Source organism: Phoenix dactylifera, chromosome 1 (assembly GCF_051530095.1).
Source record: "Phoenix dactylifera cultivar Ajwa chromosome 1, Ajwa_hap1_PhDact_Kaust_v1.1, whole genome shotgun sequence".
NCBI classification, from domain to species: Eukaryota; Viridiplantae; Streptophyta; class Magnoliopsida; order Arecales; family Arecaceae; genus Phoenix; species Phoenix dactylifera.
Genome location: NC_143190.1, coordinates 35,302,199 through 35,372,613, shown reverse-complemented (window position 1 = coordinate 35,372,613; position 70,415 = coordinate 35,302,199). Strand labels below are relative to the sequence as shown.

General features: G+C 43.2%; 5 protein-coding genes across 12 annotated transcripts in view; 2 read left to right on the top strand and 3 right to left on the bottom strand.

Annotated features, from left to right (window-relative positions):
- Nucleotides 1–5,349, bottom strand: part of LOC103707199 (uncharacterized) — an 18,667-nt gene extending 13,318 nt beyond the window's left edge. Inside the window, exons 1-2 of one of the 2 annotated variants that reach the window (XM_039126021.3) lie at nt 5,057–5,349; nt 4,873–4,961 (exon numbers count right to left, since the gene is read on the bottom strand). In XM_039126021.3, coding sequence (XP_038981949.3) covers nt 4,873–4,961; nt 5,057–5,186 — 219 coding nt within the window. In that variant the 5' untranslated portion in view covers nt 5,187–5,349. The remainder of the gene's footprint in view (nt 1–4,872; nt 4,962–5,056) is intronic. The other variant, XM_039126020.3, reaches the window with a different exon arrangement.
- Nucleotides 5,350–7,406: 2,057 nt separating this feature from the next.
- Nucleotides 7,407–13,906, bottom strand: LOC103707198 (protein SKU5 SIMILAR 14-like). The gene is made up of 9 exons (XM_088722852.2): nt 13,588–13,906; nt 13,245–13,416; nt 13,029–13,138; nt 10,634–10,904; nt 10,257–10,359; nt 9,789–10,134; nt 8,781–9,146; nt 8,609–8,687; nt 7,407–7,970 (listed from the first exon to the last, which is right to left on the bottom strand). The coding sequence occupies exons 1-9, from the start codon at nt 13,725–13,727 to the stop codon at nt 7,758–7,760; spliced, it is 1,800 nt and encodes a 599-aa protein (XP_088578978.1). The 5' UTR covers nt 13,728–13,906; the 3' UTR covers nt 7,407–7,757.
- A 20,781-nt stretch (nt 13,907–34,687) lies between these two features.
- On the top strand, nt 34,688–38,845 carry LOC103707197 (uncharacterized). Its single transcript, XM_008791600.6, has 4 exons — nt 34,688–35,272; nt 36,666–36,811; nt 36,898–37,008; nt 38,010–38,845. The coding sequence occupies exons 1-4, from the start codon at nt 34,744–34,746 to the stop codon at nt 38,592–38,594; spliced, it is 1,371 nt and encodes a 456-aa protein (XP_008789822.4). The 5' UTR covers nt 34,688–34,743; the 3' UTR covers nt 38,595–38,845.
- Nucleotides 38,846–43,232: 4,387 nt separating this feature from the next.
- Nucleotides 43,233–50,933, top strand: LOC103707196 (uncharacterized). Its single transcript, XM_089930579.1, has 5 exons — nt 43,233–43,733; nt 43,815–43,960; nt 44,039–44,055; nt 48,788–48,878; nt 50,131–50,933. Exons 1-5 carry the CDS (start codon nt 43,391–43,393, stop codon nt 50,674–50,676), a joined length of 1,143 nt encoding a protein of 380 aa, XP_089786705.1. The 5' UTR covers nt 43,233–43,390; the 3' UTR covers nt 50,677–50,933.
- Nucleotides 50,934–54,775: 3,842 nt separating this feature from the next.
- On the bottom strand, nt 54,776–60,425 carry LOC103707195 (glucan endo-1,3-beta-glucosidase 1-like). 7 transcript variants are annotated; one of them, XR_604111.6, is made up of 5 exons: nt 59,849–60,424; nt 58,485–59,771; nt 58,071–58,337; nt 55,710–55,737; nt 54,776–55,253 (listed from the first exon to the last, which is right to left on the bottom strand). XR_604111.6 is itself a non-coding variant. In XM_088722814.1 (4 exons), the coding sequence occupies exons 1-4, from the start codon at nt 59,919–59,921 to the stop codon at nt 55,103–55,105; spliced, it is 1,536 nt and encodes a 511-aa protein (XP_088578940.1). In that variant the 5' UTR covers nt 59,922–60,424; the 3' UTR covers nt 54,776–55,102. The 7 variants fall into 7 exon arrangements, 5 of the variants coding, with proteins under 5 accessions (XP_088578940.1, XP_038981985.1, XP_088578965.1 ...); XM_088722814.1 differs by lacking the exon at nt 58,071–58,337 and having other exon boundaries at nt 58,485–59,768; XM_039126057.2 differs by lacking the exon at nt 58,071–58,337 and having other exon boundaries at nt 59,849–60,423.
- Between the last annotated feature and the right edge of the window lie 9,990 nt (nt 60,426–70,415).

The following is a 70,415-nucleotide window of genomic DNA, read 5'->3' as shown; positions in this document are numbered from 1 at the left end:
ACAGTTCACTGCTCTAGAGATACAATGATAGAGATCAACATGGTTAGTTCATCTATAAGACACCAAAATGAAACAGCAATGGCAGAAGCACCACATAATCAGTTGAGATGCTAACCTGTCAATAATCAAGTTCCCAGATCCATCAGCCTTGCATATAATGTCAAGACTCCAAAGGTTTATAATTATCTATAGGATTAAAGCCAATCTGGCACCTAAGGAATATTTCCTCAGACAGGTGGCAAAATTTTTCCTGTCCCTTTCATTTGTCAAAATGACATGCATGTCCCCACATGTCCCGATATCTCTAAACATCAACCCACTTCCACACACCTGTATCCCCATCTTTCTCTCTCTCTCCCTCGCTCACTCACTCACTCACCATGGTTGAAACTCACTGCAATCTCCATCCTGAAAATCCATTAGAATGTTTAAGAAATGTTTTTGTGGATCATATCTATAATTTGGGAGTTTTTATTTTGGCAGCTTTTAGACACTTGGTTCATTGCTTGAGGCTCTGAAGGCAATTGATGGAATGTCTCAGAGAGACTTTGTTTTGTAGAATAGTTTGATTTTTGGGCATGGTTTGAATGGGAAGTGAGAGAAAGTTATTAAGAAATATGGGGAACTATTATGGGGAATTAAAAATAAAATAATGCAATGCTCAATTCTTTCATTGTGGAGAAAATTTTACCTCCATATCATGTGTTTCATTTATATTTTTTGAGGGATTGGCTGTGTTTGATATACTCAGCTTGAGTGATTAGTTGGTTATTGGCATCCACATTCTGGTTGAGTGGATTCTTTCTTGCTCCTAATACTGTATTTTGTTTGGTGATAATGAGGCCTGTGATGTTTAGTTTAGAGTTGGTTTGATAGGATTGGGGCATGTGATGTTTGTTCTATAGCAAGTAGGGGTAAAAGTGGATCGGATGATATCCGTTCGATCTATTTTCATATCCGAAACTATCTAAATAAGGATAAAAATTTGAGCATCCGACTAATATCCATATCTGTATCCATATCCATTTCTGTCCAAGAAAAATGGATATAGATATGGATAGACAACTATCCAATCTGTAACCAAATATCTAATTCCATTTGTAACCCTATTTAATTATATATAGTACTCGTGAACTTTTAAGAAAAATAAATGACCACATTAACATGCAATTAACTTGATTTATCATCTACTTAGTAATATCTTTATTTTTGAAGCCATAAATTCTAATTATCCGATTTATATCCGCACTTATATCCATACTTTTGGTATCTAATTTGCATCCGTATCTGTGTAAAGTAAATATGGATAAAAATTTTTGCACCCGACTAACATCCGTATCTATATCTATATTCGTCAAACAAAAGAAATATGGATATGGATATACTAGTATCCGATCCATATCTGATCCGATTTTAGCCCTAATAACAGGTGTAGAATGTGGGTGACACCTATTCAATGAATTGTTTCTTAAGAGTTGAGCAATCTTTGTTGTACCAAGGTTAAACGGCTCTTGAGCGGCCCCACTGGTTCTCACAATTGTTCAAATAAGGCCAATGTTGTCAGAAGTATTTGCGCATCCTGTGATGAGTTTTCTAAGGATGTATTCATTTTTTCTCTTTTCCTCCTATTCTTTGAGGGTGCTGAAATTTTAATGGTTGAGTAGTTTTTTAATTTGTTCCGATTGAGTGTGCTTTCTAATTCTGTTATTCAACAGTGTGATGTGAAGATGGTGCTATTCAACAGTTTTGAGGGTGCTTTCTGCTGTCCAAAATCCAACTGTGGAAGATTAGATTATGTAGGTAGTATACATATAAGCATCAATATGTTTGTCCGATCCTTTTATTTTCTCCCCTCCCTTTACCCTTTTCTAAAGTTGTTGATAGCCAGTGTGGAATATCAGCGCGGGACGTTTAAAACCTTCTACTATTTATTTTTCTGTATTGCATTTAAGAATGCCTGGAAGCCAATTTATGAAGCCCTCAAAGCATGTCCTAATTAGTGATAAAATAGTAGTTCCATCTGCTCCTTGAGCTTGAAGTGCTATCTTCTTTTCTTCTTGCTGATGTCATGATGGTGAAAAAAGGTTGTGCTATGTCGAATTGTTTTATTCTTGGGTTCCATATATTGGTAATTTTTAACCATTCTCTATTGAACTTATGAATAACTAAGATATTATATTTGCAAGGGCATGTATGTTTCTATTCTATTCTAAGAAGTTTCTATGTTGAAGGACATTCATGTAATGTTTAATTTTAAAAAAATAACATTTATATTTTATTATCAATTCTGCATATATATTTCCACATTTAACTTTTAATTCCCTTTATATTTATCCTTTCTATGGATGGTTTTTCCCCTATTGCAATGCTTATTGTAGAAATTGTTGAATCAGTTAAATTAACTCAAAGGGAAAGAATTATTGCAAATGAAATTTGGAGAAAGTCACTTAGTATTTAAAGATTTTGACAATTTCTCTGTGGGTATCATTATCATATGCCCATGCCACAAATTGGCATTAGACGTAAACAGACATACCTCTTGAGGATGCTTTTAAGGATGATTTATGCTTTCTTTTGTTTTCCCTCCTATCTTCTTTACTGTAGATGTTCTCTTAATTATATTTATAGCTGTTTTCTTGTACGATAAGGCATAAGCTTCCTTTTTTCTGGTATCCAATTAAATAGTCGTTGCATAAATTTTCTTACTTCTTAGTTTTATATTTGGTATACAAATTAATTTATTGTCCCTTTTTCATAATTCCCTCACATAGCACAGAGCATATGCTAGTTCTTTTGGATAATTAGGACTTTAGCCCTGGTAAAAGTTACCTATGACTTTTGCAGAAAATATACTTAATTGTTTATAGTGATATAAGCAGACACAATATGATGCCAGAAGTCACTTTGACAATATTTTGTGGTTCCCAAAGTTTTATAACCTATCACTAGTAAAAATCCAATAAAGTAGTACAAGTTACCTATGACTTTTGCAAAAAAAATACAGTTAATTACTTATAGTGATATAAAAAGTCGCAACATGATGTCAGAAGTCACTTTTACAATAAAATTATAGAACCTGTCACTAGTAAAAGTCCAATAAAGTAGATTCTAGATAAACAATGGAAGGCAGCGAATTTTAATGACCCTCTTTTGGATGGTTGGTTTGAATAGCTTATGCTCCAACAATTCTTATATACAAAACCATGCCTCTCTCCCAATTAGTAAGACAAATGCTCTAGCTCTTGAATGCTTACAGCTTTTGCGTTAGTTTAATATAAATCTTTTTTTCATGATATCCAAATTCCTTATTCATCTGCTTTTGCATTTTCCATACTAGTTCAACTCTATCAAAGTATTCAGCAGGCCTGTCTGCTATTGCTCACCTCAAAGGAAAGTAAAACTCTCTTGTATCGTCGCTAACAGCTATGGTGTATACTTCTTTCCTCCAAAGAGGTGTTCCATCATTTTTTTCAGCTTCTAACTCACAGCAACAAATTTCTTCATGGAATTGTTGGTAGTAGCATTTTCGGTCTCTAAACTTCCTTATCTTTCCTAATATTCTTTTTTAAGAATACAGTGGCTATTCACCACCACTCAGGTTTGAACCTGAGACATCTCACTTAGAAAGGAAGGTGCCAACCAGCTGAGCTAACAGCTTTAGGTTCCTAAAATAATCTTCTTTTCAAATGAAAAGGTCACTGGACTCCTACACAATATCTTCTTATTCTTAAACACTCACTCAAACTTCAAAATTTGTTGACCTTTAAAGACCAGTCTTCAAGTTAAGGTCTTGTTAACTTGCAGAGTGGCTACAACCTTTCTTTCAAATGGGAGTTACAATTCACGTTACCTCCACTTTCATGAAAATTCCAAATGGAGGCTTAAGAAGTTGAGATAAATCAGAAAAGTAAAGTAGCTGTTTAAGATAACTATCGCCAGCCCATTTACACCCATGCCCAACATTCAAACACAGCATGCACGAATCCAGACATTCACCTACAAAGTTAGACATATATTCAATTGTACCCATAATCCTTTTTACAAAAGATCCCAAAAATCTAAATATGCCAAACATGAGGGTGGCATTCATTGAACAGCATGGCAGTGTCCAACTTCAGTTAACTCTATGTCACAGTAACCAAACCCTTATCGTAATCATAGTTTGAAATATTGAGGCAAAGAAATCAAATGGCCTTTTTGATGAAGTTTAATAGCACTCTTTTCATAAAGTATCTTGCTTGAATAACTATCACACAACTTCCAAGCAGGGCAATGCCACCTATAACAAGCATCCAATTCTGAATCTTAAAGACATGAAGAATACCATCACAGGCAGAATTGATGGAAAGAACTGACGCTCCCCGGTATCACCCAAACCACCATTCAAAAGCAGGGTCAAGAAATGAAAAGAGATCGAGAAATTCATAATGAAAAGAGCGACAAGAGAAAGCTGCGATACACAAGAAAAAAGTGGCAAGAATGATTGTCAGGAAGTTGGTTCCGCCACTACTTCATTTGCCAACCCCGAATAGTTAGGAGACTTGGGATAAGGATAGATGGTTATGGTTGTGGTATGTTGATTCCATAATTGGCTAATTTCTCCGAGACCAAGTGCAGAGGAACCCACGACCAAATAATAGCAAAATTTCAAAGATTGTTCGGTCACACGATAGTATTAATCTATTAAAAGAACACACAACTGAGGAATATAGGTATTATTGAGACACACAACTAGTTCATTATCAAATGTGACAATATAAGCAAAGAAAAAAAGAATCATAATTTAGTTCTAGCAACGGCATATGAGAACTCTTGTAAAAGAAAAAAAAATAACGAAATACTTTTTTCGATCGAAAAAAGATTTAAACAGACCTCTTGTTGGGGTTTATCAGAAGCATCAGATGCAACCGTTTCTTGGTCCGTGGATCTCCTCGGACCCTTCTGGGACTGCCCATTGCTTTCTGCACCAAATTAAACCAAAAAAAACAAGAATTTGTACAAGAAAGCCGATCAAGATTGCCAACAATCAGGTATGGAAGAAAGAGATCAGTCTCACCTCGATCGCTCTTCAAATCGGCTTTGATGTCGGTGAGAACCTTCTCGGCTTTAGCCGCGGCGGAGTGGAAGGCCGTCTTGGCCCTGGAGACGAGGGAGAGATGGGAAAGAGAGGCGGAAGAGGAGTCCATCCGATCCGGAACGAGGATTTTGCGATCGGATCAGATGGACTCATGAGACCAAGAAAGGAAGAAGACGATCGCCATTGGGAAGGAAAATTTAAGAGCGAGAGGGAGGGTCGGAGAAGGCATTTGGAAAATATATTTATTTCTTTGACTTAATATAAACAAATAGTTACAGGGATTGGAAGCATCGATGCGAAAGCATACATGCCGTTATGGACGGATTGATGGAACATCCTAAATAAATTATTCTATTTTATAAGGGTTCGAGGGCTATAAGTAAGCATGCAAATTTGAAGTCTGAACCAGTCCCGTCATGAGGTGTGCCGAGGCTAGTTCAAATATGGTGTTACGAAAATTTTGTACGCGTTACGTTAGGGTGCTATATGTAAGAATGCAAATGTAAAGTTTGAACTAGTCCCGTCAAGAGGTATGCCGAAACTAGTGCAAATGCAGACGTCGGGTTGCATCTTTAGCGCCAAAGTAGGATTAACCTATGCCAATGTTAAGTCTGAACCAATCCCGTCACGAGACTAGTTCAAATATGGTGGAACGAAAATTTTGTACACGCTTTTTATGTTAGGGTGCTAGATGTAAGAATGCAAATATAAAGTTTGAACTAGTCCCGCCAAGAGGTACACTGAAACTAGTGCAAATGTAGAGGTCGGGTTGCATCTTAGCCCTAAAGTAGGATTAATCTTCCTTCACATGAATCTACCATCGGATCATCCACCGCACAAATTTCGAAGTGTTTCTTTTTCCACGCAAAAGATACAACCCAAGTCCGGCCTGGCACTCAAAGTGCTGGAACTGGAACTGGACCGGGCGGCTCGGCAATTGCATATAACCCCTAAGACAATGTTTAGCATTAGATCTATATTTTTCTGCTAGGGTCTTGTATGTAAGAATACCGAATAAGGTTTGAGCTGGTCCTGCCATTTGGGGTGCTGGGACTCCATCAAACATGATACCCTTAACGAACGCCAATAATAAGTACATGTTCTTTATGTCAGGGTCTTGCGTGTAAAAATTCCAAAATAAAGTTTGAACTGCTCCTGGCAATTTGAATGCCAGGACTAGAAGCAATCTTACATATTAACCCCTAATGAATGTTAGCATCAGAGATAAGATCTTTATGTTAAGATGCATTATTTCTGAAAATGCAAAGCTAAACTTCAAGTATCTCTAGCAATTGGAATGCGAGAAACAAAAGTTTGATAGAGGCTAATTAACAACCTTATGTCCAAGTATGTCTGCACTGGAATCTTTGCTGATCGAAGAGCATCCCATGCATAGCATCTTTCTTTAATAAGGACTTGCATTACTTCAAATTTTGCATTATTCAAGAGAGAGAAGCAAGAGAAATGGATCTTTCGATATGGACGAGTGAATTTTATTAACCAGATTATTATCCCAGTCATGTATACTTTTCTTTCACAAGCATCACTCATGGTGTGAATGAGGCAACGCCCTTGTATTCCTTTCTATAATACAAAAGAAATACATACAAAAGTAAACATTTGTCGAAATGAAATGAAAAATGCTTATTTTGTAACAATAAGACAAGCATTGCAGATGTTTGTATTTAGATAATATTGGACAAACATAACCACAAGGGCAATTTATCTCCTGGATGTCGACGTATAAATGTTTATGAAGCCAAAATGTTGTCTCATACTCCTGTCTATATATGTTTGGCATCAAGCCATCTATACTTCTGAGAACAGTTCCACATCAAGCATTGAATCTTTCATAAAATATAGTTATCCACTCTGTGCATAACTATATTTACACGCCCACTTTGTGCGGTAAAAAATTCAGCACTGCAACTAAACCAACCGTTCAGCCAGTAAGCAAACTACGTTTCCAATTGGATAGCAGATGTAACATACCACCTATGAGGAGATATTATACAAACCTTGCTGTAAAAGCAAATCAACCAAATTATCATATCTAGGACCCATGATGATATTGGAAAAATAGCAGTCAAATAATTGCCAGTTCTTATAAGATTTTTCCCCATTGGCTGATAAGTAAAAATCTTTGAATTGGAAAAAAAGCTGAATGACATATAACTTTCTATAGTCCCTGGAAATGAAAAGCCTGCAGTCTCTATGCAATGACTTGTTTTTCCATATAAATGAGTTGATCAAATTTAACAAAAAGTGCAGCTTGCCCCCCCTTTTTTTCTTCAAAATTGAACTGTGATAACTCTGCAAATTATGCTGCTGATTATAAAATATGCATGCTACTTTCTATTTTCTGGAATGATTATGAAATCATGTACTAGCAGTAAACTCAGATGAAGCTAGCTGAGCCTAGGAGATCTTGCTAAAAATACACTGCAAGGAAACAACATATGGAGTAATACACATACAGAACCTGATTTTACCGCAAACAATGGTTACCATTGCAGCAGCTAAGGAAACAGCAAATAGATATAAGAATTGCTTTGAATAAAAATAGCTGGCTCAAGCGGAGTTCCAAGCTGAGTTCCTAGCAATATCGCCCAAACTAGCCATCTGATCTCAAGTGAACAATCTGTCACCCCCTCGTGACAATATCTTGACATGCACTTGATCAGAGCGGTCTTGTTCGACGACCTGCAGCCCGGCCACAAAGAAGTGCATTCCTAGGAATTGGGTATTCGTCCCTCCACGAATTTGCTGGAGAGTACACGCGGAGATAGAATTGCTGCCCCAAGTATTGTCGAGCCCAGTTTTCAGACCTTACATTCCACATACCTACATTATCCAAAGGCATATAGACCGCAGTCCATCCTTTGGGGTAAACCTGAAATGAGTTTAATATCGCCAATGTATCAGATAATCCAAAGGTAAAAGATGGAACAAACTCATTGTGCTTATACTTCCCAAGCTAAATAAGTCAGCTGAATCTACATATTTCCAGTTATTGTTGGTTTAGAGGAGCTGCACCATGGTTTTGGACAATCCAAAAGTCCAAGAGATCATCATGCAATTTCCACATTAAATACAGAAAATTCAGTGGGGCACAGAATTTTGACAGCTTGCCTAGACATTACGGCAGAATCTACTAAACAGGGTTATCATAGGATACTCTCAAATCATTTTCTTTTATTTAGAGTTTTCCAGTCATAGACATATCGTACTAGCAGGCTCATAGAAAAGATGCATTGCTCAGAGGCTGAAATAGTTGACAATGAGTTTGTTTCCTCAAAGTGATGTGATGTAATGTGGTAGTTGTGCTTGAAGTAGAGCCCGCTGGCTAAAAGAATTTTTGAAAAGAAAAATTATGAAAGGTAACTGGCAATAAAATAACTCACAAGCAGCTATGTCAGAAAATGAGAAGTTATATTTTTGCCATTACTAAACCTTAAAGCTCTGAGATCATGATTCACCAATCTGTCAAAGAGCGAGGAAAAAATGAATGTTTGAATTCTCAATAATTACCTGAAGCGTGCAACGATTAACAGTGTCTCTCAAATTATAAGACTTCCTGCTAGCTGCTGTCCATTGCCCTCCATCCATTCTGCAGATTTCCAAATAATTCTCGATTACGATAGGTAATTAAGAATGAAAATATAAATTCTTGGCGAAAATGCTTTAGGTTCTTCATTACTACCCGACAACCCAGAAGGAATATCCATCGATATGCCATGATTGAACGGTGTCTTCGTAGTTTTCAAAGATAATCTCAACATATTCTCGAAAATTAGCTGCCATGACAGAGGTCTGGAGATAACCACCTCCAAATGTTGGGTTATAAGGAATGCTTCCAAGTGAAAATACACCAGAAATCTTGTAGAAGTCTGCAAGTTTCAGGGGAGTATCAGCTGGAATAAAGGAGACACTGTTGACAGCATATCTCTGCTTGCCATTGATGATAGGTGCAGAGTTTGCAAGCCTAATGGTTCGGGTAGTGTTGACAAGCCCATAGTGATAGGAACCTTGCGGGTTAGGCCTTGGCCCACTAGCTGTGAGATTCCATCTGGTTTTTAGATAAGAAAAGATCAGCGATCCACGTTAATTTGAAAATCTACAGAGTGGAATAAGAAATTTAGTAAATCAATAAAATTAGAGCAAACCACATCAAAAGATCTATCCATATTGTCAAACATATTAGCTTTAGCTCCCATCTATACGTGCTAAATATAACGTTGATAGTCTAGAAAAGATTTTGCATGGTTACGATCGTGCAAATTCAACAGTCTATGTAAAGTAAATTTAAGGTGGGATATGGAAAACCAAATTGCATGTATTCTAAAGTGAAGTAGGAGCAAAGCTCCAAATCAGATTATACCTAATTATATTAAGAAAAAGCTTAATGATAGAGATTAGTGACCATAAGATGGGGATAAATTGTATAACCAAGGATTAGGATCACATTTAGATACAAACCACTACACTGATACAGCACAAGAAGCAACTTTTTATTTACAAAAAGGACATTGGCATAATTAAAGAGCTTATTTGAATTGCTTGAGACTATATTCATGAACTATCTTCAGAGAAGCTTAAATGGCTCAAGTGCACAAGGATAAACAGATGCACATTAAGGGGCGAACAAGATGACAGAAAAATGAGGAGATAAATACATGATCATTAAATATTTTGAAGTGAAATATAATACCGAATAGATCTGGCCTGGTTGAGGGACCAATTAATCTGGGTGGTAGGCCCTCCAGGAAGTGGACCCACAGGTTTTCCGAAAGAATTACTGTAATGGAGGATGGCAGTGGTGGTGAGCACAGTGCGGGTAAATCGGGTGGAAACCACAATGTAGTAGTCCCGTGGTGGCTGATCAGCTGTGACGAGGACCGAGTAAGACTGGCCCAGATGGACATCCAATGAAGAATAGGTATTTTGGAGGGTGTGAGACCCTTCAACCTCAACCAGCTTCATTGTGTGCCCTTGAAATCTTATGTTTAGAGATGTTGCCAACCCCACATTGGATATCCGAAACCGGTACGTTTTACCTGTAAGAATCAAAATATAACTCGTATAATGTATATCATAGTGTAGTGAGATAAAAACACAGAAAATGGAAGAACAGAGAGACAGTATCCGCTGTCTATAGATAAAAGAAGATGAGGAATACCTCGTTCAACTGTAAAATAGTTCCCATTCCATCCACGGCCGTTGATTAGAACACCGTCAGGGAAAAGAAGATTCCTGCCACTGTCTAATACGTACTTCAGGACCTACAAATGGAAAAAAAAATAAAAACTTATGATATCAAATAATGATAAATCTAGGCAACTAAAGTACAAAACTAAAGACTCGCTAGCTCATGCTAGACTGAAGAAATCAAAGTAGTATAAGTGAGGATGAAGATCCAGTACTTGATAGAAACACAGAACAATGCTTATGTGCAAAAGTAGAAAAAAATGAGGGGCTTTAGTGCTTTTCGTTTTTTTCAATATTGCTGGATCTCGACAGTCAACGTGAGAAATTATTGCAGTTAGGGTGGCTTACAGTGTGGTTGGCCTTGTACCAGTCGCCAATCAACAAAGTATAATCTCCAGCAGGAGGAGGGAAGGGCACAGGAATCAGTGGACGACTCAGGATCCTGAAGCCACCAAATCCACCAGCAGCCTTGTGGAATGCGAGAGAGGGGAAGTAGAAGTAGCTTCCAATCTGGTCCTTGACTTGCAGCACATAGGTAAAGTTCCTCCTAGGTGGGATGGGACAGTTGGTGCCATAGACCCCATCTTGCCATGAATTCCTCCTCTGTTGTATCCCATTCCTGCTCAAACATTTAAAACCCCATACATCAGTGTCAGAATTCTCGTATAACAGGCACGATGGGAAAAAACTGATTGTGCAGCAAAATTATTCAAATGAAACAAGAACAGTCCATATGTTGCTGCATTTTTTTGGTTTCATTAGCACGAATAAGACCTCCTGATTCCGTGGTGTTCCATTAAGTGATTTAATCAATCTTATCAAAACGACTACTAACTGTTATATGAAATTCTTCTGCACATAGACAACTACGCATGTTTCCCACCAGTCCACGCTTAAAAATCTGGTGCTCTATCGAACATGGTCACTAGCACAGTGCTTTGGCAGGAAAACAATCAGATGATTTAGGATCAAACAAAGATGTCAACAAAGATGTCAGCTTTGTTTGTCACGATCAAACAAATTGTGAAATTGGTAAATTATTAGATAACTCTTGATCTATTCAATTACGATAGTTGTTGAAATCACCACTTGTCTTACAAATTTAAGCTGATAGAATAGAGTAGATTTACTTATATATTTTATATTTTCTTACACTTTTTCTCACGTGTAGGCCGGACTTTTTTTTTAATGGGTGAGCCCAACAAATAAATTTTTTTTGATAATGGGGTTAAAGAGTGTAGAGACAGGTTTCGAACTCAAAACCTCTACTCTGATACCATGTTGAAATCATCACTTGCCCCAAAAGCTTAAGCTTTTAGGATAAGTGGTGATTTCAATAATAGTCAGAACCCATGTTGTCTAATTAAACATTAAGGCCCTTAACCGAAGCTTACAAATTTAACACCTCAGGTTTAGACCCACACATTTAGCACCTAGGTTTAGGCCTATTTTAACTTTTCTGGTAGCTATTTAACACTGGCTCTATTTTTTTTTTTTTTTGGTACAAAATAGCGAGGGGGGACCCACCTGCGTAGCAGCCTTCACTGGGCTCCCCTTCCACCAGAAAATGTTCGATGCAAGTCAGAAGTTTCTGCGTGCTCTTTCCGACCCGTAGGTTGTCTCACATGTGAGTACGTCGCCCAGCGCCACCTCAGTATCGGCAGACTAAATGACAACTCTACCTGATAAACCAGGCAAGGGGTATCCGGTCCTCATATTTAATCGACGCTCACGCGTTTCGAACTTAGGTTACTTCTGTAAAATCTTAGCTCTGTTCCAACTGTGCTACCACCTTGGTGGTGGACCCTAATTTCTATAACACAGCACTTTGCCATTGATCCGTTCACCCGGCCTCTGGTGCTGCAAAGAGGTCAGCTCTACTGAGCCAAGTCCATCAAGGGCCCAAGCCCAATTACTCCCACCATTCACCGCCGACCATCTCTAGCGCATGTTGGCGGCTGACATGAGATCTAATAAATAAGCGGCCGGCTGACATGAGACCTATAATATAAAAGCGGGTCCCGCACATTCCATGCTAACCTTCGGATCTCAATCCAAGGGCAGCTTGGACTGCACCGACATCAGATTACAGATGTCATGGAGACCAATTAAACCACATTAAAAAATGATAAAATTTAATAGGTTGAAGACGAATCTATACCATACCCACCCGTGACCACAACGACGCAAGGGGTGGGATTCCTGCTTCCCGCTGCCGCCCACCCTTTTCGATTGTTTATTATCTTTAGTAATTTTTTGTTTACTCCTACGGATCTAAAAACTAAAAGGAGCGCCAATCCAATCCCGCCTTTCATCATGTCCTCGATTTCGCCCCCCTTTCCCAAAATATTAGTGGATGGACCCGGTCCAGCGAGCCAGTCCAAATCCCGAAGCGTATCTACGGTGAATAACAGGATGAATTCTCATCACCGTTTTGATCTCGAAGAGTTTAAATGTAAAGGATGGGCAATGCGGCGAGCATTACTATTGGACCGGTCCATTGGAACTGGTCCATCCACTAATTTGTGGCCTTTCAGAAGAGGCAACAGAGAAGTGGCGTCGGCATCTCTCACGTCACTCTGATTGTTGCCCAAAGACACAGATTTGGACCTTGAATTCTCGATCTCGCCAATGACCTCCATGAATGGAAGCGTAACATTCATAAAAGAATAATTTCGTAATGAAGAAAACGAGGGAAGAAAAAAAAGAAGAAGAGAATAGTAACGGGGAGCGTAGTAGCGACCAGGAGAGGAGGAATGGCTCCGGCAAGCTGTTGAAGACGTTGATGATGAGGTTGTCATTGGTAACTGCCTCGATCTGGGGCCCCGGGAACTGGCCATTGATCAAAATCCCCTGCAATCCGCCACCAAAGAACAAATCATTTAACAAAAGCTCTCTCATTTCAAAGAAAACACTGAGAAACGAGATGAACGAGAGAGAGGAGTAGGAGGAGGAGGACCTGTTGTTTGACGCCGAGAGGCCAGATGTCGCCGTAGGTGATGTTCCAGGTGAAGAAGCGGTAGGGATCGTCACCTCGGACAGAGGAAATAAGAAGAAAGAAGAAGAGGAAAGAAGCCAAGAGCCTGGTCTTTCCCATTCCGAGGCCCCTCCCCTTTCCCATTCCTTCCTGACTAGAAAAAAAAAAAGAAGAAGATGCTTCGAGAATGGGTAATTAGGGAAGAAGCACAGTTAAAAGGGAAATGGGAAGAAGGCGAGATCTATGGCCACGTTCTGATAGCGGCGAATAGAGCGAGCGGAATAAAGATAGGAAGAAGGGATACTTAATAGGGAAGCGAGCGTACTAATAGACGTGGACTTGTGAGTTGTTTCTCTTCAGGCGGGCCTCCTTTTGTAACAGAGAGAGAGAGAGAGAGAGAGAGCTGTCACGGGTTGATGGCGGGAGTAAAGAAGGGCAGGGGTCGGCAGGAGGGGCGACGGCCATGCCGGTGGTAATGAACCATGGAACTCCACAGTTTCATGTAACCACCCCTAAATCTCGCATTAAGGACGGATGAGAATACTTAAAAATATTTCTCCTAATCTCTACACAAGCCTCATGCAACACCTTCCAGTTTATCTACTTGACAACTTTGTCATGTCCCTATACATTGCAATACAATGAGAATAGCCTCATTCAGAACTTTTGGGCCATACAAGCCAAGTGAGAACGAGAGATTTACTTTCTCTCTGCTACATATGTAGTAATACAGTGAGAAGAGGCTTGAAGGCCAATTTAGGATCAATAATGTCTCTTTGATATCTCTGTACTATCTTCGCTGGATCTCACTCGTAGCTTCATGTGGCGCTTTAATCAGGAGTTTTAATTGGTGTCGGTGGGCCATGTGGGATCAAGGGCAGCTCTACGGCACTTCTTGAATATTGAATTGATTACTTGAGGAAAAGAAAAAGGTCCTTTTCAATAAAAAAAAGGTTGCCGTTTTATGAATACATGTACTGTCAGGGTCTGATGCGAGTTCGAGCTTACTGCTATGTGATGTTCACAGATTGTTAAACAAGAATAATCTATCGTGGACCACATACGTCTATTGGGAGACAAATAGCGTGGCCGATTGGATGGTCTTATTTGCAGCCCACCACTCAGAAGACTTCATCTGAGATGACTATGCGTCTGTGCTCTATTCTCTAGCATCTTGCTTAAAGCTAATTTCATTCCCTTAGATATACTGATATTGCTAAATAAAGGAAAGGAGTTTTTTGCCATGATTATGCCTAATTATAGACATGAATTTGGGTGTTATAGTAGCTGTTTTTATTTTCCTTTTTTCCGGAGGCATGCTACAATTAGCTCGGAAAGTTTAACCAGTTCTAGATGAATTGGTTTAGCATGATTTCCTTAAAATAGAGGCTTCTGAGTTTGATTTTCAGGACATGGATTTAGGAAATTGCTGCGAACCTCTGTATCACAAGATATGATGAATTTGCTTTATTTAAAAAACTGCATGCTTGATTGAGAATTATGGGCCATGAAGGATGCACAAATTCTCCATCACAGTAATTGCCTGGCAATGTGGATTATCAATTTGAGCTGTCTCATATAGCCGAACTAGTTGAAAACAATAAAATAATCCAGAAAGTTTCATATTTTATTTTTATTTAATACAACATTTTACTTCCAAAAATAATCACTCTAGCCGAAATAAATATAAATAAATAAATAGTAACGGGCAAGGAGCAGGAGCAAGAGTTTCTGGCAGATTTTTGAACTGTTCAGGTTGATAGATGGAGATTTCAAGCAAACATCACTTCCCCTCCTGCCCGCATGTGCACTTCACCAATCCTCCCTCTCTATCTTCTTCGGCAATATCTATTGTCTTTGGATCACTCTATCCTCTTCTCCTCCAATAAAATCTACTCAACTTGTACAGAGCTCTCCATTCAACTTTGATACGGACGACATCGGCATTACTGTGTTCGACCATCATTAAAATTTATCCATATTAATGATGTTGTTGACAATACAATATTCAGCTACCATTAGTATAACAAAAATTTTGATTAAAATATTCTACTTGTTATACTTATTTATTATTAGAAATAATTATATTCTACGCATCATCAAGGGCCAATATTAGTGATGTTGGAATTTAAGTATTTGTAGGAAAGCATCAGTACAAGATTTTAGTATTGATGATGAAAATTGTTACTTGGCTATCATAAAAAATTATTACTATAACAAAATTTTGATTATTAAATCTTTCTATTCAGTATATTTTATTATAATATAATTTATAAATAGTTTCTAAAAAATTATCGCACCAGTTCCATGTATGCATGTCTTTTCGAAAAAATCTTCATTGGACATCAATAGCTGATAGTCCTACTCCGTTATTTTTTTTACTTTCTTTTAATACGACTGAATGTAAGAATTATATGAACTATCGTTTTCTAAAAAAAAAAAAAAAAAAAAGGGCTCCGGGAAGAGTTGGATGGAGCAAAGAAACATAGCATGTGCGGAGGCCAACATCACGTCATCCCAGGCTACAGTTGGCAAGAATTAATTAATTCATTAACCCTCATAATTTAGCTAACAAGATGAGTGAACAGCCACGTGAAGCACGGAAGTTGCATCACAAAGACATGGCCTGTGTCGGTGCGTTTTATTTACGAGTTCTCTTCCAGCTGTCACCTGTTCCTACATGGCCGAACGATGGAAACAGGGTCAAAAACATGCGTGCAGGACTCTTTTATGCAATTAAACCTTGGGTGACTCCACAACAACAAATACGTGAGTGTGATTATTTTACCAACAAACAAACATGAATGCGACTTGTGGGGGGAAATGCCCTCTGATCGAGCCTAGATGGGCGATAACTGTCATGTCATGCAGCTTGGTTTGATTGCGATGCATCTTGAATTCTTTTTTCTTTGCAACGAATCACTCACATTAATCTAGTTCTGAATATATAAAAAGCCACCAAGATGGTAGGCTGATGGTACTGAACATAGTCTTCCATCCTCATAGTTCCAAGTTCGAATCGTTGCAGCGTCGATTAAAATATAATTTCAGCCATTGCTTGGATATGGAGCCTAGGAGTGCTTATTGGACCTCTAGTAAATTTGGTGGTGCCAGGTGTGACGTACTCATATGGAGGATTCGAGCCAGAACCTAGAGGGATAGTCGAGTTGGACCTACGGATGGGGAGGGTACGAATAAAATCGATTGGAGTGCCCAACACACCGCTATTTTTGCCTACATCGAACACTCTCTTGGCGGGCGGGGGCCCAGTGAAGGTACGTGGGGGTGGGCTTATTCCTTTTTCCCTTCTTTTCTTTTTCTCAAAGCATATATATATATATATATATATATATATATATATATATATATATATATATATATATATATATATATATATATATATATATATAATTAGAAAATAATAAATTTCGAAAGACTCACGAAAGCTTCCGTCGAGAAAATTTTTCAGAATAATTTGCCGCAGATAAAACCACCCAATCAATAGCTTTTTTTTTTGGACACAATTAACAGTACCTCCAAAGCATGATGGTGATTGGTGTCTCATCTATGCCAATTGCCAGGGTGTACGTTCTAAAATGAAAATAACCTTGTTTCATGAATTAGTTGATAAACTTTTACAGAATTATTAGGGCTTCAAGCAGCAATATATGTCCATCTGATTGACTATTGACCGCGATCGTAGCTTGTTAATAGTTACTCGAGCCATTTATTTTTTTGTACATGCCTTGGTTTATTTGGTGATAGAATTTTTTTAACAGTGCTTAGACGCCGGCCGTACAATGATGAATCTGACTATAATTACGAACCGTACAATAAATGGATTTGTTTTACGACGGGGCTTTGACTGTCTGAAATTTAAATAAATTCTTCAGCCATCACAAGTCGCAAGCCATGAAGCCGCGGGTTGGGTCCCTGCGCCCCGTGGCACGTAAATTTTGCATGCCGCTCTTTTTCAGCCAAGCACATTTTGAGTCCTCCGAATTTGATTCGTACGTATATAATATTTTTTAACTAATTATTTAAAATAAAATTTTAGATTGTTATAAATAATATCAAAATCAATCTAATCTATAACCTATATGAAGTAGAAAATACTATAGCACAGATTTTGAATATTTATATAGGATCAAAAAATTCAAATAATATATGTCGACTAACTATTTTGAGTGAGGTTTTGAGTCGTTATACTATTAAAATTTTCTAAGTATAAATTGAGATTTGGCAATTGAAAATCATTCTACGTTTAATTTTTTTAATTAAAAATTTTATTTCCATTTATTTCTTGTTGAGCAACATTCATTTGTTTATTTTTTAATTCTATATACATTCATGCGCAACAATGTAAAAAGAAAAATGTATATATAAAAAAAACTATGTGCAAAATTATGATTTGATGTGCATATAAAAGTAAAATATCAATTATGTAGGGACTAAATCTCAAAGAGTAGGAGTACCAACTCGTCAAGTTAGTAAAATTTTTAGCAATCGGATTAAGTGATTTGGAATCAAGTTCCACTTTCAAAAGAACTTGGAATGTCTAGAAAATTTAAAAGAGGGCAACTCTTTGTGTAGTTCATTGTCTATGGGTTCTTTTATCGGAAAATACATCAAACAATAGCTAAGCAGAAAAAACAAGGATGCAAAATGAAATTCAGTATCCCCGTTAAATCATAATAAGTGGTTGCATCATGAAACCAATCTTTCTTGCATGATGGATTAGCAGTAGTTGCAATAGATTCTCCAAAAGTAACCAAATAGCAAAAGGTATCAAAAAAGTTGATTTCTAGGTAATTTCTATAATTAAAAGATAGCATATTGATAAAAAGTTTCTCAATTGTTGCAGATATTAAGGCTTAAAAATTTATAATATTATAGCTGCTGTTATTCAAAGCATGACCTTGTCCAAACTGGGCCATAAGTTTTTCTGACAAAATAGGTGGGCCATTAGCTAGCTCACTTTTAATCTGCTACACTACAACGACTTCACTAGAGAAATGGACTACAACCATGAGCGGAATAAAAGGTGCGGTGAAGCTTGTTCTCAAACAAAAACAAAAGGTGGGAAGAATCTAGCAAAAGGCTAGTGGCAGATAAAGGAAGGGTTGTGAAAGTAGGCGGTCAGTGGAGCCAGATCTACGCCGAAAACAGAAGAAACAGGAGGCAGGATTTCCTGGTTTCCTTCCAGCGTCTGGAAGTTCCAGACGCTATTACAGCTGGCGCCCACGACGCATACGTGCCGTTGCCATCAGCGTCACGTGCGGCACTCGACCATCCGTATTCCGGAGAGCCCATCCTCCGAAACTCTCGGCCGTCGGTTGAACGGTCCAAACGGAACATCGACACTGTGTTCCGTCTTCACTTACAAATCATTAAAAAACCAAAAAAAAAAACAAAAAATCTTTTTTTGTAATATAAAAAAAAAAAAAAAAAAAAAGGAGGGGAGGGGGGGGAGGGAGCAGCCCACCCGCGTAGCAGCCCCACTACTAGGCCCCCCTTCCACCAGAGAATGTTCGATACAGGTCGTAGGTTTTCGCGTGCCTTCTCCGACCCATGAGCTCATCCTACTGGACTCAGCGCCTCACGTGTGGGTACGTCACTCCAGCGTCATCTCGGTACAGATAGAAGAAAAGTATATCTGCCAACGAGCCGTCCGGACGTGGGGCATCCGATTCTCTAATTTAATCGACGCCCGCGCATTTTAAATCCGGACAACTCGAATGAAATTATCGCCTCCTTACCGGTTACCACCTTGGTGGCAAAATAAAAAAAAAAATAAATAAACAAACAAAAAAAAAAAAATTGCCGGACACTTGGAACCCGCCACTTCCTTACCCCGCCACTCTCCCCGAATTGTTGTTGCACATGGAGCAACCTAGCGCGAACCTCTCATGCTGGGGGCCGCCCCCCACTCATGCATGGTCCCGCCTCGAGTCTTTATAAATCTTCCACGCGGATTCTGTCCTCATTTCTGCCGGTTCTTAGAAAGGTTTTTTTGTCACAAAAAAAAAAAGTCAAAAAAAAAGAAGAGCAGTGCCAGCACAAGCAACATTCATGAGTAGATTTGGAAAGAATATTCTCTCATCAGAATATGTTTTCTAAAAAATTAATTTCTAAGAATAAGATGTGTGAAAAAATAATTATCATGTTTGATTGATAATAAAAAATGGTACATTACAAAATGGCTTATATTTGATTGAGCATCTACTTGTAGATAAAATTGTATGAAATATTTATTATACTCCTAATAAAGAAAAGATATTGTCCATGAGTTTTGATGGATTAAGGGTTGTTTTGGAAAAAAGATCCCAATTCTAAACCGCAGGAAAAATACTTTTTTCATGTTCCTCTTGGATTTTTTTTCAGAAAATATAAAAATTTTATTCTCATAGGAATACTACTTTTTCATTTTTCTTCTTTGAAAACTTCAACCAAACAAATTTTTTTTTTATTTTTTTTATGAATCAAATGAGTTCTTAGAGTAGTAGAATTGTAGAAATCTTTTTGAGCAAAAATCTAGATGCAAGAATAAACGCCGTCTTGCATAATGCTAAAAATCGGGACTCCATGAATGAAAGATATTTACATATATAGTTAGTTAATATTCTCGACTGATCTTTGATGAGATAGCTAAAAAGAAAAATGCATACATGCATGTACCTTGTCCTTCTGTTGCTTACTACATCATAAGTTAAGAGTGCCGATTGTGTTCATGGATAGATATGTAGAGTCTTCCTTCCTCAATGTTTATCTCGACCTTGACTGCACCCTCCACCCAGCCGGAAAATATATAGGGTTGGACCTCAACCAAACTAACGCAACCCATTTTCCTCGTTGTATATAGTACAAAAATACCAACTTGAGCGAAACCCACCCAAAATACAAGTGAGTTCTGTTGGATCTATTAGATATTGGAAAAGAATTTTAAATAAGGTTAGATCTAAATAAGCTAATCTGTAATGCGGCCAGACAACTGTGGAGCCCTGATGCCATTTAAGTCCTCCAAACTTCACAGTATGGATGAATCTTCAAGGCAAGCATAACATGTGTCGTGCTCCACAAACATCATTGGAGCGGCATGTTTGGTTTACTTTATCATTATTATTATTTTTTGGTAACACGGAATGCTTTATGCTATTCTAGTATAAGTAAATTCAACAAAATCAGAAAAAAAGGTAGACAAAAAGAGAGAGGGGGGGGGGGGGCTGCTCACAGCTGACTCATTAGATGCCACTGGAATGTTGAGCAATATAGGGGAGGGCTCACAGCTAACTCATAAGATGCCACTGGAATGTTGAGCAATATAGGAAGCCACCCAATAAGTAGCCTTGTTTGCCTCCCGGTATACATTGATAACTCGGAATTCTACACAGTCCCGCAACGCCTTATGGATATTGTACAAAAGGAGGTGCTCAACACCCGTCCTAGCATGACCCTAGATCCATCCGATGACAGTCGCCGATCCCCCCTTCAGCTGAATATGATTTGCCCCCAGGACAAGATGAGTATAAGAGATACCTTTCTAGGCTGCCCTTAGCTTAGCACCTAGGATAGAAGTGTCATAGAGCCGACACCCTCCCGCCGCAACCAATATGGAACCAGAATCTTTGATAACAAACCCAACGTTGTCTCTCCTACCGCTATCCGATACGCTACCGTCGAAGTTTACCTTAAAAAAGCTTGGAAATGGGGGCTCCCAGGCGTTGAAGATTGTTCGAGGTGCTGCTAGAGCTGAATGGGAGCCCCAAGTGTCCTTTGCAATCATAGTACAGTCTGCATATACTCTGTTGTATGGATGAGTGCCCTATCAACAACAATCCTTGGACTCTGCCTCCTACCCTCAAAGATTCTGGCGTTTCTGTCCAGACATACAGGATAGGAGATATAAGCACATCTGATACTACTGGCCACGATGGTAGGTCTCTCCACGGAATCCTTCTGGTAAGCTAGGAACATTGCCATCGGGGTCGAAGGCTGCAAGAAACTCTAGTCAACTCTAGTCAGCTGCCACACCAAGGTAGCCTTAGGACATCCAAACAGAGCATGCTCCACTGATTCCTCTACCTCAAAGCATCAGTCACAAGTAGGGCGAGCCTCATGTCCCTCCTACAAAGGACACCCCTAGTTGGAGGACAACCCCACTCAACCTTCCACAGGAACAAGATAACTCGGCGATGAGCATGGAGTCTCCATAACCATCTACCATCGATCAATCGCAAAGCCTCAACTCTATATAGATCCCCAAGATTGGAGGCCCTCACCTTGGATCTGCAGGTCGTACCCCCAAGTCCTTTTATTCGGCCCACCCCCTAGGTACCAACAAAGCAAGGATTCTCTCAGTTAGCTGCTCTCAAAGAGATGCCGCATCGTCACCGCATCCCATCTCCTCTCCCTCGAGCAAAAAAGGTCGCATACCCTGAGATCTAAGCTGTCTACATCGACCATGGTGGGCTATAACCACAATGATAGATTGGAGATCTAGGTATCATCCAGTACATCAATTGACTGGCCATTACCGATCACCCATCTAATTCGAGACAGCACCCTCGAAGCTTGGAAACACATCTCGCTCCAAATAAAGGAGCAATGCTGACTAACTTGAAACTCAATCATTGTGACCTGATTGTCGTACTTGGCTCTTATTAAAGCACTCCACGAGCTCTCAGGCTCAAAAAAATATCGGGCCACATGTCTGCTTCCAAAGCCTCCCTCCTCATCAACAGAGAGCAAATGCCCAAAACCCCATTGCTGCAAGACTAGCATAGTACTTCCCAAGCCACTAGATGAATGCCTCCCTATCACTCTGTGCTCTCCAAATGAAGTTTTAGAACCTTCACTCTAAGCTAATTAAAGGTGTCTAGCAATATGGTGTTGGATAGGAGGTAAACCGGAATCAAGCTAAGGACCGATTTCACCAATGTCACTCTATTCATTGTAGAAAGGGCACCCGCCTGCCACCCCCCCAACCTTTATCTGATACTATGCTCAATCTCGCCGCAGTCTGCTTTTTGTAGTCACCTCCCAATGATAGAAACCCCCAAGTATCTCTAGCAGCCAACCTGCTCCCCAATTCCCAGAACTTCTTGATGCAGACTCAGAGTTGAGGCTTGATCTTCAGGCTGAAGTGGACAACTGACTTTGCTAGGTTGACTAACTGGCCTGATGCATCACGGTAGTCCTCCAAGATTCCCCTGATCTTCATGGCGGTTTGTCTTATGGCTTGAGCAAGGAGCATGCAATCATCCGTGAAAAGGAGATGGGAGATCGGTTGAACCGTCGGGACAAGCTTGTAAGCCTCAATCACCTATGCCAAGGAGGCAGCTCGGAGGGATCGAGATATGACATTAGCACAAATAATGAATAAATAGGGAGAGAGGGGCAACCTTGCCGAAGACCAATGGTGGACTTGAAGAAGGGCGAGGGTGTGTATTCACGAGGATGGCGAGCGACGGGGTCTGAATACATCCCCTAATCCAACGGATCCAATTTCCATGGAAACCAAAGCTCTCCAAGGAATAGAAGAGAAAGTACCAACTCATCCGGTCATACGTTCTCTCCATATCCAGCTTGATAGCTATGAAACTCCACCGACAAGAGGCCCTATGAAGGTCATGCATGAACTTTTGAGCAATCAGAATATTGTTGGAGATGCTGTGGCCACCAACGGAGTCTCCCTGCTCAAGACTGATGAGGTTGGGGAGAACTCCTCTGAGTGTAGAGACTATGATCTTTGTGGTAGTCTTGTAGAGAGTCGTGCACAAACTGATAGACCTGTAATGACTTGACTAGGTAGCATCCTGCCGCTTAGAAATCAGCGTGACAAAATTTTTATTCCACTCCCTTGGCATACTATCATGCCAAAGAACTGTTGAATAGAAGTCACCACCTCTTGCCGAATGATGTCGCAATACCTCCTAAAGAAGAAAGGAGGAAAGCCATCAGGCTCCAACATTTTGTCCACTGCCAAAGACCAAAAGGCCTCCCGGACCTCCTTGGTTGTGACTGGAGTAATAAGAGCTATATTCTCAGCCTCCGAGACTCTCACATCAAGTGTTGGGCCAAAGATAGTACCTTCGGCTCTCTGGTTGAACTTGTCATCTCTATCTAAAAAACTATAGTAGCTCCCTCCTAATGGACCCCGCCTCCTCTGTCATTCATCCACTACTATTCGTGTGCTTCGAATCCTATTTTTTTGCCTCTGAATCACCATTGACTGGTGGAAGAATTTGGCGTTTCGGTCCTCCTTCAAAATCCACTACACTCTGGACTTCTACTGCTAGAAGATCTCCTGTTGGAATAAGAGAGAGTGGTGCAAAGACAGCTGCAATCTCAGCTCTGACGGATCCTCCAGAGATAGACCCCCATCTTCCTCCTCCTTGGACTTTAGTGAGGCAATCACCTCTTCAGATTCTTCCAGTCTCTTGTAGATGTCACCCACCTCCACTCTATCTATTCCATCTCCGGAGCCGACACTTAAGTAACTCGAGCTTGCAGGTCACTCGATACATTACGCCTCCTGTCACTGCCATGCACCAAACCTCCACGACGATGTCTCAAGACCTCGGATAGGAGAGCCAAATCTTCTTGAAGTGAAAGTACCGATGAGGATCGGAAAGTGGTCTGATCCAATGCAGGGCAGGTGACACACATGGTAGCTCGAAAAATGCTAGATCCATCCTGCCATGGCAAAGACCCTGTCAATCCTCTCCCAAACCCTCGCTCGGCCTTGGCAGTTGTTATACCAACTGAACCTCAGCCCAGTGAACCCCATGTCCACCATACCATTTGCTGCAATAAAATCTTGAAACTCGCTGACCTCAGGTTTGGCTAAAAATGGTTTGCCCCCATGCTTCTCCAGTGGCCCATCAATATAATTGAAGTCGCCCGCCATGCCACACCATACAAGACAACTCGCTCCAAAGCTCTCGACACTCTCTATAATCTATGCTAGCATAGACCACAGATACCAAGGAATACCATCACCTTTGAAAATTACCATAATTGCTTGCTGATTATGTCTATGGAAGATGTCAAAATTAGCAAAGCCTATCTTCCACACCACCGCAATACCCACGGACAGGCCTTGAGACTCAATTGCGTAGAAACCCTAGGACAAAGGAAATCATTGCCCGGCGCGCTAAAGACTCCGCCTCGACAATCTAGTCTCCAAGAGGATGCATATATTTGGGTTATTTAACTGCACTAACTTCCTGAATGTGGCTGGAAAAAAAAAGGCTTCCCAACATCTCAATAAATCCAAATCAACAACTTCATGCCAAAGAAGAAGGACCCTCCTCTTGACCAACTCCCTTGGTCCTTTCATCGGTCCCCACCACATTCGGGCCACCCTCATTAACTCCTCGGTCCACCACCACACTCGGGCTCCACCAACATCATAACATGCTTTACATTCTTCTTTCCCACCTCCCCTGGCATGTGGCATGGTCATGGAACGTCGATGGCGGGCCCGAGCAACCCGAAAACAACCCGGAAGAGATTGGGCTTCGGCTTGACCTTTTGGTCCAGAAGCCGGGCTCATCCTGATTACAAGCAGCCCTATCAATTGTGGCTCCACAAGCCGGGCACATCCTGATTAAAAGAAGCCCTATCAATTGTCACCGAGATCTGGGCTGCTATTTTAGTAGACAAGGGATACCTCCTGTGAGCCTCGCCTGGACCAAAAAAGTTACACCTAGTCGGTTTGGCTCGGCCTTGGTATCCTGTGGCCTGGTTCGTGCCGCGCCGGGCTAGTCCACAGGCCACACGGCGTATCGAGCGTACGGGACTGAAATCTCTCCCTCTCCCTATTTTCAGTTCATCCCAGTATGGTACGGATCTATATCGTACCAAATCAAGACATGACTTCCGATACCGATTCCGTAAACCTTAATAAAGATGTTCAAACAATTTAACACCATGACTCGTTGGGCCTGTGTCGGACCGAACCTGTTCACATCTACTAAATTTGTTTATCAGCTTGCGTCACACGCAAGGCGCAAGCTAAGGTCCCACCGCCTTCGCCGTTTTTTATAGGTATGGCCCCCACTTTTTCTCTCAAGGTCCCTCAACTTTTTCTCTGAATGCCATGCCAGATCTCATTCTTGATCGCATTTCTCTCAGATTTTTCTTCACTCAGCGGATAAAGGTCGCTAGGATCATACGGTCGCTTGCGAAACCTAATCTCTTTCTGTTTCTTTTAACGGCATAAAGATTTTCATTGATCAATCTTTGAGACCCAGAGAACCCTCTGATTTCTTGTTCGAATTCCCTTTGTGTCGTGTTCTTGATCAGATTTCCCTTCAAATCTTGATAGTATCAGTCGAGTGTTTGCCATGATCGTACGATCGCGTAAAACCTGATATCTTTCTGTTGGCTCCTCGATCATCTACTTTGATTTCCATGCCAAGATATCGTTCTTGCTCATATTTTCCCTCATATATTGCTCGACAGGTTTCTGTACGTGATCGTACGTCGCTGGGTTGCTATAATATTTAAACTGATCAATCTTGATTACCACCAATCCTCCATCGGCTCGAATTCCGTTCCAAGATTTGATTCTTGCTTACACGTTCCCCGTATCTTTCTTCATTCTCAGATCATGCGATCCCTTAAAAACCTAATCTCTCTCTGTTGGCTTTGATCACCATAACAGTTTGAACAAATTGATCTGGAGTTCCACCAATTCCCCATCTGTTCAAGTTCCATTCTCAGATCTCTTTCTTACTCGCACTTTCCCTCAAAATAGTTGCTTCTATCATACGATCAGTCAAAACCCTAATCCCTGTCTCTTATGTCTTTGATTTCATAACGACTTGAACAAACTGATTCCGAGTTCTTTCCCTAGAAAGAGTCGGTAGAAATACTTAGAGAAGAAAAACATGTAAACCCGGGCATCAATCTTACCTTCTCGAGTTCTCATGGATATTTTTGAGATTTTAATTTTTTTGTTCCTGTTCATTTCTTTGCCCATATAATTCTGCTAGTCTTGAACCTGATTTAAACTTCACATTCAGCTCTATTTTGACAAGTAAACTGAGGGACACCCCTGTATGTTTGTGTGAATTTTAATGCTTTTGTCCTTGAATTTATTTTCTTTTAAGTTGATTCAATAACTGTGCTAACAACAAACCTTTAGAGCTGTGATTTGGGTTTGGCTAGATTTTATCATGTTAATCTAAGTTTTTAAGACTTCAATTAATTTTTTGCCAACTGGTGTTTTGTCAATGGAGTTATAACAACCACTCTTATCTTTCTAAGGATGTGTTCTGTTAGTGCTGCACTCTTTTATAAACTTGATCAACTTAAATTAGATTGGTGAGATCCCAGTCAGATTGGCGATCGAGATTTGAGAACGTGTCATGCAGGTTCCGGATCTTGGTCTAGATCATAAATTGGATCAGTGGTTTAACTTGGGCTTGTGAAATGCTGCTCGTTGTGGGTGTAGATGTATGTGCTTACTGTAAGATGTGGAATTATTAGTCAATGACAGGTTTAAATGTTGCTACATCTCTCAGATTAGTTTGCTGATGGAAATAAAGATATACTAGCAGTTTTCTCTGTTTTCTCATGGAGGTTTTTCAGTTTGGATTCCCTATTTTTATTGCTTGTATACTCACTATCATCAAACTATCAATCTATCATCAATCGATTAATTATTTCGGAGAAGAACAGGAGCCAAAGTCAGCAGAAGCGTGAAGAGTTCAGGGGCTTAGATGGGTCTGATGTTGCTAGGCCATTTTGACTGGGATACACACAGCCATGGTTCCATGTTAGTTGACACTTGACAAGAAAGATAACAAACTTGATTACAAAGCCAGAAATTCATCAACTATTAAAAATTCAGTGAGGCAACAAAGCTTAAAATATGGTGATCATACTCACAAGTTGATACTCCACGTAGGTGAAGCGTGTAAAATTTTTGAAAGTTGAGTGGGCGCGAACTGGACCTGACCTGGACTCGATTTTTTTTGGATTGGGTCCGGGTTATACATGGACCCGACACGACCTAAATAACCCGTTGGGTCAAAAATTGTAGCCGTGGACCCGACCCAACCTGACCCGTTCTTCTATTGGGTTGGGTTTGGGTCCAAAATTAGGATCCAAATAAGAAAACTGGTTGGGTCGGGATCACTCATGATCTAGTCCGACCCGACTCATTTGTACCCTAGTATCTTATTGTTCCACCAACCAAGTTTCTTTATGTGTGTTTATCACAAGGTTCAGCGAAATGGTACCGAGACTCATACTGGTCGGCAGTCAATTCAGTACCATAATGGTACACGGTATGCAATGGCGTGCCGGTTCTAAACCGGTACGCCAATTTTTTTTTCAATATTTTTTAAGTTTGAATCTATGGTCATCATATTTTTTTTAATTTTTCAATAATTTTAAGTATAATTGATGTTTTTTAATGTTTCTATCCTCTCCTCCTCCTGCTTCATTCTTCTTCTTCTTCTCCTCCTCCTACTCTTCTTTTTCTTCTTCTTCCTCTGCTTCTTCTTCTTCTTCTTCTTCTTCCTCCTCCTCCTCTTCTTCTTCCACTTCCACTTCTTATCCTCCTCCTCTTCTTCTTCCACTTCCACTTCTTATCCTCCTCTTCTTCTTCTTTTCTTCTTCTTCTTCTTCCTCCTCCTCTTCTTCTTCTTCTTCCTCCTCCTCCTCCTCCTCTTCTTCTTCCACATCTACTTCTTATCCTCCTTCTTCTTATCCTTCTCCATCTTCTTCTTCTTCTTCTTCTTCTTCTTGTCTTTCTCCTTCTTCTTATTTTTCTCATTCTTCTTCTTCTTCTTCTTTTTCTTCTTCTACTGCTACTCTTTTGTTTTCTCCATCTTTGCATTCTTCTTCTTCTTCTCCTCCTTCTCCCTCTTCTCTTGCTTCATCTCCTTCTCATCCTTCTTCGTCTTCTTCTTCTTCTTCTTCTTCTTCTTCTCTCCTTTTTGTTTTTCTTCTGCTTTGTCTTCTGCTTCTTCTCCTTCTCCTCCTTTTTCTTCTCCTTCTTCTCCTCCTCCTCTCCGTGCTTCTTCTTCTTCTGCTTCTCCTCGTCCTCCTTCTGCTTCTCCTTCTTCTTCTTCTTCTTCTCTTCCTTCTTCTTCTTCTGCTTCTCCTTCTTCTCCTTCTTCTTCTTCTTCTCCTCCTCCTCCTTCTCCTTCCTCTTCTTCTTCCTCTTCCACTTCTTTTACTTTTGTTTTATATTTTTTTCCTTTTCTTTTCATTATCTACAAGCTTTTATGCTTATTCTATTTTTTATTTAATCCTATTTCTGTATTTCATTTTTTATTTTTTGGTTTATGTTTTTTTCTGTTCATATATTTATATATATTTCAACTAAAAATAAAGGAAATAAGATATAATAAATGAATTTTTATCTTTGTTTATTATTGTTTTTTATCAAGCATTTATTGCACATGGGAATTTGCTTGATGTAAACAAGAGGTAAGAGCATGAGGTTTGTATGTCATGCTATGAACTTCATATATTATATTAAGTTTTATAACTAAACATAATATATAATACATATCAGTTTGGTTTGAGCTTTGACTGGGTTTCCCAATCTCATGATCAGGGTTCCAATAAGATTTTTCAAAAAGATTACTCAAACTTAACCAATATATGTTTAAACCTGAACCAAACTGACCCAATGAAATTGATTTGGTTTGGTTCTCAGGTTGACCTGGAGCAATGTGCACCCTTAATTCCTATGCAGTTATCCCATTTGAGACCTGTGTATCGGTGTCTTTGTGGATGACAGAGTCACAACTGTGAAATTAATCTATTTAGAAAGGCTTATACCTGTTGCATGCTGGAAATTCCACATCAGGTATGATAGACCCTGGAAATTATTTGTGACTGGCTGGTGACTGGTGTAGATAACGTATACAGGAACAAGCTTGTTTATCTTGGGAGAGTTGTCTATCAAGTGGTCAATATGTACTTTATTATGTTTTTCAATAAGAATGCACTGCTGGAAATGTCAAAGAGAGTTAAATGCAGGCGAGTTTATCTTTTTTATTTTAAAATATTCTTTTCTGATTCGCTTGTATGCATTTGTTAATTTCAAGAACTGGTCGCAAGATTAACATTTCTTGGTTTAAAGAAAATGTTGGGAAATCAAAGAATTGTCATATGTTGATTGTTTTGGAGGGGCCTATACTGAGTGAAATGGTTGTTACTTTTGGATCTGCTTCTTTCAAATTTGAAATCAATCTAGTGATGAGTGGTTTAAGCGTTAAAGAAGGTATTTATTAAGACTTTCTGTATCAGCATCTCTATGAGTTGCTTATTTAAGCGACTTGCTGCTTCTACCACAGGCATCCATCAGAGAATTGCTGACCCAAGTTGATTCCACTGCATATGTTCTACCCTTCTATCCCAAGAGAGTTTCATTTATCATTGGAACCTTTTGATAGAAGAGTAAAGGTTCCCAAACTTTTAGCATTGCTCCCAGTCAGTTTTTCTTTTTTCTTTCTCCTTTTTCTTGGTATAGCTTGTTTGGTCTTGTTAGTTGTTTTTCATGTCTTCATGCAAAATTCTATCTGTAGCTACCTTTTGGGTGATGTTACAATCAAAAGTCTCAAGAATTTGGCTCCCTAAAGAATTACCATGCAAGGGTTGAGTTGCTGATACAAGTACTCTTGCCAGTATTGCAAGGGTACAATATGGACTGGTATAGCATGGTATTATACTTACACACTATATCCCTTTGTGCTGGCACAGAAGAGTCAAAATATCATGCTTCATTACAGAACCGGTATGGGGGGTGCACCGCATACCATTACTAATACCTTATTGGCATGATTGGTGTTGCCATTGTGCACAGGTTCTTAAAATCCTTGATTAAAGTTGCTTGGATCAGTTAGCACGCTATGATGCTTATCGCTGGACTGTTTTTTCTTGATGTTGTCTGCAGAGAAATTTGTTTCTGTTGGTATATGTTCTGAAGCAATTTATAACTGGTTCTGCAAAATTGGTTCAACTTTTGAGCTTCATCCTTCTACATGAATATCTTCTGCTTTCCCTTTTTGTACTATGTCAGCTCTTCGTCAGCTCTTTTAAATATTGTTTCTTTTTGAGCACTCTCCTTCTTAGCTATTCTTCATGCAGATCTAGTTTTTAATGAACCTCAATTTTTTTCATTTTACTGGGATGATTGATGACACATTGACACCACTAACAGTAAACTTTTATAATGGGTTTCATGTTTCTTAGCTGTTTCCAAAGTACTATTTTTATATGATGTTGAAGCTGACTGTGTTACGAATATATATTGGCTCAGGTGGGTAGAATGGTTGGGACCTAATGAAAATTTAAAAGGTTGTGGAGGAGCCTTGACTTTGTTAAAACTACTCTTGTTTTATTTGTAAATCACTTGCAGGCAACTGGTTTTTCAGAAATTTTATGCCAGAGACGGTTAATGTTTGAACAGTGTCAGTACATGGAGGTTTCATTACAAATGCTGGATGGTTAAGCTGAGGTTTATTACCTTCTGCCATCCTGTGTCACTCTGGATGCCCTTCATTGGCTTTTAGCCTTTTTTTAAAGGTGGCAGGTGTTGATAAAGTATGCAATGATGCTATGCATGTCTGTGTGTTTCAAGAATCATTTGCATACTTACATTGTGAGATAACAGTTCTATTATCTATACAATCTACTGTTATGCTTAAGAAGTTTCTCAAATTTTCAATGTTCTTCATTTTAATTTGGTGGACCTTGCCTTTGTATTTTCCAATTGGGTGAGATCTGGCAATGTGGTCCATTTTCATTTGGTCATGAATAAAAGATGAACAGATTTTTTTTTTTTTTTTTGGATACAACGGCACCTCACACAACACAACAGATTATAAAATTGTTTGCACAAACCATACTAAGGCAAGTTCGATAGCCACACTTGACATAAGCTAATAGATATAAAATTAGAGCCGGATGCATGCAAAGAGAGGACCACTACCTGGTGATTCATCTTTGCATTACGTGGTTGAAGTCTAATCCCTATGAGGAATCTTCCAGGTAAAGCCTGAAGTTGCTCTGGCTGTTCTACAGCATCGGTTAAAAAAGCACTCCTAAAGGGGAAAGCTGAAAACTAAGGGGAAAATGTGTGAGTGTGTGTGTGAGAGAGAGAGCTATATGACTGACTGGATGTACTCATGTTAGAACTATATGAGACATATCTTCTACTTTGTACTCTTTACTTTCTTTTGATCTGACTGGATGTACTCATATTAGAGCTATATGAAATGCCGTTTTCACCAAAGAGAGAGAGAGAGAGAGAGAGATTTGATGTCAGACAAGATCCTGATTACAATAATTTGTGGATGAATACGAGATTTGTTTTCTGATGTTGTCTTGATGTGATCTGGTGCTACAAGTATTAGTTAAGATTAAGGTCCAGAAGCTGATGATCTAGTGGGATAAAAATATTAGAAGGATGAGAAATATAACAAGTTACAGACGAGACTTGGTTTTCAATTTCAAGGAGGAAAAGATCAAAGTACGTAAACCAAGTCTTTGTGAAGGAAACAATGGAAGCAGGAAGGTCCAAGGAGATGAGAGGAAAAGAATAATTGATGGAACATCTTATTAGGGCCAAACTGCCACTTGCTTGACTTATACCTTAGATAAAGTATTGGGTTACCACTCTCTGTTCCTTGACTTGTGTGCTAGATGAAGCATTAGGTTGATAATACCTTCCTTGATTATTTAAGATTATTAGCACAATGCCACTAGCTGTTTAAAGTATGAAATAATCATGCTGCCATTTTATCAGCATATTGCAAGTCCTAAATAATAAGATATTTCAGTGGCTCTTGTCAATTGCCATATCATCATTGTATTTTATGATTCTTTGATTAATCAGATGATGCATTTTATCAGTTTTCTTTTGGAATTTTTATCCAGCTGTCATAATTTAAAGTTTGAACCCCAGACATGTATTGGGCTTCACTATCTAAGAGACGTTTGGGCATCAAGATTATTTGTTTTTGATTTTGCTGCAATATCCATCATGCAATTGACAGGCTGAAGTTTTTTGTTTCCCCTTCTTTGTTGTTTTATAATTTTAATCATGCGCTTTATCATTTTTGCATTTTTTGTATCATTGAGGGGAATTTGTTAGTGTGCCTATAATTTGAACGGTGCCCCAGATGTTTGGAACTTGTCATTTCACGCGGCTGGCGTTTCCTGGAAGACAATGTTGTTGAATCTTCAGTGCTTGACTGACGACTATGACGATGAGAGGGGTGGCATATCCACTTGCAGCTGCCTCATGTCATCTTCAGTGCTTATGTCATTAGCTATATATTTAAGGTTTCATAGGGGAAAATTTCTCAACCCATCATCATATCACGTCATTACCCAGAGGCTCTGAACATCTTAGCTTCGGTACTTTCTTGGCTCAGTCACAGGAACACTAGTATTACACTCATCTGCGAATATATTCCATAAAGAAATATAAAAGGTGAAGCGGTGAGGAAGGATCCTGCTCCCTGGGACCCACTGACCTTAATCATGCAAACAACTAGCAGTCAATAGAGCGGCGGTGTGAGGTGTGAACATCGCGAAGCAGGAAGTCAGCAAAGCAAACCTCAAAGGATTAACTGAAAAAGAGGTAGTATCACAATAATGAAAAAGGACTAGCACATTCTACAAATCCTAGAATTAAAGTTGTTCTAATGGACTTTAATATACTAAAAGGTATGGTTGTGCCTTCTCCCCACATCTAGTTTTATATAATGCATAAGCGGATCATCCATGTGATGAGACTATAGGACAAAAACTATTAGCCAATTGAAAAGCGGCAGTTACTATCTTTTTAGTTTTGTGCCGTGTAGAACCAAAAGATAAAAAGAGGAAATAAAGACATGAATACACTATCCTTGTCAGAAGCGTATAAGACTCTATGGTACTCTATTATTTTTTTTTATAACACGGATATCTTCATACCGTTCTAGTATGAGTACATTCAATAAAATCAAAAAAGAGAAGAAAGTAAATGAGCGATGGTGAGGACTCCAAACTATCTCACAGTAAATCGTCAGAGCAATGCACGGTGCCACCCAATCAACCGCTCTATTCGTCTTTCAATACATATGAGTTACATGGGCATCCAGACAATCCCACATACGACCACAGATAGCATATAAAAGAGGGTGCTCGACGCCAATCCTGGCATGACCCTGCATCCATCGGATGATAGTCACCAAATTTTTTTCAAGTTGAATCCAATCGGCCTTTAGAACGAGGTGAGCATAAGAGATACCCTTCTAGGCTGCTTTCATCAACGTCTCAAGAATAGAAGTGTTATAGAGCCAATAACTCCGGCAACAATCAAGCTAGAGTCAGAGCCTCTGATGACAAACTTAGCCCCACATTTTTTCTATGACCCACTACACTACCGTCGAAGGTCACATTGAGAAAGCTCGGGGGTAGGAGCTCCAATGAGATAAATATCATCCGAGGTGCCATTAGAGCTAAATGGGAGCCCCATGTGTCCCTCATAAATCCGGTTTTGTTGACGGAAGGTCATAGAAGCAGCGCGAACTTTAAAGCTTCTTACCCAGAGGCTTTTCTTTTTCTCAATTGTCAAATAATCAAAGGGTGCAAGCACCAATAAGTGCAAATATCTTTTATCATAAAAAGTTAGGACTGCTGGCAGCATTGCAAACGAAGTCTTTAGGTAGTCTATAATTAGAACCATTACCAACATTTATTCTTCAACTGTTTTATGTCTGCTTTAAGAATCCACATTCAATTTGGTGCTTGTGTATGCGCTCTTTCTTTTAAGTTTTGTAGACTTTTACCATGATGTGCATGTGGCGAGCATTGTTAACAGATCAGCATAAATTCAATAGCAAGCTCGATACAAAAGTTTTCGCAGTCAGTCTTTGTATACTAGGAAAGATCCAAAAATATTAGGAGAGACGTTTTCAGCAAGATTTCACATTTCTGTCTATTGGCTTCACAATATTGTCATCTCCTCCTTAGAATTTGAAGAATCACACTCTTTGACAACTTTTTGATGCCATGATTATGGAAGTAATCATGTGATGCACATCGCCCTTTGGGTTTCAACAACTGGTTTTCATTCCATCTCTCAAGCTTAATAACAATGCTAAGCTATTACTGAGAAGGAGACAGTTCTATATAGATCTGTCATGTAGATAAGTGCAGCTAAAATAAATTCAAAGAAAATATTCCTTCGTATAAGCTCATGATGGAGTACACAACTACCAAGCCAAAAAATCAACAGACTTAAATTATGATGGGTTCAAAACAAAATATTTCACAATGACTCGGGTTCAATCACTGCCGACCAAGCACATCTACGTTTACCCAGAAATATCCCCAAACAGGTGTAAATCTGGTTTCCATGCGAGCGACCGCATAAAATAACTCCATCGAAGCCGGTCCTGATGAGAGTTTGGGGCGGGCGAACTTCCCCGAACCCGACCCTCGTGCTTCCGTTTCGAAAATGGCTCTCGCCGCCCGCTTCCGGCCTCTCCGCCCTCTATTATTCCTTCGTTTCGTGTCCTCGCCGTCTGAGTCTCCAAGGCAAAAGCAAAGCCCCGAGAAGAAGAATAGAAAGATGGCATCTTGGGCCTGCTCCAAGTGCACCTTCCTCAACCCTGCCTCCCAGAAATACAACTGCCAGATCTGCCTCTTTCCTTCCTTTTCTCCTTCCGCCGCCTCGCCCTCCTCTTCCTCCTCCTCTTCCTCCTCCTCCTCTTCTTTTGCTTTCCGATGGTCTTGCCGTGCCTGTACCTTCTCCAACCCCTCCGGCGCTGCCTCCTGCGAGATGTGTGGTGGCACCAGGTCCGCGCCATCTTCCGTGTTTCTTGACTTGGATCTTGAGCCCGATGAACTCTCCAACCCCTCCATCGGCTCCGTCTTCCTCCCCCTCCAGCGCTGCGGCAGCAAGCGTCGAGGACCGGCGCCTGGTGGATCCGACCGCCGCGACGAAAAGGCAGCGAGGAAGGATGTGGTGCCCTCCCCGGTCTCAGGTTGGGTCTCGTGCCCCTTTTCCTTTTCTTTTTGTCTTTCCTGTGCCTGGATCCGTTATAGATGAAGTTTTGCTTGAGATTCGCTGAGCATTGCTTTTAGGTTTTCATGTATGTTTCCTGCTGTTTGGCTGCCAAGATAAGGGTTTGGGGAAAATGGGGATGAATATTCCTTTGATTTCTGATAAAATTAGGGTCTTCACGAAGGACAGAATAGTCTCAACTCTCAATTGCTCCTATATAACTTGTTTATTGACAAAAGTTCTTGTGTTCTTTTGGATTCAAAATTCTCCGAGCTCTCTTTTACGGTTTCCATTGTCTTCTTACAGTTTTATGGTTTCTGTCTTGCATCCAATTTTATTTTGCCAGTATTCTTATGGCCTTCAGGCTTCATGATTTTCTGCATCATTAAACTTTTCTCCTTATTTTCGTTCATTTTCATTTTGTTTACACCTTGTTTACTCGAGATAGAGTTGTAGAAACAAATTTTGTAGTTGTCTATCTCTCAACTCTCTCATGTTCTCCAAGCCTTGATTTCTACAATTGCATACTTTATTTGTTGATCGCCATGCTTATTCATGAGTTTGTAAGGTAGTATTTCATAATTGAAAGAGAGGCTTAGCTAAAGCATGTCTACTATACTTAATGTTCTAGAACATTTGAAAGGAAGGGGAAAAATCATTTGGTTTTGTAAATAGAAAATTCATGGCACCAATTTCTTAAATGCTAGATCTTTCTAGATCTTTCATTAGCTATAATTCTGAATAATTTTGAAGTACTCCAGTTTTTCTTCGTAAGAGAAAAATAAAGGAACAAAGGCAATCCTTTTCAAGCAGTCTATTAAATCTTTTCTCCTCACGCATTTACTATTCCTTTGCTCATAGCTGATGGACAAAATGGAGTCATAATAAAGAGGTTGGAAGTGTGATTGTTTCCTTTTCTTTGTACAAGATATCAGCTCAGATGCATTGAGTGCGTCGGCTGGTTATTGAAGAATTCTTTCATTCTATATTGTTATATGATGGATCTATTGATTGAGAATTTCTTTTGATACAATTTATGAAGAAATACAATTATGCGGTCAGAGATATTTTTTTCTGCTGCAAACCTGAATCTTAAGGAAAATGTTTAGAACATGATATTAGGCATTTGCACTGTCACTAGCCTTGGTCTCTATCCTCCATGGTGGAACACAATTCAGACAGGATTTTCTGTATACATGTTGAAACCATGATCTTCTTCTTGGCATGTAAAATATTGAAAATCGGGCGGGCAGGAGTGAAGATATGGCAGTTCAATTAGTTGTTTCCCGGCTAAATAGTTCTTCTTTTAATATATTTATTTGGGAGATTAGCAGACCTGCTAAATTTGAATCCTTTTGTGCCCTGTACTACAGAGAATGCTGATCTCATTTCAAACACAAGTGTGTTAAAGATTTTGAGCTATAATGTTTGGTTCCGTGAAGACCTTGAAGTGTCCAGAAGAATGGAATCCCTTGGCAACCTTATTCAGCAACATTCACCTGATTTCATTTGCTTTCAGGTCTGTCTTACATTAGGTGTGTTTTATCCTAACATGTGTCATTACAGCAGCAGTATTCATTTATAGCCATGAATAACATTGTGCAGGAGGTCACACCAAATATTTATGGAATTTTTCAAAATGCAAACTGGTGGAAAGAATATAAATGTTCAGTGGCACAGAAGGTGGCAGCTGAGAGACCTTATTTCTGCATGCAGGTTTGCTTGCCATATTGATCCTGCAGAAATGTCATTCTAGCCAACTGGCATGTCATCATCCAAAAAAAAGAAAAGAAAAAGCCCATTGGCATAGCATAAATGTCTTTTCTTTTATTCATTCCTCCATCTATCTTTGACCTTATTCAGTAAATTGGTCTCTTGAGTGTATGCTTGTTTAGTCAAGAACATATGATATAATCGGTTCTCAGTTTATTTGCATATTCTTATACTAATATTGGAATATGAGAAAGGAGCAAAAATATGCACATTTACTACTATCTGTCTCATTGTTGATTGTACTCTTTGAAGACTAACTTATGATGTTTCCCCACACCATGACTTGCAGGATGCACTAACTCATTTCTTTATGAAGTATGAAGCTTTATCATACAAATTCGAAGCTCTAAACGTGCATACATGCATAAACATGCAAACAAATTAAGTTTAGAATTGCTAGTAAGAACTCAAACTTGGAAAAGTTTGATGTATAGAACATGTATAGAACTGGATCTTCATAATGGCTAGCTCCCCATATGTTGCATATCTGATTTCTATATTTGTTCTGCATTTATCTCTTCGCCAGTTGCTTTTATGTTTGTGAATATTTAGTTATTTCTTTTTCATTTGTGAAACGTCATTTTCGTCAACATGCTGTTTGCATCAAATTATGTGGTCATTTTTCTGTTAGCATTATCCTTTCTTTGTTCTAAATTCATTTTATTCTTTCTTTTAGCATTTTATTTTCTGCGAGAATTCTTTGGTTCTTCTTGAATTTCTCTGAGAAGAATCTTGAAAGATGATAGTTGGGTCAGTGTATTCTTATTCACCAATAATGCCTATCAAGCATTACCTGTTACAACCTCAAGGGATATCTGTTGTAGTCCTTGCAATTCCGTCAGGCCGTCATGTTTCACGCTTAACATTCTTCATTGCTGTTTCATTTGTGAAGAGAATTATTTTTAAAATATCTAAAGAAAAATTCTGGTCTGAATTTACCACAGATGAGTAGATTGCCTGTGAAAGCATTCAGATGTAAACCATTCACCAATTCCATAATGGGAAGAGAGTTATGTTTAGCTGATATTGATGCTGGAGGAGGCATGAAGTTGGTCATTGCTACAAGCCATCTTGAGAGTCCCTGTCCTGCCCCTCCCCGATGGGATCAGATGTACAGCAAGGAACGTGTAGCTCAGGCAAAAGAGTTCCTCAATCTTCTCAAAGACTCGCCCAATGTTATATTTGGAGGTGACATGAACTGGGATGACAAGTTGGATGGTGCTTTTCCTCTTCCTGATGGGTGGATTGATGCTTGGATGGAGTTAAGGCCTGGAGAAAGTGGTTGGACATACGACACTAAAGCCAATCAGATGTTATCAGGCAACCGGACATTGCAAAAGAGACTAGATCGGTTCATTTGCAGCTTGCAGGACTTTAAGCTTAATAGCATCCAAATGGTTGGGATGGAGGCTATACCAGGGCTTACCTATTGTAAAGAGAAAAAGGTTAAGAAAGAGTTCCAGAAGCTGGTGCTTCCTGTTTTGCCTAGTGATCACTATGGTCTGCTCTTAAATATCTCCCGCTTGTGACATTTTAAGAATGCCAAGCTACGGAATTTGCTGAGGCTGCTAGTTTGATGCAATGATGTGCAGCATTTTGTTATGTGCACTGTTTTTCCCCCTTCTTTCTTATCGTTATCAGACTAGGTGAAAAACAGATAGGATGAATTGTGGATAATCCTGTTACTTCAATTATGGAAGTGGACATTTTGGGTGGAATTCTAGTCGATGTTGACATTCTGTAATTAACCATACAAATTTACAGTGTTCTTCTGTCACAATGATACTACCTTGGCAAAGATAACTACATTGTCTTGCAAAACAAATTCACCTTTTAAAGTGCTGTAATGGATGACTTGAACTTCAAGCAAAAATCTATGTTTTCCTAGGTGTCTAGGTGGAGATCTAATTAAACGATTTTACAAGACAATTCAACCAACATATAAATCAAATAACTAAGTTCTTACTAAATCCCTGTGGTCAGGCTTGCAGACTTCCGCGGCAGTCTATTTGGCAGTTTGCGCTTTCATTGAGAAGTTCAAATGGCTTCTATAACTCCTTGCATGCATCTTATAATCTTTTAGCTGCTGTTGGATTACCTTTTCTTTCTATTGACAAAAATTGTGCATTGCAATTTTGGTGGCTTGTGAAGTTTAGTTTTGCACACTCAACACATGCTTACAGAAGACTTAATTGATAAAGCAATAAATACACGATGAATAAAATAAAAGCTCGTTAATGAATAGAAATAAGTTCTTTAGAATTGCCGGTCTCCTTGTTTATTTTTTTTCTTTTTTGAGGGTGGGGGTGGCAAGAAAAAGCGTGAGCCACATGTCAGCAGTCCGAGAAACCTTAAGAGGAGCTTGATGAGGCATAATTGGCCAGCCAATCCATTGCCCAATTTCCTTTAACAGTATATAAGTCGAGATGTGCCTGGGGGTACCGCTGGGAGAAGAAACGAGCCAAAGACGGTCACACTGGATAACAGTTGTTTTGTCCCCTTCAATCCATAGCGATTGTCCACCAAGGTGATCTGAAACATAGTTGGTGCCATTCCAAACAACTATTAATTATGTGAGGGCCCATACTGGCGTGTGTTTAGTCCTACATCGGTTATTCGCCGAGAAAATTTTGAGTACTTATACGAGATCAAGGAACCTAAATAATATCTTTCGGCTAGCTATTTTGGGGGAGATTCTGAGTTGTGACAAATGGTATCAGAGCGAACTCGGCCCATAGCCTATATGGACTAGGAGACATTGCAGCCGGATTTATGGAGGCTGACCATGGGCCTATCGTGGTGTTTGCGATTAGATTTGAATGGATTTGAACCCTTTAGCCTGACGAGAACGTCAGGGTTTGAACAGGGGAAGTATGTGAGGATCCATACTGGCGTGTGTTTAGTCCCACATCGGTTATTCGCCGAGGAGATCTTGGGTACTCATACGGATCAAATAACCCAAATAATACCTTCCGGCTAACCATTTTGGATGAGATCTTGAGTTGTGATAAATTAGCTCTCTATTTTTCATGGAGGATTTCTATATTTGTCTAAAGGGATGCAACAAAATTTCTTAAAGAGAACATCTCCATAAATTGTTGGTATCATTGACTCTCTTTAGTGCATTCGCTTACTCTCATGCTCTTTCTAAGTACTAATCTTTGTTACCCTTCTCTTCATTCAATAGGGGCTTTTCTTGCCAATAATTGCCAATAAATAAACGGGAAGTGGCACTTCCAACCATTTGCACGACAATGCTATTTCCGTTGTGTATCTTCATGCAGGATTTCTTCCTGCCTGAAGGCTGTCAATCCAATAACTAACCCATTTCATCCTTTTCCGATTGGAGCAGCCGTTATTATAGTTCCGTTATTTCAAGTTTTTAAAAATTATAAAAATTGAGACATGACGTGTATCTGAGATTATTATTATTTATTTTTAAATTTATTTTTATTTATAAGAAAATAGAAACTAAGTAATTTATTTTTTACTATTTTTAAAATAAAAATTTATATTTTTACCACCATCATTGGCACCACCTCTATATTATTGTCATTGCTGTCAACGCCACCATTGTCTCGACCGCTACAATTGCCGCCATAGTCACCACTGTCTCCATCACTATTACTGCTATTTACTTCACTACCACCATGACCACCACCGCTATAACTGCGGTCGCCGATAACCACACCATCTTCACTATACTACACTATCTTCATAGCTTTTTCCAAACCACCTCACCACTATTATTGCTACTATTACTATATCATCACTAACTTCATCACCACTACCGTCGTCACCACATTGGTAACATTCTTATTTCCACCATCGCAATCACCACCGTCTCCATCATTATTACTGCTATTTACTCCACTACCGCTATGAGTACAACTGCTATAACTGAGGTCGCCGCTAACCACACCATCTTCACTATACTACCACTATCTTCATAGCCTTTGCCAAACCATCTCACCACTATTATTGCTACTATTACTATATCATCACTAACTTCATCACCACTACCGTCATCACCACATTGGTAGCATTCTTATTGCTGCCATCGTAATCACCACCGTCTCCATCCCTATTACTGCTATTTACTCCACTACCACCATGACCACCACCATTATAACTACGGCCGCTAACCATACCATCTTCACTAAACTACCACTATCTTCATAGCCTTTGCCAAACCACCTCACCACTATTATTGCGGCTATTACTATATCATCACTAACTTCATCGCCACTACCGTCATCACCACATTGGTAGCATTCTTATTGTCGCCGCCGCCACCACCACTACTGCTATAATTTCCATTGTCTTTACCACCATTACCACTACATCGATCACCATCATTTTATTTATATTTATATAAATAATTAATTATACCAAACATATTTTTATTTTTAATTTTTTTAAAAAATAAATTTTTAAAATTTTAAAAAATAAAAAAATTTGATGATGATGCGAAACTATACCTTTGTACGCCAGCCTTTAGGGGTGGCAATCGGGTCGGGTCAGATATAAACGGGTCGGGTCAGATGCAGGTCGGGTCAGAAAATTATAAACCTGAAACCGACCTGTTTATTAAACAGGTCAAGAAAATTACAACATGAACCGACCTATTTATTGAACGGGTAACCCGACTCGATCCGTTTAATAAAAAAAAATTTGGGGGCTCTCATCTCGTTCTCCATGGCCTATGCAAAATTTCAAATCCCTCTCTATAGCCGGGCAGCAGGCCCTACTCTCTTCCTCCCATGATCCCATCCTTCTGCAAACCCCCACTCGAGCCACTCCCCATGGAAGAAGATGATGATCTCTAGTAGCAGTACCTCGAGATCGATGACGACTCCTCCGGCGGAGGGCCCAACTTCCAGCATCTCTCCTCCTCCCCCTCCTCCTAAGGGCTGGGCTTTGAGGGGTTCGATGGATCCGACGACCTAAACCGAAGGAGGAGAATGGAAACCCAACGAAGGTGGAGAAAACGTATCTTGAGGAGTTGCAGAACTCGTACCTTCTCATCGCCGCCGCCGTCGACGTCGGAACCCTAACCTTAAGCCGCTAGGATGGGCTCGTGGTCTTGAGGGCCGAAAAAGGAGAACAAAGAGAGGGGAGGGCTCGAAACCCTAATCCTAGCCCCCACTGCCGCCCTCGTGCTCTCGGATTCCCCCCCCCCCCCCCTCCGAGAGGTTGTCAAACTCCCGGTATCCTTCATCTCTGGCGTCCTCCCCGCCGCTCGATTTCAGGTCGGTGGCATCCGGAGGCGTCGCGGGGGTTGTCGGGGCTGAGGATGGTGAGGGGATGGGTCTTGGAGCGAGGCTTCCAGGGGTCTTTGGATGGCAGGAGGTGGCGGGGGTGATCGCCGACTAAGGAGGAGGAGATCTTCCACTACTTGCGGTAGAGGTGGGGCTCGGAGGGGGTGGAGATCTTCGGCCTTGGAGATGGAGCTTTGGGTAGAGTCGTAGAGAGGAAGGTGAAATGGGGAAACAAAAACAAGAAGGAACTGTGGTCCCAGACATGAAAACAAGAATTATAAACTATTTAAAATGACTCCCAGACTCCTTGTAAACAAAAAAAAAAAAAAAAACTGTGGACATCAAATTATAAACAGGTTAAATGGTAAAATAGGTCAGACATGTAAAACTCGTATCCGATCCAATTAATAAATAAGTTAAACGGATCAACCTGTTTATGATCCGAACCTGTTTAGGCCTAATCCAAATCTGTTTATGGTGGGTCAAATATGGCTCGGTTTGGCGGTTCAGGTTATATTTTGCCACTCCTACTTTTTAGAAAGGAAGGAGGAATACTGTATGCTACTGTGCTAGCCGTCCTAGGTCCGAACCGCTACCAAACTTTGGTAGGGTTACCGGATGAACGACGTTAAGCTGCGCCCGCACCGCTTCTTTAGGCTAAACCACGGCCGTATAAGCTCGCCGCCAGCCCAACTGCATTGTTGAACCGAACCGAACCGAACCCACGGAACCGCGCCACGTTGGGAAGGTAGAAAGCCCAATCGTTCTTCAAGCACACCACAAAACACGAGATAGTCCGTTCGGACAGATCAAAACACGCCACGCTCGATCACCCGATGGTACTGCCGTTACGTGTCAAGGTTTGCATCTCGTTCATGGTGTCACGGCGTTCTTCGTGGTTCAGCTGATTGATGCACCCACTCCCCCTCGTGCCGCTAGAGTGCTTCCTGGCTTCCTGCTTTTTGACTCCAGGTCGCCGATAGCATCTCCCTGCCTGCGAATTTGTGAAAGGGAGACAAAGAAGAAGAAGAAGGAGAAGAATAAGAAGGAGGAGGAGGAGGAGGATGGGCAACGCCGAGAGCTCTTCCGAGTTTCCTTCTCGTGAGCCCGGCGAAAGCCGCCAGAGTCGGAACAAGAAATCGGATGAGGGAGAAGAGCAGCAGTCCTCGGCAGCGGGCACGGCGCTGAAGGTGGGTGCGGCGGTGGCAGCTGGCACCGCCCTCTTGGCGCTGGGAGCGTGGAGCGCCTCGTCGTCGTCGTCGTCGTCGTCTTCGGGCTCCGGTGATCGCCGTGACATAACGATGGAGAGGTTAGACACCGGAGGCAGCCGCTGTGACAGTGGTCATACTCATCTCCAAGGTTCTTCCCGATGTCCTGCCGAGCCGAGTCCCTTTTCCTATCACCTGGGTAGGTCACTATTTCACGAGGGCTTACATCATGACCTGCTGCAGTTTCACTTCACCTAACAGAACTCGATGGCTGTTGCAGGAGATGGTAATCGGAATCTTTCCTCGAGAATGATAAAAATCATGAGTTATAATATCTGGTTTCGTGAAGATGTGCAAGTCCATGGCAGGATGCAAGCAATTGGCCGCCTTGTACAGCAGCACTGCCCGGATCTGATTTTCTTTCAGGCATGACACTTTTTGCCATAAAAAAATTTCTTCTCCAAACGCTTACTGTGAATAGAAGTAATAAGTTCCATCTTGCAGGAGGTCACACCAACTATCTATGGTGTTGCTGGAAATTGGACCCGGGGGCCGCCGCGAAGCCGGAGAAGGAGGAGCTCCGCTGCTACAGGGGGCGGACGGCGGTGCGCCGGCCGGCTGCGTCCTCCACCGCGGGGGGCGTGGGAGCGTCCGAGGAGGGGAGTGCGTCCAGTCCTATCATGTCCTGCAAAAAAGCCGGTGGCCGGGCTCCCCGGCGCCGGCCCTCCGATGCCTAAGTCAGAGGGGGCAAGTATGTGGAGCGAGCGGGGAGGAGAGTCTGTGGAGAAGACACAGAGGATATTTGGATAAGATCAAGAAGAGGAAAGGGATGATGTCATCAATTGTGTCTGTGCTTCCTCCCCGCTCCGTCCCGGAGGGTTCCGTCCGGGGATCTGTTTTTTCCCCCCCTTCCTCTTCCCCCCAGGCTTCCTTTTATAAAAGGATTTGGTTACCTGGGAGGTGACAGGAGGTTTGTCCTGTTCTGTGATAATTGGGCACGATTTAGCCCATTAATGGCGTAGTGGAGAACGGGACCGGATCAGACCGGAATCAGGGAGTTGTCACGGTCGATCGGACCTGTTGGAGTGGTTGAACCGCCGGCTGTGGTGGGCCTGGGGTCCGTGGATGGTAAGTGCATTTATTGCCGAATGAACCGGCGGTCAGGGAGAGCCATACGTTCTGATGGTTCAGTGATCCGGAGATCGTCTTGGGCCGTGTTCATTAAATGACTGAGTGCATCGGAGACTTGAGAGAGTCTCGTGCATTAATGGCAGGTCGTGCCGAACGCCTGCGGAGATCGTATGCCTTGATGGCTTGGAGATAGTGGCAGGTTATAGTGGGGTTGTCAGGTCCCTTAGGCTTTAGGCGGGGGTTGAACATTTGGTAAAGGCATCGGCTCGGCAAGGATGCCGAGCCGAGCTGGTCGCCCAATGGGGCGCCCTGTGGCGGGGCTGCTTTGAGTACTCCTGGTCGGCGCCCTTTAGTCTCGGCCTTCTGGCCTCGGCTCTCTGGCCTCGGCTCTCTGTGCTCGGCCTGCTGTGCTCGGCCTTCTGTGCTCGGCCTGCTGTGCTCGGCCTATGAGCTCGATCACTTGGACGAGCTCGAGAGCGGAAGAGCTCCATCACTTAGGATGAGCTCGAGAGCGGAAGAGCTCCATCACTTAGGATGAGCTCGAGAGCGGAAGAGCTCCATCACTTAGGATGAGCTCGAGCTTGCTGATGGATTTGGGTGCTATAATTACATTTGTGGGGTGGTCCATTTTTCCACCAACACTACCCCCCGACTTCCGAGTCCGAGCTGCTTTTTGGCTCGGGCGAAGGAAGTAGTTCAGTCATCGATCGTCCTGGTGCTGTGAGCGTTCTTACACCAAGGCGACTGAAGACGCTTTTTCTGCTCGGAGTCCGTTCTTTGGGGACGTCGGCAGAGAAGAGTCCAAGAATAAAATAATGTAAAGACATTAAATGAATGGGTACCTTGTACCGTGTGCGTCCTTGCGCTGAGGCGACTGAAGACGCTTCTCTGCTCGGACTCCGTTCTTTGGGGACGTCGGCAGAGAAATCCAAAAATAGACAATATGGAGATATTAACGTAGAAACATCAAGTAAATGGGTACCTTGTACCGTGTGCGTCCTTGCGCCGAGGCGACTGAAGACGCTTCTCTGCTCGGACTCCGTTCTTTGGGGACGTCGGCAGAGAAATCCAAAAATAGACAATATGGAGACATTAACGTAGAAACATTTAAGTAAATGGGTACCTTGTACCGTGTGCGTCCTTGCGCCGAGGCGACTGAAGACGCTTCTCTGCTCGGACTCCGTTCTTTGGGGACGTCGGCAGAGAAATCCAAAAATAGAAGAGCGAGCCGAGCTCGTTGGCTGAAGCCGATGGAGCACGAGCCGAGCTCGTCCGGTCAGAGAGGACCGCTAACTCATAGCCGATGGAGCACGAGCCGAGCTCGTCCGGTCAGAGAGGACCGCTAACTCATATCCCGACGTCTCGGGCGTCCCTATAGCCGGGGCATCCCGACGTCTCGGGGCATCCTGACCGTGGTCAGGGTAGGAGCACGAGCCGAGCTCGTCCGGTCAGAGAGGACCGCTAACTCATAGCCGATGGAGCACGAGCCGAGCTCGTCCGGTCAGAGAGGACCGCTAACTCATAGCCGATGGAGCACGAGCCGAGCTCGTCCGGTCAGAGAGGACCGCTAACTCATATCCCGACGTCTCGGGCGTCCCTATAGCCGGGGCATCCCGACGTCTCGGGGCATCCCGACGGATCGGGGCATCCCGACGTCTCGGGGCATCCTGACCGTGGTCAGGGTAGGAGCACGAGCCGAGCTCGTTGGCTAACCTGAAAATAGATAAAATATTGAATTTATTTGAAGCCAAAGTGGCGTCCTGTACCTTTTGGAGATATTTTGATAGCTCTCGAGCTTCGAAGTCCCTCAGGACTTGGTTCGGCACCGGCCTTCTTTGGCTTGATTTTTTAGGTGTTTTGCGCTCGGGTTTCTGAGCTCGGTCTGCATGAGCTCGGCGGGGGCTTCAGTGATGGCGACGCTCTGAAAGGGGAGCAATGTTGCGGGCGCCGTCCCAAGGACTTACGCCCGTAAGGAGGGAGTACATGCTGGTTTCTTGCTTGCTGCCGGAAGACAGAAGACTTGGAAGGATAATGGGATTTAATGGGGCTGTACCCTTTGTCACAGAGGCTTACAATCCCATTTTAAAGCTCCATAACTCTCCTTCTCCAGACCTCAGCTTTTATTTCTCTTTCCCCCCAACTCGTTGACGTGAGACTTGGACTACTACTTCTCACTGGTTGCCCCCACATACGTCGTTGCAGCGGGAGCCATGCCTGATTCGAGATGGCTCGGGAATCAGGAGAAAGTTTCTTCCTCTGCTTAACATGATTCCGTGGAGGCGGCACAGGAGGGGCCTCCACTTGTTGCAGGCTTTGGGCTGCAAATAGCTAGCGCTTGGACTTGCTGCACAAGCGCATCGAAGTGCTCGAGTTGGACTTGTGGAACTTGATCTACCGGAGATCTTGATGGTGAATTTTGGACTGAGCGTTTGGGACTTGGAGCATGATACTCGAAGGGGAAACCCGCTTGTAGGGGGCTCCGGTTGAACTGGAACCGGAGGAGGCGGTGCCGTTGGGATGCCCCTGGGTTGCAAGCTTTGGACAGCGGTAGCCAAGGCTTGCACTTGTTGCACCAGGGCATCAAACTGCTCCGGCCGAACTTGATGAACTGACTCAGCCGGAGGTGGTGAGTTTCGGACGGAGTGCTCAGGACTGGGTGGAGGACGTCGAGAGGCGTTGGAGGCCCCTTTGCTTCTAAGCTTCATGGCAGCAAACTCGGGCCCTTCCTCTAGCGCCAACTGTTGCTGGAAATTGGACCCGGGGGCCGCCGCGAAGCCGGAGAAGGAGGAGCTCCGCTGCTACAGGGGGCGGACGGCGGTGCGCCGGCCGGCTGCGTCCTCCACCGCGGGGGGCGTGGGAGCGTCCGAGGAGGGGAGTGCGTCCAGTCCTGTCCTGTCCTGCAAAAAAGCCGGTGGCCGGGCTCCCCGGCGCCGGCCCTCCGATGCCTAAGTCAGAGGGGGCAAGTATGTGGAGCGAGCGGGGAGGAGAGTCTGTGGAGAAGACACAGAGGATATTTGGATAAGATCAAGAAGAGGAAAGGGATGATGTCATCAATTGTGTCTGTGCTTCCTCCCCGCTCCGTCCCGGAGGGTTCCGTCCGGGGATCTGTTTTTTCCCCCCTTCCTCTTCCCCCCAGGCTTCCTTTTATAAAAGGATTTGGTTACCTGGGAGGTGACAGGAGGTTTGTCCTGTTCTGTGATAATTGGGCACGATTTAGCCCATTAATGGCGTAGTGGAGAACGGGACCGGATCAGACCGGAATCAGGGAGTTGTCACGGTCGATCGGACCTGTTGGAGTGGTTGAACCGCCGGCTGTGGTGGGCCTGGGGTCCGTGGATGGTAAGTGCATTTATTGCCGAATGAACCGGCGGTCAGGGAGAGCCATACGTTCTGATGGTTCAGTGATCCGGAGATCGTCTTGGGCCGTGTTCATTAAATGACTGAGTGCATCGGAGACTTGAGAGAGTCTCGTGCATTAATGGCAGGTCGTGCCGAACGCCTGCGGAGATCGTATGCCTTGATGGCTTGGAGATAGTGGCAGGTTATAGTGGGGTTGTCAGGTCCCTTAGGCTTTAGGCGGGGGTTGAACATTTGGTAAAGGCATCGGCTCGGCAAGGATGCCGAGCCGAGCTGGTCGCCCAATGGGGCGCCCTGTGGCGGGGCTGCTTTGAGTACTCCTGGTCGGCGCCCTTTAGTCTCAGCCTTCTGGCCTCGGCTCTCTGTGCTCGGCCTGCTGTGCTCGGCCTGCTGTGCTCGGCCTTCTGTGCTCGGCCTGCTGTGCTCGGCCTATGAGCTCGATCACTTGGACGAGCTCGAGAGCGGAAGAGCTCCATCACTTAGGATGAGCTCGAGAGCGGAAGAGCTCCATCACTTAGGATGAGCTCGAGAGCGGAAGAGCCCGATCACTTAGGATGAGCTCGAGAGCGGAAGAGCTCCATCACTTAGGATGAGCTCGAGAGCGGAAGAGCTCCATCACTTAGGATGAGCTCGAGAGCGGAAGAGCCCGATCACTTAGGATGAGCTCGAGAGCGGAAGAGCTCCATCACTTAGGATGAGCTTGAGCTTGCTGATGGATTTGGGTGCTATAATTACATTTGTGGGGTGGTCCATTTTTTCACCAACATATGGAATCTTCCAAAGCTTTGAATGGTGGAAAGATTATAATTGTTCAGTTCCACCGGAAAGGGCAACTAGAAAATATTTCTGCATGATGGTACGTACTATCCTATTCAGCTCTTCCTTCTCATATCCATTAAGTTGGCGTACCATCAAAGACTCGTTCTTTTCATTACATATTAAAATCTATTATTTTACGTAAAATTCTTTTGCTATTTTAGTTGTCAAGGTTGTAGGTTTATTCCCAAATTTGAATTGCATTTTCTTTGCTCGAGTTGAAAATAAAAGAATAAGAGAAGAAAATTATATTTCTGTCTTGATTTTACAATGTACAAGAGCAGCCTTTATATAGATTAGGAAGCTGGCAAAATTTGATAAGGCCGACTAAGTTTGATACAATCAATCACAAATCAATTAATGTGAAATTTGGTAAGGCCGACCAAGTTTGGCACAATGTCCTACAATAATTCTAGCAGCTCGCATGACCTTCCATAGGAAAATAGAGTATATTTGTTTGTTTGGTTGCTTTCGAGTTGAAACAGCAATCTATGTATATGTACCTCTCTTCCTTATTACTAGCTTGATGAGTGCTGGAACTGTGTTTCCTGATTTTGATTCCACTTGGTGTCTGGAAAAAGTAGAGGAGGGGTTTTATGTGTATTGTGCATGCATGAACATTATTTCGTTCTGCATGCTGTGCACTCAAAAAGTGCAGAATGCCTTCCTGATCTCATATTTGGTATCGATATCGATTGGTTTTTAATAGAGAATAGCTTGCCAATCTAACATTTTGCTCCCCTTTCTTTTCCCCTGTAACACAATTATGAATGTCGGGATGGTTCTCATATTTGTTCAACAAATTGACACATCTTCCCTGTATTTGATGGTCATGGCAAATTTATCCATGTTGGGGCTTTAGGAATTAAAATTTAACAGACTCTGGGAAAATAATAGTCTGACCATTGTAAGGGTTTCCCCTAAGAGAAAGAAGAGACTTTTTAAGTTCAGAAGCCAAAGAAACCCTCTTTATCTAGATTTACCACTTAGAACGGGCATACAATTAATCAAATAACATGCAGTTAAGACAGCTTCTTTTTTACCGGTATTAGGTACCTTCATCTTGGTGAGAAGAGCACGGGTATGATTTCATAAGTTATTTATCTTTCATAAGGTTTTAATGGTTGTAGCAAGCTATTCCACCAATGGCTTATATGCTCCCTCGTGGTCTACATCAGTGCGCTTGACACACAATTATGGATAATTCCCTATTATTGTTATTGTTATTATTATTTTTTTACTTTTTTCTGCTTTGACACTGAGAATAATGTTTAGTGGCAACCTGTTTGCAGTTGAGCAAGTTGCCTGTAAAAAAATTCCAATGCGTGCCCTTTGAGAACTCCACAATGGGAAGAGAACTCTGTTTAGCTTATATAGATGTGGGGATGGGCAATAAACTGATTGCTGCAGCCACCCACCTTGAGAGCCCCACTCCTCCGGAAATGAACAGTGCAGAACGTGTGGCTCAGGCTAAAGAGGCTATCAACCTTCTCAACCATTCTTCAAATGTTGTGTTTGGTGGTGACATGAACTGGGATGAGGGCTCAGATGGGTCTTTTTCTCAATTTGATGGGTGGGCTGATGCCTGGACAGATCTTAGACCTGGCGAAAATGGATGGACTTATGATACCAAGTCCAACCCAATGCTGAAAGGTAACTTCCCGTTGCAGAAGAGATTGGACCGGTTTGTATGCAAATTAGCAGATTTCAGATTGATTGATATAAGTATGATTGGAATGGAGGCGATACCAGGGCTTTTGTACTACAAGAAGAGTAAGGTGCTTCCTGTTTTGCCCAGTGATCATTATGCATTGCTTTTGACCATGCGCCTGGTGTAATAATGGTGGAAAGAACAATGGTAAGTTTCAGAGGATTTGAAGATTCTTGAATATAAAGCAGGGTCGTGGTGGATATCCTTGTATCTATGGCTTGTGTTAGTATCTGAGATAGAATGAGTGCATGGTATCTTGTTTTGGGTGAGTAGAATGGTACTAGAGTAACATGATGGTTGGAACGCATTGTATAAACTGCTGATTATCTTGTCCTGTTACTATTCTATATCCATAAATGACTTCTGTAATGGTGGTTTGCTTTCTCTTGTTCGCGGCTGACTACTTTCTCCTATCTTCAGAAGTTCAGTGGTTGTCGGTAAGGTGTTACCACCGCCATTGAGATGCATTGTAGTTTTATTAATGCGTGTCATTTAAAAATTGTCATATAACTTGATAAATGCCTTTGCTTTTGGAAGCAGTTGGAAATCTTTTAAGATAATGGCCAATCATAATGGCAAACTCTTTATAAGCTGTGATGTTTGCAGAAAAAGGAGGAAGAGAGGCTAAGCAACAAATTTCTCTCTGCAATTTGGTTGTTGAAGAAATTTCAGAAAGGAATTTATTGATCAAATGTTTTGTTTCAGAAAAAATATGAGAGTTTGACAGAAAACATGGGAGATTTTACTTCACTGCAGTTTTCAGACTTCATTAAACTTCAATGTCTTCAGAGTTTCACAAAAGCCACCACGTTGCTGCCATGCCCGCCATTATTGCCAGAACTACCTCAATCGGCATGATGAGAGATTGAGGGTGGTAACTGCTGAAATCATCATCATTTGATATAGGGAGATCAGAAATACATGATTTACAAACCTATGGTAGCAAGGAAAATCCACTTTATCTTTATTTTGCTAAAGATTAGTTTTTTCTTTTCTTTAAATTTTTTTACAGAGATGATCCTTTTTGGAATTCACCATTCTACCAGTGCAAACCAGACTACGGTTGCAGTCATTAAATTTTTGCATCCATTCGACAGTACGGCCTAATAGTCCAGCAAAGTATAAGATGAATCCTTTTTGCAAAAATTTCAAAGTGACTTCTTTTTGCAGAACTACAAAATAAAAGTAAGACCTTTCCTTCAAAATACCAAAAATTTAAAACATTTCAAATATATTGTCCTCTCTAGTGTTTATTACAGCTGTAATTGGGTCATTTTGCATTGTGGGGTTATTTAGCTGTGTCTTGCGTATGTTTGAAAAAACTATTTTTGTAATTCTTTCAATATAGAATATATTGCTCTAGTCTAGTTAGAGGAACAGAAACACAAGGAGACATGGCAATGAGGATCGCTGATGGAACTTAATCGAATGCCATCAAGCAATTTAAGAATTCCAGTTTCACAATGCGAAGAGCTAGAAACTTCATGCTTTTTCTTTTTTATTAAGAAGTTATGTACGCGCTGCGCCCCTTAGGTTGGAGCGCTTTGCTTGACCTGATAGTTGCGCCAAGGGCTGGTGGTGCCTTGAGCAGCTCTGAGTTCCGTTTGTTAGGACTTGATGGTAGGTTATACAGCAGGCTAGAGACTTATGTTGTGCGCTGCCAACAACTGCGATTAATTCTTGGCTTTCACTAGTAGGGCGAAACAACTGGACCATCGAGCATTTGCTTTGTAAGACTACTGGAAAAGTGACACCATCACGTCTCAGGGTCGTATGCCTGGAACAAGAATGTTCATCGTATAATTACGGCGATTACAAAAAAAGGGCCCAATAATTTATTCAACCCCATGAAGAATTCTGTTACAATTGGTTATATGCATTTCTTGTAAGGCTCTGGCCTGAAGGGCGTAGGCGCACATGTTTTACAGGTGAGACAGAGAAAAAAAAAAGAAAGAAAGGAAGAAAACTCACGACACTGACACATGAGCTTAATATAATGTTATATTTTTTTGGATGTTTGGAATATGATACTGGTTGTATGAAATTTTGAAAAGATTATAATGTTATATTATATGCATTTGGCGTGAATGAGATTTAATAAATTGATAGTTAAGGAAGAGGTGTTTGGACTAGCCATATTAAGTAATGAATAGCCATGCCATGGGCAGGAACATGGCATTATGGATAGCACTGCCATGAGCAAAAATGTGGCATTGTGGATAGCCAGTCATGGAAAAATATGGTATTATGGATAGCCCCGCCACAAGCAGGAATGTAGCATTGTGGATAGCCCTGCCAGAGGCAAGAACGTAGCATTATGGATAGCCTTGCCATTGTCATAAACATGGAACTTGAGCTTCCCAATCATGGCCTCTGTGATTAGTCCAAAATCGAAAGATAACTATTAATAGATCTAAATCCTATTAATGAGAAATGAATGATAAGACATATGAAACCACTATTGAGTTAAAAGGTTTTACTTGATGATATATGTGGTATATCACTTTTGCGTAAGATGAATATTTTTTAGTAGATGATGCATGTTTTTGCATATATTGGTCGATTTTAATTGAGCTATACTGGATGTTTGATATGATAATTCATAATCTATGTTTTTGCCCTGAAGTTGTTCATTTGCTATTTCAAATTATATTATATTGGTATGGATGTATGTGGACTTTTACTAGGCTATAAAGCTCACACCACCTCTTCTTTTTTTTTCTTTCAGAGTTGCAAAATGCTTAATATTTAGTTGTGGTTGAGAACTTGATAAGAGGATGAATAGTTAGAAGTTTCTGATACCAATCCAAAGCCTCTGGAATTTGTAATTGGATAACTCATATCACTTGTAAGTAATGGATTATTTTATCATGTTATAAAGTGAGAATGATATATATCTAATAATATTGAGGTTATGATGAATTTACAGCCCTTGCATATTTTCTTGGGCTTTACCCTAGAGAGTGTACGACATTGTTATATAGCCAACCCGAGTAATGGGCTCGAAGCATGACATTTCTCATAATTTCTTATGAGACAGATAAGCTCCAACTAGATATTGCTATCATCTATGACTATGATCTCTAACCAATTGCCTTCAAACTTATTACTAAAAGCACCCTTCTGAGACATACATTTAATCGTATTCAGGAAGCTTGGTTATTACAGTTACTGCTCTCCAACATGGCAAATTTGGTTTAACCTTGATTCTTTAACCAGTGGCATTTTACAAGTTGAGAGTATCAATTGGGGCATCAAACCATTCTCATCTTGAGGTTAATAACATATCAGCTCTCTCTTAATGGCATTGACTGTTTCAACTAACATAAACATCGTTAGCTCAGAACCGAGTTAACGACCCTGATGCTAGCCACCAGTGTTTGAAGCATATGATTTGGGTGTGGATAGCACCATTGCTCCCTTGTTGGCCAAAGAAGATAGCATGTTATATTTCAGACAGGCCACGTCTCAATCAGTTCCTTGGGCTATTCTATGATTACTTGAGGCTTGAAGGTCCGGCAATCTCTGAACATTCTCAGTGGTCCTGAGACTGGAGTTCTGTAATGGACTTTTTCCCACCTTGTTCTCAATCATCAAAATAAACTCTCTTGATAGTGACAGCAACAGAGTAATGCATATGTTTATTTAGAGGGGAAAAAAGCCAGAGTAATCTATAGGTCATTGGTGTTCCGCAAATATCTATTAATGTTGTAATTGTTTCAACCAGTGCATTATCATACTTGGAGAATTTCGAATAACATTGTTAAATTTGACTGCACAGCTTCTCATCAGTTATCACTCATTTTCTTTTTCCTACAGAGTAAAATTTCTATCAACATTCCTTCTTACTGATTCCTTCTTCTGAGAACAACCAAATGTAATACCCTATTGGAGGTCTGAATAAATTAGCATGCTCTCAGATTATGACAGCAGTTACTTCGACAACCATGAACCATCTAACTCTGCAAGCATGATGAGATTTGCTTAGCAGGATCCCACCAAATACTAATCACCAAAATTACTGTACTCATGTATTACAGTGAAATAGCTGTTGGTCCTTAGTTGCAGAATTAATGCTGTTCACTGTATCAAATGTTTGGATTGAAAAAATCAGCCTGCCAACTTTTCAGCAGATGGTTGAACAAGGTTTCATGCTTTTCTCCATGCAGGTTGCTGTGCTATTTTTTTTCTTTCAAAGTGATGATAGAGACAGTACAACCTTCACATTCATTGGAAACAGATTCAATTCCATTTCCTCAAAATGAGGCATCTGGCAAGAAACAAACAAGCACATGCACATGAACACACTTCAAACTAGTTTCTGAGTGATTTCCTGTCTGGCTTCCTATTCTTTTCCCTCAAAAACTAAATGAAAGGTAAAAATAAATACAAAAAAATAAAAAAATATTAAAAGAGTAAATAATATTACAAAAATGAATAACGAGGAAGAGGTATAAAAAATCATGAGCTTTTACCAAATTGATGAAAAGAATGAACACAGTTGGACTCTTCTGGAAAATTTGTCAGACTCCTATTCTTCTTTGTTGCTGTCATCATGTAACCACCACCATCATGCTCGTGATCATGGAAAGAATGTGGAGGCCCTGATCCCTTCTATTTCTTGGTCTGAATCTGGTACATCCCTCAGCCTTACTGGCCTGAGTAGCATTGGCTCCTGCCTTGGTGATGTTACTCTCCTGCTTGCTGCCCAAAAGCAACAAAGAAAAGGACCCACCATAATTTAGATTAGGGCCGAAGCCACGGCAGAACTTTATGCGAATGGAAAAATTTTAACTTCACAATGCATATTAAACAAGTTCCCCATCAAACATGAAAATATTCTCAAGGAAAAGCCATGAATTCAAAATTCCATTATAGTAATGCTGATGGACTCATAGTGGCATATAGTTACATGATTGTCAATCATCGAAATGTAATATTAAACCTAGCAATTATGGAGCTGAGGACAACTATGGAGACTTTGATTACATTATCTTTTCTCTCTCATACCAAGGGAATGCATTTATGCAGGAAAGAGTGGGAATTAGAATGTAAAATAAGTGAGCACTCAGAGCGGAGTGTTAAGCTGTAAAAAATAAAAAGATTTTTTTTTTAAAACAAAAAAGAGGGCGGAAGGTTCGGACGGTTCTCAGTTCTCACCTTCCAGGAAAGATGCAATCCCCATGACCTGAAAAATAACCACAATTTTGTCTCTCAGCAACCAAAGTACTTGTACAGCCAGAAAAATAAGAATAATAACAGTTATGATAATGATAATGATGGATATAAAATGAAAAGTTTGAACAAAAATGACAGCTAAAAGCTAGAGTGAGAAATTATCAGTCCCTGAGAATGCAACTATTGGGGCAACTCATATAATGATACCTTATATGCAAAGCAAAAGACCGTTTTTAATGGCAGTGCTAGTGCCATTTGCAATTGGTAATAACAAGCAGGACCATCCCAGAATATAAGAAAGTTGGGCTGTGGGCAATTAAGCTGGCTAGATGGATAGAAAGTCCATTCAATCTGGTGGTCTACTAAAAGGAAATTGGGATAATAACTGATCAAGCTTCCCAAAAACAATCTGGTTTAGTATCAACTCAGCAAAAATTCAAAAAAAAGAAAAATCATTGCGCGTTCCTATTAATATTTTATTCCTACAGTAAGAGTTCGCCGTTCTACTTATTGCAGTTACGAGTCTACAACATTGTTGGTTGCGGGCATGTGGCCATCACAACAAAGATGTCACTGTTATGTCTCTGACTTGGGAATTGCACACAGCTTCTGACTGCAAACCCAGCTTACCTTTCTGATTAACAGGTCCTTCTCAGCATGTTAGTCCTTGAAATCTTCTCAATTTGCATATAAAACCTCTAATTCTTTTTTTTTTTTGGGTACATTAGGGGGGTCAACAGGACCCCAAGAAAAAATAAAAGACAGACAAAATGGAAGTAAACTAAAGGAAGCATTGCCCATGATCTAGTGAAACCAACTCCTGATGCATCAGCCAGCACAGAGTGTCTGATTTGTTGTGGCAGAGCAAGCATGGATTTGAAGTCAGTGTTTGCATTCAGACCTGCCAACAGACCAGCAGGTTGGTTTGCTTCTCTAAAAGCATGGGAAGCAAAGAAAAACTGCAGAGAAGCTGAACAATGAAGAATGTCAAAAAGAAGGGGATGAATTTGAGCTTCTGAATTCAAGGGGTCTTTGCAATACTTGTTGATCCGCTGGATAACTGTTGCTGAATCTCCTTCAAGCCATATCCTTGCATAATTGAGTTGTTGAGTGGCCATTAAAATCCCTTCCCAGGCTGCTCGGAGCTCAGCTTCAGGAACTAAAGCTGCTTAAGTTTCCTTATCTCAGCTCTTAATACATAACCATCATGATCCCTGATGATAAATCCTGCCCCTGCCTCATCTTTCTTCCGTGAAGCATCAAAGTTAACTTTTACCACACCACAGGGAGGTGCAACCGACAAACCATCCTGGGACTGAGTGGTGACAATCTCACGGAGCTGCTGGCGCCCAGCTGCTGCAGATCAGTAGATCCAGCTTCTTTTAATGTCGCTTCATAAAACTCAGATGCCAGGTGTAAAACAAGATGAGTTATTTGATTAGCAGTGCACTGTTTCCCCTGAAAAACTCTGCCATTCCTTGCGTTCCAAATACACCATCCAGTATATTCGATTTTAGTTCTTTCATGGTCCAATAAAGGGAGGTCAGCACAAGTATCTATTAGATTTTGCAATGAAGTGAACTCAGGGATTGCAGAATTTTGTTTTTTAAGTTCAAAGCAAACTTGTGCTGTAAAAGGGCAGCTGGTCAAACAGTGGTTGGTATCTTCCTTGATGTTGCCACAAAGATCACAGGTTGCATTGTTCTGATACAACAATCCCCTTTCTTCCAATACCTCTTTACACGGCAGTATACCCCAACTGACACTCCGATACCTCTAATTCTTTAATGCTGCACATAAAGCCCTCATGTTGAAAAGCTTATAATTTTCTCTGGTTGGCCATGAATGGTCACTGCTAAATGATCAATACTAAGAGAGCCTTCAACATTGAATGGATGTGCAGATGGCTTTGACAGAGAAGAAGGTCTCCTAAGAGTCAAAAGATCGGTATACATAAGGATACAATGGTCAATGACAAATTGTTAATAGAAATTCTACCAACAATGCTCCCTGTTGGTAAGTTAACTTTAACCCTGTTGGTAAGTTAACTTTAAGGAACAAGTATTCCAGGCATACTCGTTCTCGCTAGAGCTAGTAAAATGCCGAAGCCGAACATGTCACATGATCACAAGGACTTATATGTGATATTAAAGAATTGGATGGTTTATGTGTACATTAAAAGTTTGAACTGTTCAGTCCAGTAGCCAACTAATGTCAATTGAAAATATGTCCTGTTTATTAGACCACTAATCAAAACCCCAAAGCATTCTCATTGTGTTCAGAAACAAGCAATAAAAACACAAAAGCTCACTCTTTTGGAGGTCTATGCATATAGATTCTTACCAAAAGTCCTGACGAATAACTTCTGACAGCTGAGAGTAACAAACAAAATTTACAGCAGCATCCAGCCCATACTCCTCAGCTCGTACTCTGGTCTCACTCTGTCATCCATGACGCTCCTCCAAGCGGATCATCCTTGCCCTCAGTACCCTCTCCTTTCAAATCCACTCTTTTTTGCTACGCAGAAGGATTCCAATTCCACCAATCCATCTCCTCTCCAGACCCCATCAACACCCGCGCACAGAAACAAATAGTCCTTTCCTTTACTCACTGATGATAACAACTAGAATCCTATGTCATTCAAACTAATGCACTACAGCATAACGTTATAATATAGACTATGGACACCTCGAGTAAAGAGTCGGCAAACACACTGGGGTTGGTATGGAAGTACGGGCAAGGAGTCGGCAAACTTACCGGGGTCGGTGGTGGTGACCATGGCCACCCCCTGGAAGTAGCAGGACCCGGCCACCTTCCCCTCCTCCTGGTAGTAACTATCAAATGCATATGATGCGTGGCTCCTCACATTGTTGGGCTCGTAGCAGCTCTCCCCGGGCTGTATCTCCGAGCAATTCGCCCGCCCCGGCCCGCACGCCCAGTCCAGCGCCGCCTGCAGCGCCTTCCCGTCGGCCCCCTCCGCCGCCACGCAGTACGTCCTGCTTGTCGTGTCGTCCGCCAAGAGCCCGCCGCTACCCGCCAAATGAAGTAAGTACACCGGCGTCCCGTTCCCGTAGAAAAGCCCCCAATTCCCCTCCGACACAGGCCCCGGCTTCAAATCCTCGTTGAACAGCTCGTAAATGTAGACGCTCGATGTGATCTCTGGGTGCAGCGGCGTTCCGGAGCGGTCGAGGATGTGCTTGATGAGATTGGAGTTGTAGGTGTCCGCATCGTCCTTGGTGGCGAAGGGCTCGTCCTTGCGGGAGCCATTGGAGGGCCAGCCGGTCTCGGTGATGAGGACGGGGACATCGGTGACGTCGAGGTTTTTCATGGAGAAGTAGGCGGCGTCGATCATGGCGTCGAAGACGTTGGTGTAGTGAAGGAGGGTGTTGGGATCCACCTCCTCGAGCGACGGTGGGAGGGGTTTAAAGAGAGCATTGTCGAGGGGGATCGCGCCGCGGCTCTGCATCAAGGCGTAGTAGGGGTAGAGGTTGAGCATGAGAGGGGAATCTGTGTCGGAGAGGAATTGGAGGAGGGGGAGGAGGAAGGAGGAGGCCAGGGTCTGGTTGAAGAAGGCCTGGGAGGGGGGAAAGGGGTCGAGGATGATGGAGAAAGGGAGAGGGGTGGAGAGCTTGATGGGAGGGTCCGAGGAGGAGGAGAGGGCGGAGGAGAGGGAGCGGAGGGCGGGGAGGAGGAGGGGAAGGGCGGACGGGAGGGAGGCAGGGACCTCGTCGCCGACGGCGACGGCGGAGATGAGGGTGGATGGGTGGAATGGGAGGACGTGGCGGGCGACCCAGGCGACGGCGGTGGCGTTGGAGGAGCCCAGGGCGAGCAGCTGGTTGTTGGGGACGCAAAGGACGACACGGATGCCGGTGCCGGCGAGGGCGGCGAGGATGGCCGGGTCGGCGTCGTAGAGCCGGATGTGGGTGATCTGCTGGGACTTCAAAAAGGCCACCAGATCCTCCGGCGTGAAAAGGTTGGAGACGTCGGTGCCGATGTTGACGCCGACGAAGGGCGTCTCCTCGTCTTTTGATTGATTCGCCGCTGCTGCAAAGAAATGATGGAAGAATTGTTCATGAGAATTGATTGGATGAGGGTTGGGGAGATTTGGAAAGTAGTCTTACCGGCTAATAAGGAAGACAAGGAGAGGGAAAGGAGGAGGAAGAGGAAGATGGACAGGACCGGAGTCATTCCCATGGGTTTCTCTTTTTCGAGTAGAGTTGGCCTTTGCTTTTATTGTTCTCAGGGGAAGAGCGTAGCATTATTCTGAAAGGAAAGCTGAGGAGGGGGTGGGTTGAATTCTGGGATCTCTTTTTCTCTCTCTCTGTTTCAATTTTACTGCCTTCCTTCCTCTTTTACGGCTCTCCCTCCCACTCCGCCTCAATCCCGGTGCGTAGAAAGATTCAGTCCTGGGACTAGTGGGAGTGGGACCTGTGAGTGAGAGAAGAGACCAGAGGGAATTTAGAGAGTTGACATTATAGAGAGCGCTGGGGTTGGGTATTGCCAGGAGGACACAATCTCTGGCTCTCCGGGGTTTTGCTCGGCTCGAGAAAAAATGTTTGCTTTACATTCTGCGGTCTCTCGAGTTCTTAAATGGAATCCGATTTAGTGTTAATAAAATCAAGGAGGATTCAGCCGTCTCTGCTGGGAAACAGACCGCGGCGCCACCCACCTGCTAGATTTTTCTCTCCACCGCATAGGATTTAAGAAGATTTCTTTTTTTAATAATTACATCCGAGCTCGAAAGCTAGCACATTCTCGCCGACACCGAGCTGCGCGCACGCGCTCTTTCCCGTAGGTGGGGGCGATCGAAAAGATCCAGCTTCGTTCTCGTGCCAACAGAAAAAAAGAAAAAGGTTACACGTGATGCTCGTATACATCAAAATTTTGTTTTCACGAACATTCAGCTTGGGACATTGCTTTTACTCTCCTTCATTGTGAAGCAGCATCTCTTCTGTTTATCAGTGCTTGCGATTATACCCTTTGCAAGCTGTAACATCAATCATGCATCTTGGACGGCGAAGTTGATTCTATTCACACACACACACACACACACACACACACACACACACATATATATATATATATATATACATATATATATATATACATACATATATATACATACATACATATATATATATATACATACATATATATACATACATATATATATATATATATATACATACATATATATACATACATATATATACATACATACATATATATACATACATATATATATATACATACATATATATACATACATATATATATATACATACACTACTATATACATACATATATATATATATACATACATATATATATATATACATACATATATATACATACATATATATATATATATATACATACATATATATATACATACATATATATACATACATATATATATATACATACACTACTGTTGCTGGAAATTGGATCCGGAGACGACCATTGGCTGAGATGGAGGAGCTCCGACAAAAGAGGCGGGTGGCGGTCCGTCGGCGGGCTGCGTCCTTCAGAGGACCTGCAAGAAGCCGGTGGCCGGAATTTCCGGCGCCGGCCCTCCGATGCTTAAGTCAGAGGGGGCTATTGTGTAGAGGGAGAAATTATTTTTAGAAGTTTTTCAGAGTTCGGACCCTTCTCTATGAGGGAGAGTTTCTCTTTTATAGAGGAGTACATGATTACCTGTGATGTGACGGGACAAACGAGTTACCGTCATGATTGAGCACGATCGTATAAATTAATGCATTGCCGTGGGAGATCAGGCTGGAGCCAATGAGTCGTCGTGGGTGATCGGACATAGTCGAGTGGGTCAACTGGTTGCCGTGGAGGGCCTGAGATCCGTGGATAGCATGCGCATTTTGAGTGAGCCGGAGATCTGTGGAGGCCATGCGCATTAACTGTTGAGTGAGCCGGAGATATGCGGAGGCCATGCGCATTAATTGTAGACGGCGGTAGCAGGGCATGGTCCTCGGTCGAGCTGTAGAAGGATGTGACCGTAGCGGGTGGATGGTGAGGTCGGGCTTCCGAGGTCAAGAATGCTGAGGTCGGGTGCCCGGGTCGGACGTCTCGAAGTCAAGCGCCTGGTCGGGAGCCCTGAGGTCAGGCGTCTTCAGGTCGGGCGCCTCCAGTCACGTGCTGGCGTTGCGTTCACGTGTTTCGGGGTGATCCATTTTTCCCCCAATACTACCCCCCGACTTCTGAGTTCGAGCCGCTTACGAGCTCGGGCGAGGGAAGTAGTTGCCTTTACTATACTAGTGGGGGCCAGGAAGCTTTAAATTATTCCGGCGTTCCGCGCACTTCGGGGCATCTTTAATGAAAGGAGACGGGGCGACGCCCTTTCATTTTTCGAGGTTGCTTCATGTCGCGGGCTCATGATGAGGTTGCGGGATCCGACGGGATGCCGCATCAATTCCGCTTCAGAGGTGTCGATCCAGGTTGGTATGCCGCTTCGATTTTCGGAGCTGACACGTGTCACGATCTGGACAAAAGGCAGGATCCTGTCTTGCCGATCTGGGCCGTTAGGAAGGTCTGTATAAACCCTTATTCTGGCCCTAAGGGTTCTCGTTTGGCCGCCGCTGTTTGTTGTTTCTTCTCATGCTTTCTTCCCCCTTTTTCCTTGATCTTCGTCTAGTTTCTTTCGGCGGCGCTCCGAGGCGTTTTTCAGCGATCATCTTGATCTTCCACCTCCGGGTCGTCGGCGCTTTCGGCAGAAATCTCAGTAGGTGCTTCCCCCTCGTTTGCTCGGAAGGTTTTTGTCCTCTTTTCTTCTTCTTTCTTCTTCTTTTTTGGAATGGGTCATGGCCCGGACGAAGTTGGGTCCACTTTGGGCGAGGAGGAGTTGGAAATGATCGCCGAGTGACTTTTCCCTCGGTGCGTATTTCGTCTTGAACCCACGGGGTCGGAGGATCGGGTGACGAGGCCTCCCCCAGGTCGGATCGGGGTGTACTTAGAGACACTCTGGGCCGGCCTACGATTTTTCTTACACGGGTTCGTGAACGAGCTCCTGGCGACATATCAGCCTGTCCCGGCGCAGCTCGCTCCGAACGCGTGGAGGACCATTGTCGATTTTCTGTCCCTCTGCCTTGCGCACGGGATACCGACCTCGGTAAACGTCTTTCGTCGGTGCTTCTTGTTGAAGTCCAATCCGGGGGATGGAGAGTGGCTTTACCTTGCCCTTCGAGGTGGTAGGTCACTCTTCCGGGGTGCTCCTTCATCCATTCATGGGTGGAAGGAGAGGTTTTTCTTTCTTTCCTCCAAGCGCACATGGGAATTCGACCCTAGGTGGGGGCAGGCTCGGCTCAAGGCCGCCAACAGGCTCCCCAGACTTTCAGAGAGTGAGTAGAAAACCCTCGACGCTCTTTACAACCTCGAGGAGGACATTCTTCTGAACGACCTCGTGAGCGAGGTAGCTTTAGTGAATGTCGGCTTGAGCTCGGCGTGCCTTCAGGGTAAGAGCGGTTGTGGCTCTGTTCTGTCGTCTTTTGTCTTGTTTGTTTTACTTTTTCTCTTTTCGCTTTCTCCTTTGGTGATAACCTAACATCCGGGCTTTTCTTTTTTTGTCTTTTTAGATATTCTGAGGATGGTGACCAGCAACGCAGCTCTCTATGCCCGATACAAGAAGAGGGCGGCTGAGGCCAGCGGGGTTCTACCTGAGTTCAGGAAGAAAGCTAAGTCCTCGACGGGCGCAGCCCCCGAAGTGAGCGCCCCCGGGACCGGGACTTCCGACCCCATTCGGAAGGAGGTTCCGGGCCCCGAGTGCACTGGCTCGAGCTCTGCGAGGACTTCCGCGGTCCCTGCTTGCCCGACCCCTATTTCTCAGCGACCAGGTCGTCAAGTAGTCCGCTTGCGGTGCTCAGCCCCTGAGCCAGGCAACGGTCTCGAGGTTCCGAGCTCGGCGAGATCCACCCCTCCGAGCTCTTCGAGGGCCGAGACCCAATAGGAGAGAAGGCCCTATTGCCCGGAGTGGGTTGTCTACGAGGGCGACTCGGCCCTCCATGATGGCCAGGTCGCATGTCAGGTTGCCGCGTCGCGCTGCTTCTGGCTGATCGGGCTGAGTTCGAGGCTGCGGACTTCGGCAGCCTCGTCGACGGAACCTACTGCTCCGTTGTTCGGGTAAGTTAGCCTCTTGCTGTAATTTCCATATCTTTTGAACTTCTATCCTCGGCTTACTCCTTTCTTCTCTGTTTGCAGCACCTTCACGAGATCGACTTGTTGATCTCCGTGGTGGCCGATTATCAGGATAAGGCTCGGAGGAGCCAAAGGGCGCTGGAGAACACCGAGAAAAGGGTTGGCGAGGCCGAGGCCTCGCGCAGGGAGGCCATTGCACGGATGCAAGCTGCCGAAGCCGAGCGGCGGTCGGCAGTCAGAAGCTCGAGGAGGAGAAGGCCGCGCATTCTCTGGCCAGATCAGAGCTTCGCGCCTCCGAGGCATGCCTCGTGAAAGATCGTTCCGCGATCACCGGCTTTCAACACAAGGCGGAGGCCAATCACACGAGGATCGAGCAACTAGAGGCCCGAGAACAAAGGGCATTGGAGCAGGCCCAGAATGCGGTGCAACTCTTCCGAGAGTCGGAGGAGTTCCGCGACTTACTAGAAGAGAAGGACGTGGACGGGCTCATCCGCAGCTTTGAGGACTTTCGGAGGCATATGCGGCGGATCTGCCCTCAGTACGACCTTGATAGTCTTCAGCCCGGCGGGGGGATCGTCGAGGGCGAGGACGAGCCCGAAGGTCCCGCGGACGGCGGCGAGGCTAGCAGGACGCCTGCGGGCCCTGAGGCCGAGTAGGAAGCCGTCGAGGCCGGAGTCGAAGCGGTCGAGGAGACCGCTTAGGAGGCTTCCCCCGGAGAAGTTGCCAGAGGCGTTTCTGGCGGAGCGTCCGAAGTTGCTCCCGAGGCCGCTGGCGGCATCCCGACCGAGACTACTGCGAATGTGTCCGGATCGGTGGAGGAACCCGAGGAGGCTCCGGCTGAAAATTCCGAGGTGATAGTTGTGGATGACCTCGGGGCCGGCGCCAAAGCTGCAGCTGCCCCTTAGGACTTAGCCTCCTTTTTATCTCTCTTTTTCTTTGTTCTTTTGCAAACGGGGTCGACCTCTGTGGCCACTGTCCGGCCAGGTGAGTCGACCTCAAGGTCAAGTTTTGTACTCAGCCCTCGAGCTTTTATTAATGAAATATGCTTTCTTCAGATTCTGTGAGTATTTGTGCTCGCTTCTATTTGCGTAGTTGGTAAACCTTCCTTTCGGCTGCTTGATTTGGGTTCTTGTCTGGTGTATTTCACCAAGTCTTCGAGCTCGACTGAGCCTTCAAACTCCACTTCTGGGAAATTCGGTAGAATTCGCTAAGGCTCTAGGCCTAGGCTTTAGGAGGACTCGTTAAGTCCTTATGCTCGGGCTTCGAAGAAGCCCTGCTAAGCCTTTAGGCCTATTTTTTGGAGAGGTTTCGCCAAGTCTTTGGGCTCGGCGTCCAGGAGAAGCTTGTTGAAGCTCCGAGCTCGGGCTCAATGACAACATAAGCCGAGGCTGGGTTATCGTCGGAGCTTTCATGCTCTTTGATCTCGAACTCGGTCGAGGTGTCATCGGGTAGAGCTTGAAGTCGTCGCAGCAGGCCGTCTCGGCTTAAGTCGACGTTTGAACTTAGCCGGGCCTTCGCTAGGAGTCTGGAGTAGGTGAAGGTTGAGGTTGAGGGAGCCTTGGTCCGCTGTCGACTCGACGTTGTTTGGCGGTGCTTCCCGGGATCGAGGGAGCTTGGGCTCGCTGTCGACCCGATGACGTTTTCCGAGGTCGAGGGAGCTTGGGCTCACTGTCGACTCGACATTGTTCGGCGGTGCTTCCCAGGGTCGAGGGAGCTTGGGCTCTCTATCGACCTTGCGACACTTCCCAAGGTCGAGGAAGCTTGGGCTCACTGTTGACTCTGCGGGGCATCCCAACCTTAGTCGGAGGATCGAGCACGAGGTCGAGGGAGCTTGAGCTCGTTGTCGATCCCTCGATGCTTTCCGAGGTTGAGGGAGCTTGGGCTCGCTGTCGACCCCGCGACGCTTCCCGAGGTCGAGAGAATTTTGGGCTCACAGTCGACTCAACGGGGCATCCCGATCTTGGTCGGAGTTTTTAATGGAGATCGAGACCGAGCTCGACGTTAATGTAGCGAGGTATCCCAAACTTGGCTGGGGCATCCGAACTTGGTCGGGCACTCGAACTTGGTCGGGCATCCGAGCTTGGTCGATCATCCGAGCTTAGTCGGGTATCCGAGCTTAGTTGAGTATCCTGAAGTTCACAAGCATCCCAATATCAGAAAGAGTATGAAATAATTAAGGGAGAGCTGTGAATGAATTAACATAAGAAGGGGACGAGAGTTGTGTTCCCAATCGTCGAGGACCTCTGGGGGCTCTACTGATAATACATCCGAAGATTTTTGGAATTCCAGCTTCGTGGAATGAGGGTCCCTTCGAGAGACTTCAACTTGTACGCTCCGGGCCGCTAGACTCGAGCGATCTGGTAGGGCCCTTCCCAGTTTGGGGCAAGCTTCCCCTGCTCGGTAGGCTGAGAAGTTTCAGCTCTCCTGAGAACGAGATCTCCCACTTTGAAAAGCTTGGCCTTTACTCTGGAGTTGTAGTATTGTGCCGCTTTCTGTTGATACCTCGCCATGCAAACTCGGGCGACCTTCCTTGTCTCCTTGAAGAGATCCAAGTTGCCCTTGAGCTGGGAGGAGTTGGAGGTTGCATCGTAGTGCTCTACTCTTGGTGAGGGGAGTCCGACTTCCAGGGGGATGACAGCTTCCGTTCCGTACGCCAAGTTGAAGGGGGTCTCGCCGGTGGAAAGTCGAAATGTGGTTTTGTAGGCCCAAAGAACATTGTAGAGGTCTTCGACCCATTGCCCTTTGGATCGGTCTAGCCTAGCTTTGAGCCCCTGAAGGATGGTGCGGTTTGTCACCTCGGTTTCTCCGTTCGTCTGTGGATGGGCGACTGAGGTAAAGCAGTGGTCGATGTCGAGCTCGAAGCAGAATTCTCTGAAACGGACATTGTCGAACTGACAACCATTGTAAGATATAAGGATATGGAAAAGTCCGAATCTGCAGATTAGTGACTTCCAGACAAAGTCCCGCATCTTCGGCTCGAAGATCCGGGCCACTGGTTCGGCCTCGACCCATTTGGTGAAATAGTCGATGGAGACAACCAAAAATTTTCTCTACCCGGTGGCTAGGAAAAATTGTCTCAGGATGTCAATCCCCCATTGGGCGAATGGGCAGGGGGCGCTGATCGAGGTCAGCAGGGTCGAGGGTCGGCGCTGAATGTTGGTGTTCCGCTGACATCGATCGCACCTTCGAACGAAGTCCAATGCGTTCTTTTGAAGTGTGGGCCAGTAGTATCCCTGGCGCAGGATTTTGTGGGCCAGTGCTCGGCCTCCCAAGTGGTTCCCGCATAACCCTTCATGAACCTCTCGCATGGCATAGTCCGCTTCTAACGGGCGGAGGCATCTGAGGAGGAGAGAGGTGAACGACCTTCGGTAAAGCTTGCCTTCATATAGCATGTATCGAGAGGCTTGACGCCTGATTCAGCGAGCCTCGAGCTCGTCATTGGGGAGAACTTCGTTCTACAGATAGCCGACGAGCTCGTCCATTCAGCTCGACTCGGTCTCGATGCAGAGGGTTGGCTCGGGCTCCTCCATACTAGGCGTTTGGAGGTATTCGAGCACTGTTGTCTTAGGGAGCTCGCTCATGCGGGAAATCGCCAGCTTTGACAAGTGGTCTGTCTTTAGATTCTCTGCTCTGAAAATATGCTAGATAGCGAAGGAGCCCAAGATGGACGTGAGGTCTTGTACCTTTTGGAGATATCTCTGCATCGATGGTTCTTTTGCTTCAAAGTCTTCCAAAATCTGACTCACGACCAGTTGGAAGTCACTGAAGACCTTCAGGTCCTCCACTTTCAGCTCCTTTGTCAATTTGAGCCCGACAATGAGTGCCTCGTACTTTGCTTCATTGTTCGAAGCAGGAAACTCGAAGCGTAGAGCCTGCTCCGCGACTACCCCATCTGGCTAGTGAGAATAAGGCCTGCTCTGCTACCCCCCGAGGTTAAAGAGCCGTCCACATGTAGAACCCATGGTTGCCTCGGGGTCTCCTCCGCTGCCGTGTGTGCGAGCTCGGGATCGTCCGGCAAAGTGCACTCCACAATAAAGTCAGCGAGCGCTTGGGCTTTGATCGCCGGCCTCGGACGGTATTCAAGGTTGAACTCCCCGAGCTCGACTGCCCACTTCGCAATTCTCCCGGCGCGATCCGATCGTTGCAGAATTTGCTTAATAAGTTGGTCGGTCAGTATGGCCACAGTGTAGGCCTGGAAGTAGGGTCGGAGCCTTCGAGCCGAGTTGACCAGGGCAAAGATTGTTTTTTCCAGCTTGGAATATCGGATCTCAGCATCCCTTAGGATCCGGCTGGTGCAATATACTGGTCTCTGAAGCTTGTTCTCTTCTTGGACCAGAACCGAGCTCACCGCGACTGGAAAGATGGCCAGGTACAAATAGAGGAGCTCACCCTGCTGGGATTTTATGAATAATGGAGGAGAAGCAAGAAGGTGCCTAAGCTCTTCAAAAGCTTGCTGACATTCCTCCGACCATAGAAAGTTCTTCGGTCGCTTGAGGATTTTGAAGAATGGGAGGCACCGCTCGGCTGACCTGGAAACAAATCTTTCCAGAGTTGCGACCCACCCAGTGAGCCGCTGTACCTCCTTGACCGTCTTTGATGGCACCATCTCTTGCAGCGCTCGGATCTTCTCAGGGTTTGCTTTGATTCCACGCTGGGTCACTACGAAGCTGAGAAATTTTTCTGAAGTGACTCCGAATGCGCACTTGGCAGGATTGAGCTTTATTTGATACTTTCTAAGTGTGGAGAATGTCTCATTAAGGTCAGCTACATGGTGCTCTGTTGTTCAGCTCTTTACCAGCATGTCGTCCACATAGACCTCCATGTTTCGGCCTATTTGATTTTTAAAGATCTGGCTGACCAGCCTTTGATATGTTGCTCCGGCATTCTTCAACCCAAACGGCATCACTTTATAGCAATAAATGCCCTTGATGGTGATGAAAGTTGACTTCTCCTCATCTTCTGGCCCCATTCGAATCTGATTATATCCCGAGAAGGCATCCATGAAGGTTAGCAACTGATGTCCCGAGGTGGAGTCAACGAGCTGGTTGATGCTGGAAGAGGAAAGCTGTCCTTTGGGCTGGCTTTGTTCAAGTCGGTGTAGTCCATGCACATGCGCCACTTCCCGTTAGCTTTCTTTACAAGAACCACGTTGGCGAGCCAATCTGGATAGGAGACCTCTCGGATGAAGCCGGCCTCGAGAAGTTTGTCTACTTTCTCGGCCGCTGCTCGTTGTCGTTCCGGCACGGAGCTCCGTTTCTTCTGCCTCATAGGTTTGCAGGTCGGTTTCGCCTAGAGTCTGTGAACCATGACCTCGGGGTCTATTTCCGGCATGTCTGCGGACGACCAGGCAAAGACGTCCATATTGGACTGGAGGAACTCGATCAAGTGGTCTCTTTTGTGGGAGCTCAAGCCGGAGCCGTCCTGCACGGTTAGCTCTAGGCAATTTTCTTTTAAGGGGATCTGGGTAAGAAGCTCACCAGGTTCTACCTGTTCTTTTCGGGGGGCGTCCCACACTTTCAGAGTTTCGATGGGCAGCGTTTGATCTAACGTTGGGGTTGGCGCCTTGGCCGGTTGCTCTACTTTGTGAGTCACCATATAGCATCGCCTAGCTATTGACTGGTCTCCACGAACCTCGCCTACTCCTCGGTCGGTGGGGAACCGCATGAGCAGGTGGTAGGTCGAGACCACAGCTCGGAGGGCGTTAAGCCCTGGTCGTCCAAGATTGGCATTGTAGACCGAGGGCAGGCGGACCACAAAAAAATCCATCCTCACGATGCTTTCTCGAGGGGCGAGCCCGACCGTGACAAGAAGGCTGATCTCGCCCTCAACCGAAACTGAATCTCCGGTGAATCCGACCAGCGGAGCATTTATTCTCCGGAGCTAGCTTTCTGTCATCCCCATTTTTTGGAAGGCATCATAATAACAAACATTCGCCGAGCTTCCATTATCAACTAAGACACGCTTTACATCAAATTTGTTCAAGATCATGGAGATGACCACAGCGTCATCATGAGGAGTCTCAACCCTTCTAAGTTCTTGTCCGAAAATGAGATGGCTTTGGAGGTGCGCAGACGCTTCGGAGGGGTCCTTCCCCCGGTTGGTTTTTCAGCCGAGCTCCCTCCTCCGATGGTGTTGATGGTGCCGGCGATGGGCCTATTATCATTTGGATTTTTGGGCGGCGCGACGTTATGTACCGGCCTCCTTTCCTCACGCCGGTTCTGCACGAATCGGTTGAGTACCCCATGGCGAATGAGTGCCTCAATCTCATCTCGGAGCTGAAGCACTCCTCCGTGTCGTGGCCGTGGTCCCGGTGAAAGCGGCAATACTTTCTAAGATTGCGCCGAGCTCTTATCTCCTGCATCGGGGGTGGAGGTCGGAAGTAGTCTCATCCTTCTATCTCCATGAGGATCTCTGCCCGGGGTGTATTAAGGGGTGTGTAATTCTCGTACTTCCCTGGGAGCGCCCGTGGCCGAGGTGGGGACCTCGGCCGGGGTTGCGGCCGCTGTCGAGGCGGACTCCTCAACCGAGGGAAGTTCTTGTCTCGGC

Excerpts from the sequence above, each read along its gene's own strand:
- LOC103707198 (XM_088722852.2), bottom strand. The coding sequence starts at position 13,727 with ATGGCCGTCGCCCCTCCTGCCGACCCCTGCCCTTCTTTACTCCCGCCA. Across the intron at positions 10,360-10,633 it reads GGTACAAGGCCAACCACACT|GTCCTGAAGTACGTATTAGA; the intron begins GTAAGCCACCCT and ends TTCCATTTGTAG. Across the intron at positions 10,135-10,256 it reads CTATTTTACAGTTGAACGAG|GTAAAACGTACCGGTTTCGG; the intron begins GTATTCCTCATC and ends TGATTCTTACAG.
- LOC103707197 (XM_008791600.6), top strand. The coding sequence starts at position 34,744 with ATGGCTCTCGCCGCCCGCTTCCGGCCTCTCCGCCCTCTATTATTCCTT. Across the intron at positions 35,273-36,665 it reads GGTGCCCTCCCCGGTCTCAG|AGAATGCTGATCTCATTTCA; the intron begins GTTGGGTCTCGT and ends CCTGTACTACAG. Across the intron at positions 36,812-36,897 it reads CTGATTTCATTTGCTTTCAG|GAGGTCACACCAAATATTTA; the intron begins GTCTGTCTTACA and ends AACATTGTGCAG.
- LOC103707196 (XM_089930579.1), top strand. The coding sequence starts at position 43,391 with ATGGGCAACGCCGAGAGCTCTTCCGAGTTTCCTTCTCGTGAGCCCGGC. Across the intron at positions 43,734-43,814 it reads TCCCTTTTCCTATCACCTGG|GAGATGGTAATCGGAATCTT; the intron begins GTAGGTCACTAT and ends TGGCTGTTGCAG. Across the intron at positions 48,879-50,130 it reads GAAAATATTTCTGCATGATG|TTGAGCAAGTTGCCTGTAAA; the intron begins GTACGTACTATC and ends ACCTGTTTGCAG.
- LOC103707195 (XM_039126057.2), bottom strand. The coding sequence starts at position 59,921 with ATGGGAATGACTCCGGTCCTGTCCATCTTCCTCTTCCTCCTCCTTTCC. Across the intron at positions 59,772-59,848 it reads CTTGTCTTCCTTATTAGCCG|CAGCGGCGAATCAATCAAAA; the intron begins GTAAGACTACTT and ends ATTTCTTTGCAG. Across the intron at positions 55,254-55,709 it reads GATTGCATCTTTCCTGGAAG|CAAGCAGGAGAGTAACATCA; the intron begins GTGAGAACTGAG and ends GCTTTTGGGCAG.